The following is a 54,838-nucleotide window of genomic DNA, read 5'->3' on the forward strand; positions in this document are numbered from 1 at the left end:
TGGTTTAGAAAAAATGGGAATATTTTGAGAAATGAAAGGAGTTGTGATAAAAGGCCTGCTACACCGGAAATTAAACATTAATTCTTTCAAGAAAAGAGTCGATCTGAGTGTATTTACCAAACTCTTATCTCAAGTTTATGACTGAATATGATGAGAGGTGAACTCTGCACACAAAGGAGATAATAAAGAATTATTTTGGAATGCTTGAGGACAAGCATTGTTCAAATTTGGGGGTGGTGATAACTTGTAGAAATACAAGTTATTTTTGCTCTTAAGTTGGAACAACTAAGGTTTTTAATGATAAACTCTCCTCATTTTTAGTAGAAACGCATGGATTTATTCAAACATCAGCAAACTCATGCAAAAGAAGATTTATTACTAAATATCGCGGCACTAACGCACTATATTGCAGGATTTCAACGCAAGGATTAACATTAACACATTAGACAAGTGCCGCAGGAAAAGCTCTAACGCATGGCTCATGCGTCGAAGGGAGTTAAATGCAGAGAAGATTCATTGCTCCAGGCTGATTGTGTCATATCACCACTTGCAAGTATGGACACCTGCAGCAGACGGCGTCTGAAAAGCTTCCGAGAGTCAGGTGGCTAACTAGTGCATGGACTTTAATGCTGACCAGGGCATGGACTTTAATGCTGCCCATTCACCAAATGGACGTGACCAATGCCTATAAATAGATGGAGTCCTTCCAAAGTTAAGAAGTTCAAAAATCATCAAGATCCTTACTCTCTGTAAATTGTAGTTATAATCTTAATTATGTAGAAGCTGTGTCGTGGTGTTGAGATGATCAAAAGGGTTGAGAACCACCAACACCGTCAGTCGGGGAGTGAGGAAACCACTTTTGAGAAAGATACTCCATCCACTGCCTATACAAGTGATTGTACACAACGAGATTGAGCCAAAGAACTACAAGAGATTGTATTTTTTGGCTTGACTCAGTTTTCTTCTTATTTATCGCTTTCACTTCATTAGATTGAATATTGTTTTTGTAAAGACTCCTTGTTTTTTATAAAATTCATACGTTTGATCCATCATACTTACTATTGTTCATCTCTTGTTTATGTTGAATGCATTAATACTTTATGCACAACTTCATTCTAACGCTCAAGCCAACTTGACAACTTGGTAAAAGCATCTTTAACTTAGATTGTTCGAAAGAATAACTAAGCTGCATCAAGTAGAACGCCTAGTACAGCTAGAGATAGACTTACTGGTGTTTCCTGCATTCTGTGTTAGACGCATGCATCCTAGAGATAGGCTTTATTTGTTATTCACATTGAGAAATGTTGAATAAGATCTAACGTATAAACAAAAAGATAAGCAAATCATTCCATCTCATCCACATCACATCTTAGTTGTGTACGTTCATCTTAGACCGACGCGTCCACCTACCTTAAATTCCATTTTCCCATGATCCATCATTCACCACTCAACTCTTTTGTATCTTCTTGCACAGGCATAACAAGTTAGTGTAAATAATACATTTCTCATATTCATTTAGGAAGACCCCTACAGTAGATACAATGCAAGATCTGTGTTTGGTTAACTGAATCCCTGAGATCGACCCTGGACTTGCCAGGAACCTAAATTAGATTTATACTTGGGTCTAGTTTAGGAAAACTTGAACGTCATTAGAAGAAGTTGTGTGTGTTCTGTGCATATTACTAACGCCCCAACGCGTTACAATTATTTAAACGCATCAAAGCATAAACTCATCACTTATACTTAGAACTTATTTCTCCAATTTATTTTATATAAATACACTCTTAGAACATCTCACAATAGCAACGAACAGGCATTGACCTATGTGATAGGTCTCCGCCATCTCCCACTTGTCTAGTCGTGTACGTGATCGGTGTTTCCTCCTTCGTCTGCCTCATACCAAGTTCGAACAGAGCCCACCCTCTAGATTCTCACACCAAGAATACCAAGGTAGCCTTGTTGGTGATGTCAAACTTAACTCGACACTGTCGAGATTTTCTGAAGTCCATTCGTGTTGCGGAAGAGTTCGTGGTCGAGCATTCGTTGAGGACGAGCACGAAGTCTTCGTGAAGTGTTCGTGCGGTGTTGCGGTCGTGGAGATCGAGCATTCGAGGTTGCTGTTGTTTGAGCGGTCGTGCGCATCAGAGCGTGGAGACGCATCTACATATGTTTGTATAGTTTTCCCTTCGTGCATTTGAGTTTTCATACTGTGATCTCTGTATGAATTGTATAACAGTTTGTTTGAAGTCGACTGTAAATGTATTGTTCATTTATGATTGTGATTTGGAATAATCTTGTTCCGCTGCTCATGGAAATCTTAGATCCAATTTCCTTCAAAATTAACTTTGAAAAGTAAAGAAAGCTTTAAAAACGGAGGCAATCATCCCGTAACATCCATCAATTCACATCCACAACTACATCTAACATTTAAACGTATTGCAGACATATAAAACCCACCAAGACTGCAAATGTATTCAATACATCAATGGAATTTGGAATATCAGAACAACCTGGCTTTGATACCAATTGAAGGAACTCTAAACATAGAGAACCAATGAGCGAAAGCAGATCGTTCCAAACCCCATAGTGAAAGAACAAGAACATTTACAATCCAACAGAAGAGTTATGCATAACAAGTAAACTACAACATGCTTCAAAAGGAGAATACAAGACATCGAGTAGAGGATACCTTTGAAGAACTTTTTCTTCACGTCTCCCTCGTTCAAAATCAGCAATGCATTCAACAGTATGAACGTAACACGAAAAAACCAGTGAACAACACAAACTGGTAGAACCTCGAACACAATCGAGTAACACTCGATCCTTGACCCTCGAACAGCTACTTGACACTACCACGAGGCTACCTTGGTATTCTCGATGTGAAAGTCTAGGAGGTGTGGGCTTTGTATGGATTTGGAAGAGGGAAGGAGGAACTATACGATCAGGTAAATGATCGAGTAAGTGGGAGAAGGAAGTAGTTTATCGTATAGAGTTAGGTACTCGATCGTTTAGTAAACAAGTCACTATTGTATAGGTAAACTCAAACGATCGTTTACTCTTTCAATCAAGCTATCGTATATCTTGATTCTATTTTTGCTTGGTTATTTCTAAAAGAAAACGATTTTCCCTTTTATCCCGCCAGTTGCCATAAACTGTCCATAACCAACCACTAAGTCGGTTATTGGAGAAAACCGAAATCAATTATCTCATAATTAATTTATTATAAATAAATATAATAACTAATTTATGATATTATATTTATAACCTATAGTTTTAATATCACATCATATGTAACATATAAACCATAGTTCTTTTTCTCCTTTATGGTACTTAATATAAATCATATTTATATTAATTCCTCCAATTAATGTATCTAATACACCAAATCAATTATATTACATATAATTGAATCAATTTAATTATATATATATATATAATCAAATTCCCTCTTGTTAATTTGAACACTTCAAACTAACCCAAAAACTGATTCTCAACATTAATCCATTGAGCTACCAAGGGGACCTTATGGACCTATAGCTTCAAGCTCCAACAGTATGTGAATAACTGACTAAACTTTTTAATCATGATATCCACCATCCGTTAACTGTCGAACACTCCACTAAAGACCGATAGCTGAACTTTTCGCACTACAAATATATTTCTGTGTCCATTGGAAATAACCAATCAATAGTACGATGATCCTTTATAAATCGCTCGTAAATGCAACTAGGCCAATTTACCGTTTTGCCCCTGTAGTTACATCTAACTTCTTAAGTACCACTGATTCTTCTAATGAACAATACATTATAGTTCTACTATGAGTAAACCTTACTCGCACCAAGAGAAGGTGTGGCGCCACATTGTTCAAGCCTCGGAATCAGCCCTTAAGGGAGCAATTTATCTACTTACCCCTATTTTGGGGAATGAGTAAATTCCTTCTTGTGTAGCTGAGTTCCCAGCTCCCCAATCAGACGAATCCTCAAAGTGGTAGGTTTGAGTCGGCGATCTGGAAACTTGCACCCATGCAAATCAAAGGACTGCCCTCATAGGTAGAAGTTCCCAACTCACTTAGGATTAAGGTCATGTTACCTATGGTCATCCTAGTGAAATGAAAGTCTCTGATATGAACAGCATTATATAGAGACTAAATATTTCGTGGTCCGATCTTATACAAACTCCTTTGTATAGAGCATCCCGGCTCTCATGTTTAATACATGAATGGTCAAGATCAAGCCATTTGTAGCACTTTACAACACTTGTAACACCTACAAAACGGGTCACACTCATAGCGTCACCAGGATAAGTTTTCCCTCCTTTGTCCATATACTATAGACCATTTAGGTTATCACTTAAACCACGATCCACTTGTATATCTCCACATACATGCTTAAGTTACACCGATAACCAGGGATTTTAGTTTATTAGTTTGTGGTTAACGCAACTAAAATATATCATATTTCATAGACAGAAGTGAATAAAATATCTCATATTATAAATCACCAAATGTTTGTTCATACATATGTTTACAAACTACAGGACCCTACGAGATTTAGGGCATCAACCTCAATAAAGTTTTCATGCTATAGCTAAGGGTTCGTTAGTTTATTAGATTTAAGCTTTTACAAGTGCAATTTACATATTCAATGACAACTTTACTAAATAAACCTCAATAATATCTTTATTGCGAATAGAATAAGTTTAGTGTTTATAAACTGCGAGTTTTAGGACATACAACCTAACACGACTCTAGCCAAACTTCGGTTACCATCGGCCAACTTTGGAAAACATTAATAAAAATACTTTTAGTATATAACAAACTTAATAAACGTGTATATACATATACTTCTAAGAAAGAGTTGCCTGCCAAATACATGTGTGTTTTTATTTTAAGGATTTTTTTTATCAAAAGTGTTTAAATAAAAATGATTTTTTAAAAAAGTTTTTCTAAGTCATTCCAAATAGGTTCTTAGTTTAATTACAATAATATACACTCTCTTTCTTCTAATTCTTTTTTTTTTTATTTGAAGTTTTTTAATTATTATTATTTATTATATTATCTTTTTTTAATTCTCTCTTTTCTCTTCTTTGTTTATATGTTTCCTTTATTTTTAGGAGATTTCATTTATTTTCTTCTATTTCTCCTAGTTGTAAATCCATCATTATAAAAAGAAACATCCTTTATATGGTTCTTTTCATATGTTGCATTTTTAATAAAAATTAAATAGTAAGAAGGGTAAAAAGTACATTAGACTAGATTTTTGTGTAAAACAATAGCCCATTAGACTGCAATTGTGTAATTAAGTATATTTAATTAAGCTATATATGTATAAAACCCTAATTTAAATTAGTTAAAGTGACAAAAGTCTATATAACATTTTATTTCAAGCCCTAGTAAAATAAAAATATCAAATTATTAGAACAATAAATTAAACAACATTATAATTATAGACAAACCTTTATTTCAAAATTCAAAAAAACAAATATTCTTTTAAATTTTTTAGAATATTTTAAACTTAACTATATTAAAATAATTAAGATGACACATTTAAACGAATATAAAATCCAACCACATATTAAATATAAGAAAATATTTCACAAACTCAAAATTTATAAATCTACACTTCATTCTCAGGCTTCCTAAACCTGCACTCCAAACACAGGCTTCTTAAACCCAAACTTCCAAAATCTACATTCCAAACGAATTTTCTTAAACCAGGCTACCTAAACCTCCCAACCTAATCCCCAAGCTTAACATTCTCAGGCTTAGCATTCCAATCTGTGCGCCAAACGTCCCCTAAGAATTTTGTTCAATGGTAGATGAGATTAAAATAACCATTATCACGACTTCCGAGTTATTGAAAATTATGTCATTACAAATACATCTTTTATTGATTTAATTCAATCTAAAATTTTTCTAACTTCTGGATATAGTATTTCTTGTTTAACCATGTACCGTGTTGGCTACAACAATTCTAAGGTTATTAGGATCATAGATGTCACACCCCCTCCCAGATTACCCTTTAAACCTGCAAGGAGATGTGACCGCAGCAGTTACCAGCCCTTTTACTGGTACTTACTACCTACTAACCTGCTTAACCTGACTTAGAACCTTGAAATGCATATATACTCAACCATCAACTTAAGACAATAACAATCATTAACAGAGTTCTACATTACTCTTCAGTAATACAACTTATACACATGACATAATACATGCGTACTATTTTATACAATCCCACACTTAGACTTTCTAACATCTTGGTCTTGAGTGGCAGAGCAACAGCAGAAGCGTCTTTTGGGGAGTGACCACTACCTGTGGAGAAGACATTTAGACAGGGTGAGCTAAAAGCCCAATGAGTGACTAAACTTTGAAATGTAAAAGACATACATATCAATCATGCTTAACAAAGAGATCATGAATTGAAAAACCATAGTTGAAAACTGAGAAATTAGTCAAGTAAGTACTTACATAAAACTTCCCTACTAGTAACTAAATATAACATAGGCATCATAGACATCAACTCTAGGAGGCCCTTAGGCCTCAGCTTCCACATTAAATATCTTTACAAGAGAGCGTCTTCTTTAGTCCGCTCTTGAGCATAACGTTACTTAACTAAAACTTGGTTGGGGGAGGGACCCTCTGACCCAATGTTCACTATAACCTTAGTCAAAGTGTGTCACCTCTGACCATTACATATGTCTTTAACTGTAATTCATCGAACAACTTCCATAAAACTTGAAGTATAAAACGTAATAACATTTTATGAATACTTCATGATTCTTAGTTGAGCATGAGCATTCATCGCTCAAGCTCTGAACGTTTGTATCAGGCCAAGAGACCCATACTTCGACCTCGGGTTTATGAAATATAGCCTAGGATACCTATGTTTCGGCCTCTCAAATATGACCTAGGAGACCCATACTTCGGCCTTTCAAATATGGCCTAGGAGACCCATACTTTGTCCTTTCACTCAAAGCTTTCTATGTGCACATGGAGTTACTAAATGTCATCAACACCTTAGGTACTTCCTAGACACCTTCCATGCTTTCAGTATCCGGCTTACTAAAAACATATCACACTTTAATATGATACATATTATGAATCTTTCAGAACATAGCTTTAAGCTTAACATTTGTAGAACTTAGCTACAATCTTTAGAACACATGCTTCAATATATAATACTTAATCTGAAATAAGACAAACATATCACCTTGGCATGCGATAAAATAAGTACATACTTGAGGAAAATGCTAACCAATCTCAAAAAACTTAATTGCTAGGAAACATATAAACTTATCAACAATTATCATTGAAATCACATAGTTTATCATTCTTCATAGTTCTTGCTAATGCAGAACCAAATCAATGCATAGCATTCTTCATTAACAAGTTTTATTGGAACTTGAATTCATCTCTTGGGATGTGGTCCCTCTATCCATCACCTTCACAATCCCAGTGATCCTACATGTACGTAGCTAGGATTCTATCATGGACCGTCTCTAAGCTCGGTTACCACTTCGAGGTATTAAGCTAACATACTTTACTAGGAGTCCTTCACATAAACTTCACACTTAAGTTTGTCTTATAGACCTAGCTTTCCCTAGTAGCATATGCTAACCATTCAGGTTTTGTCTAGGTCAACATACTTTACAAGCACTAGACATTAATCACTTAAGAACATCATGACGGGACCATACCTATCCATACTTTATAAGTTATTAATCTGTCAAGCAATCATAAATATAAGTAAAGTAAATAGCTAGGAAAACGTTTGAGGTTGGCTATCAATAAGTAACTTTCATAAAAGCATGACTTGTTAAATCATTCATAAACATTTGTAAACATTGGAGTCACTCACAGTCTTTGGGAAATCCTTTTAAGATTGATGAGCTTCTTCTACTAATGTCAACCCTGTGAACATATCAAAATACTTTAGTTACTAGCCATGGTTTCCCTTTTTAGACTCGTTTTCAGAATTAAGGTCACATTTATTCGCTCAGCTTTCAAATCTTCGTAACTTACCTTAGGGCGTCAGGTACTTAGTCGAATTTAAAAGGGCTTAAACTTCAGCTCACCGTCTCCTTTCTGACGCCCACACCCAATACTTAGTAGGATTTTGGGGTTCCAAACCCACGTTTAGCAAGTAGTTGCCTGTTTGCCCAATAAATTCCAGATTCAGCTTCTGGTGTCAATAACTCGAAATCCATAGCTCATTTTAAGAAACTTACTTCTTTAAACATGCTTGTAATTGTGTTAACAATGTTACCTCAAAAGTTCAACGTAAAAATCTTTGTGGTTTGATCTAGAGCTTTAAATATTCCCCACTGGCCCTAGATCGCAAAGTTGCCTACTTGTTCAACACCTTTTAAGTTTAGCTTCCAAAATATGTAACCCAAACCCCAGACCTTATCTTGTAAAAGTTCCTTCTACAAACTTACTCATAAAGGTGATAACCATATTACCTTAAATTTTTAGCTTGAAATTCCATGTGGTTCGGCCTGGATCTTGATTTCTTCGTTGACGGCTCGGATTCACCCAAAAACGGAACCCATCCAATGGCTCGGCTTCAGAAACTAGACTCACAGAGCTTTCCAACGGTACTAAGTTCGTCTGATTTGCTAGAAGGAATCGTCCAAAACGAGCTCTTGAAGTTCTCTTCCTTTTTATACTACCGTCCAGCCCTTATGATGAAATCTCCTTAAGCTACATCACCCGCTAGTGGAGATTAAGGGCCCAGATTAAGTCATATGTTCAGATAACTAAAAGAAAAGTTTAAAGCTAAACGTTTCGAGCAAACTCAATCCTCGATGAAAAAACTCAATGGAAAAGGGTCATTACTCGGTGGAAATTTTAATGGTTCTCTGTTGAATACTTGATGAGAAGAACTCGATGCTCGACCCTTCCTCGATTGCTTATACTCAATGCTCGACCTTCCTTGATCGTTTAGACTCGAAGCTCGACCCTTCCTCGATCGCTTATACTCGACACTCGACCCTTCCTCGATTGCTCATACTCGATGCTCGGCGGAATTTACTTGATACTTGCCTTATGCTTACTCGATGCTTGGCCACCACTCATCACGACTAACACTTAACCAGAATTTCTTTTTGCAAGGCTAGTTTAATAAGTATCCGAGAGTCAAGTTTCTCATATTTAAATGTTTCCCTCTTCAATTCCTTATACTTAAACATACTTAAGTGAGGTAATTAAAACTCGGGTTTTACTGTAGAGGACAAAAGATGTATTTAATTTCATTGCAAATGCATCTTATCAACTCCTTTAATTACACTATAGTTAATCCAACAACTCCATTGATTGTATTGTAATTAATTCATCAAATTCACAATTGGGCTCTATTGATTTCCATTAAGATATTCAATGTGAATTAACTTCCTCTATCCATGCGAATATGTTGGCATAAATCTCGATTTTCAATTTAAAAATATTCTCCAAATTTTTATTTAAAAAATCTTCAATCTTCAAATATTGATTTGAATTTTCAAATCTCATATTATATTACTTTTCATAGATATGACTTTTTATATTTATCTTCTTTATTTATATATATATCCCTCAGCGTCTTTAATTTCACCGTAACTAATTTTTCGAGTTCATAGTTTGGACTCCTTATTTTCATTCAAATCTTCAACATGAATGTACTTTCTCTTTCCAATATAATGCCCCACATTTTCAAATGTGATTGATTTTCATAAATTAAAGTCTAAATTTTGAGATTTCACCTTGGACAAGTATTTTGAAATAAGTTGGTTACATGTAATTGTTGAGAAAAAATAATTATCTTAAATTTTAGGACTTTATTTCCCTTTATTTTGAAGTTTGGAGCTTGGAGAAGATAATTGGTTTATTTGATTTGGTTTGAGAAAATTATTGATAGATTTAAATTCAAGGAGAAGAAAAATTTGACTAGGTCAATGTCAAATTTAGGTTAAGAGTGGATATGTATACATCTTTATGTGAGTTAAAAAGATATAAGTTATTTTAGCCTAACAGTGTAACAACCCGACTCCTTAGGACTTATACCAAGCCCTACATGCATGTATAAATCTCAAAACGATACTTTTCATGAATTGGCTAAACATGAATAAAGAATATAAAATAAAGGACTTTTATTAAAAACCAAATACTTGAAAATCGTCGATCAGGGTACGGTTAATTAAAAAAATAAAAATAAAACATCACCTGAAAATCTCACCTAAAACAACCAACAGTGAAAAAATTGGAAGTTCACTAAATTCAACAATAGACTAAGTTTTAAAACATGAAAACATAGAAAGACATGGATAGAAGCATTTGAATAGTCCCAATAGCATTCTCCGATGGGACTTAAATAGTAACTTAATTTCTGTAAAGTGTATTATTGAACAAAATTATACTTTATCTTTTAATGTAAATAAAGTGTTTATTTACAAAAATGGTATTAATATTTGTTCTGCTAAACTGGAGGATAATTTGTATGTGTTAAGACAGTTAGCAACTAAGCTCTCCTAAATGTTGAACTATTTAAAACTATGGTAACTCAGAATAAAAGAGAGAAAATTTCTCCTAAAGAAAATGTCCATCTTTGGTATCTAAGACTAGGACAAATAAATCTCAATAGGATTGAGAGGCTGGTTAAGAATGGATTTTTAAGTGGGTTAGAAGAAAATTCTTTACTTGTATGTGAGTCATGCCTTGAAGGCAAAATGACTAAAAGATCTTTTATTGGAAAAGGTCACAACGCCAAAGAACCCTTAAAGCTTGTACATTTGTATCTCTATGGTCCGATGAATGTTAAAGCAAGATGGGGGTTTGAATATTTCATCACTTTTACTAATGATTATTCTAGATATGAATATGTTTATTTAATGAAACATAAGTCTGAAGCCCTTGAAAAGTTCAAGGAGTACAAGGCTAAAGTTGAAAATAAAATAAATAAAATAATTAAAACATTTCGATCTGATCGAGGTGGAGAGTATATGGTTCTGGAATTTCAAGACTATTTGATAGAACATGAAATTATATCCTAACTCTCAGCACCTGGTACACCTCAGTAGAATGGTGTACCAGAAAAGAGAAATCGTACCATATTGGACATGGTTCAGTCTATGATGAATTATGCTTTCTTACCTGACTCGTTTTGGAGATATGCAGTACAGACTGCAGCTTACATTTTGAACTGTGTTCCATCCAAAAATGTTACTGGAACACATTTAGAGTTAAGAAATGGTCGTAAAGGTAGTTTATACCAATTCAGGATCTGGAGTTGCCTAGCACATGTGCTTGAGGCAAATCCTAAGATATTGTAACTTCATTCAAAATTGTGCCTATTTGTAGGTTACCTCAAAAGAATAAGGGGTAGTTACTTGTACGATTCTAAAGATAATAAAGTGTTTGTATCATTAAATGCTACTTTTTTAGAAGATGACCACATAAGGGAGCATAATGTCACTGAAGGAACTCTAAATCTAGAGAACCAGTAAGTGGAAGCGGATCATTCCAAACTCCATTTAGAAAGAATACATACATTTACACTCATACTAAACAGATTATGCATTAAGATAAATTACAACATGCTTCTTAAGTAAAAACAAGGGGATCGAGTATAATACCTTTGAAGAACTCTTTCTTCATGTATTTCGCTCGATCAAACTCGAACGCATCCAAACAGCACGAACGCAATGATCAACTGGAAGATCCTCGATCACCAGCGAGTGAAACTCAATCCTCGATCCTCGAACAGAACAAGACACCACCACAAGATTACTTTGGTATTCTCGGTGTGATAATTCAGGAGTTGTGGGCTCTGTATGTTTTTTGATAAAGGAATGGAGGAAGTAAACGATCGAGTAGACGATCGAATATGCGATCAAACAATCGTATAGAAGAAGAAGCCTATCATATAGGCTCGATACTCGATTGTGTACTAACAAGTTCTATCGTATAGTAACTCGACGCTTGATCGTTTAGTCTCTGTTAAACAATCGTATAGTTAACCTTTTTACTCGATAATGAATTCTTTGTGAGACGATTCAAATGACTAATTTGAAAAAAAAATCTTTTTATAGAGAAAAGAAAACCGTGAAACCGTGAATAACCTTCCACTCCAATCGGTTATAGAGAAAAAGTATTATTAATTATCATATAATTAATAAATTATAAATAAATACAATAACTAACTTATCATATTTTATTTTTAACCTATAGTTTTAATATTGCATCATATGCAACATATAAACCATAGTTCTTTTTCTATTTTTATGACATTTAATATAAAACATATTATATTAATCTTCCAATCTAATAATGTATCAAATACATCATATCAATTATATCATATGTAATTGAATTAATTGAATTATATCATATATAATAAAATTTCCTCTTGTTAATTTGAATACTTGAAACTAACCCAAAATCTGATTCTCAATTTGAATCCATTGAGCTACCAAAAGGACCTTATGAACCTGTAACTTGAAGCTCCAACGGTACGTGAATAACTGACTAAACTCTTTAATCACGATATCCACCATCCGTTAATTGTCGGGCACTCCACTAAATACCGACAGTTGCACTCTTCGCACTATAGATATATTTCTGTGTCCATTGGATATAACCAATCAACAGTGCGATGATTCATCACAAATTGCTCATAAGTACAACTAGGCTAATTTACTGTAGTCACATCTAACTCCTTTAAGTACCACTAATTCCTCTAATGAACAATAAGTCATAGTCCCCACTATGACTGAGTCCTCTTTTCCCAAGAAAGGGTGTGGCCACTATGTTCAAAATCCAGAATCAGTCCTTAAGAGAGCAATTTATCTACTTACCCCAACTTCGGGGGAAGGAGTGAATTCCGTCTTGTATAACTGAATTCCCAGCTCCCCAATCAGACGAATCCCAAAATGGTAGGCTTGTTGAGTTAGCAATCTAGCCACTTTCACCCATACAAATCAAAGGACCGCCCTCATAGGCAAGAGTTTTCAACTCACTCAGGATTTAGGTCATGTCACCTATGGTCATTCTAGTGAAATGTAAGTCTCTATCATCAACAACATTATAAAAAGAGGTAATCATTTCGTGGTCCGGTCATATACAAACTCTTTGTATAGGATACCCTGCTCGCATGTCTCCCTATGACTGATTAGGATCAGATCATTTGTAGAACTTTACAACACTTGTAACATCTACAAAGTAAGCCGTATCCATAGTGTCACCAGGATAAGGTATCCTTTCTTTATTCATATACTACATACCATTTAGGTTATTAATTTAAACAAGATCCACCCGTATGTCTTTACATATTTGTTTAAATTTACATAAAATAATCTCAGATCTTAGTTTATTAGTTTAAGTAAATGCTTATAAAATAACACTTATTTTATTAATAATAATATGTTTACATAGTTTACAAACTACGAGACTACCGGGAGATTTAGAACATCATTCCCAACAGCCACGTGGTTATTGTTTTATAACAACCAAACGTGTGACACTTGGGCTGTCTTGCTATCAAAGACGCACCAAGTAAGCCTTTATGAAGAGCTTTTACCTATTGAAGGCACTTAGGTACACAAAGAGAGGTTTTAAGAGTGTTGGGAAAGTGAGTGAGTTTGAGATAATGGTTGAGAGCTTTATTGATGATTCCAACCGATGATGTACAAATGAGGGGTGATGGGCTATTTATAGCCTTTCCCCACCGACCTAAAGGGTTTAAACTTCCCTTGAGGGTCGGTTATGGCTCATCTAGAGCCTTCTCAATATGTCTTGGAAGGTTCTTGGGCCATACTAGGCCTTTCTACAAGCATCCAAGTATATACAAGAAGTTCCTAGACTCTCCTAGGCTATTCTAGACCATTACAGAGAAATCTAGAACATTCATAAGTGGGTTGGAGTTAGGATGTTCCAGCATGTCCATGAGCCATCTAGAGTCATCCGACACGTTCTGGCACTTTCTAGACCTTTCTAGAGGCTTCCAAAACTATGTGGGGTTGTCTAGCCCATTCTAGCACTGTGTAGGCCTGTCTGGGTGCTTCCATATGTGTCTAAGCCTTTCTCGAGTGCATTGGAATTTTCTAGTGCCTTTTGAGAACATTCGGGGCTGACTAGACCATGGGTGAGCAGTCTAGCCGTGTCTCGAGCGTCCTAGAAGATTTTGGAGCCGTTTAGAGATGTCACATGTCTTCCAGCATCATCTTGAAAGGTTTCAACTATGAGCACGCATAGAGGGACTCGTGTGCACCTAAGGCCTACGTGCGTGGCAATGCACACATGCCTTGTCGTCTACCTCTATGGGGCACGCACAGGGGCGTGCCGGCTTGATTGTTCGTGCACTTCTAGACTCGCGCAACTGAGGTAGGGGGCACACTTAGCCGCATGCCCATTGGCTTGCTTGGTCTGGCACGGAGCCGTGCATCATCTGGGTGTACGCGCATGATGGCGCATATGGGTTCTCAATGGGGCGCTCGCATGGGTCTTAGTCATGCGCCTGAGGCTCGGGCGCTGCCCTATAGCCTTAGTAGCTTAACTGATCACTTGGGCGTGCATGTGTGTGATGCTTGGTGGCTTTGGGGCGTCTCTTCCTTGACTCCTCCTTGACCTCGCTAAAGAAGTCTTGGCTCATTTCAACAAATTTTAAAGGGTCATTTGTATGGGGCATGACAATAAGCCCCATAGTAAGATAGTGTTAAATGAACTTTCTATTGAAACTACTGAATCATCAACAAGAGTTGTTGAAGAGCCCAATACCTTAACAAGAGTTATTGAAGTTGGTTCATCTAGTAGGTCACATACACCTCAAATGTTGAGGGAGCCTCAATGTAGTGGGAGAGTTGCGAACCTGCCTATTCATTATATGGGTTTAATGGAAAACCTAGCTATCATAGCTGCTGATGATGTTGAAGATCCGTCATCTTACAAGAAGGCGATAGAGATGAATGAATCAAAGCTATAGATCTCAAAATGGAGTCTACGTATTTCAATTCAGTTTGGGATCTTGTAGATTAACCTAATGGGGTTAAACTTATAGTTTACAAATGGATCTACAAGAGAAAATGAGATGTCGATGAGAAGGTGCAAACCTTCAAGACTAGACCTGTGGCAAAGGGTTATACCTAAGTTAAGGGAGTCGACTATGAGGAGACTTTCTCACCTATTGCCATGTTGAAGTCTATCCGAATATTTCTGTCCATTGCCTCAAATTTTGACTATGAGATTTAACAAATGGATGTTAAGACTGATTTTTTTATTGATAATCTTGAGGAAACCATATATATGGAGTAGCCTAAGGGATTCATAACCCAAGGTCAAGAGCAAAAGGTTTGCAGGCTTAATCAGTCCATTTATGGATTGAAATAAGCTTCTCGATCTTGGAATATAATATTTGATACTGCGATAAAAAATCTTATGGTTTTGTCAGAATATTGATGAGCCTTGTATTTACAAAAGAATCATCAACAGCTCAGTAGTTTTTTTTGTGTTGTATGTGGACGATATCCTACTCATTGGGAATGATGTAAGTCTACTGACTTAAATTAAAAATTAGCTAGCAACCCAATTCCAAATGAAAGATTTGGGAGAGGCCCAGTTTTTTTCTAGGTATTCAGATCTTTAGGGATCGAAAGAACAAAATGTTGGCCCTATCTCAGGCATCATACATTGACAAGATACTTGTCAAGTTTTTGATGCATAACTCCAAGAGGGGTTTACTCCTTTTCAGGCATGGAATTTGTTGGGTTTTATATCCTAAAACTCGAGATTTGTAAACAATAAGACTTATTCTAAAAATTCAATAAGTTGTTATTGAATATATGTATTACTTATTTCATTTTAGAAATAAATCCAATAAACTAAAAGATCCATGACTATTACATGAGTACTTGAACTTTAATAAAAGTGGATCAGGTTCGAGTAAATAGTCAAAATGATCTATAATATATGAATGAGGTTGGGTGCCATATTCTGGTAACACTATTGGATGTGGCTCACTCTATAGTTGTTACAAAGAGTTGTAAAGTGCTATAGATGAAGTGATCCTAATTCGTACATGTTATGACATGAGGAGTGGGGACGTCCTATGCAATGGGTTTGAACAAGATCGGACCACGAAATCAATCATCTTACTTTATAATGTTGTTTACTGTTTAAGACTGACTATTTCAAAGCGATAACCTAGGTGACTTGACCTTAATCCTGAGCTAACTATGAACTCCTGTTTATTCGGGATTATCCTTAGATTTGCATAGGCGAAGGTTGGCTCAACAGCGTCGGCTCAATAAACCTCCATTTCAGGGATAAGATCGGGTAGATAGCTGGGGACATAAGGTGCAAGATGGAATTCGTTCCTACCTGCTTTCAGGGATAGTAGAGAGGTTGTTCCCTTAAGTGCCGACTCCGGTTCTTGAACAAGGGGCCCCATTCTCTCATTAGCCCGAGAGGGATTCAGTTTGTTGATCGGATCACAAACCAATTGTTCATTAGAGGATCAATGGGACTTAAAAAACAAGAGGTAATCTCGGGGGTAAAACAGACATTTGACCCAACCGTTATTACGAACAACCTGTGAAGGGTTAACTTACTAATTATGGTTATATCGAGTGGACATAATATATCTACAATGAGGGAAGTGCAACTATGGGCTTTAGTGGAGTGACCCATTAGTTAACGAATGGGAGTTAATTCGATGTAAAGAGTTTAGCCAATTAATCTCGGATCGTTGGAGCCCATGATTTGCAGGTCTACAAGGTCTCTCTACTAGCTCGTAAATGGATTAGCTTTAGAGTAGCGTGATAAGTTAATTTGAAACATTCAAATTAGAATTAAGAAAATTAATAATTATATGAGATATAATTACGCATTTAATTTTAGAATTAAATGGAATTGGAGAATTAACTAATATTTAAATATGATTTAAATATTAAATTCATGAAGGTGGAATTTGTGTAAAATTAATTTAATATTTGATATTTAAAATTAATTAATTAATTAAATTAATTAATTTTATTAGAAAATTAATTTTTTAAAATAATAAATTTTTATTTTGAAAACTAAATCTGTTTTTAGAAATCAATTTGAAATTAGGAAAATTGAAAAAACACAAATTTTGTGAAAAGTTAGAAAACTCCACTCACCTTCATGAAGTTGCTCACACTAAACCCACTAAAATTTTGCTTCAATTCTCCAAGCATGAGGTGCATCTCATGCAGACTTCTCCATTGCATGATAGTCCTACAATAAATAGAGAAGAATTAAGTGCAAATTGAGCATGCATCAATTGAATTTTTGCTGAAAAATTCGAGTTGAAGAAGGTATTCTTCAAGTGGGTGCAGCAGTGTGTTCTTTTCCAAATTCCCTTCATTCAAGCTTATTTTGAGTTACACAACTTAATCAAAAGCTCCAAGAGAGTAGTAGGAAAAATATTAAGGTGGTTCACAAGAAGAATTGGAGAAGATTTACAGTTGAATTCGAGATTCTAAAGGTTCTACAAAGGCATGACTTGAAACCCTCTTATTATTGTATGAGCATGCTTAATTTATAACTAAAATTGATGAATTAGAATGTTTATTGATCCTTGTTTCTTTCGTTGCATGTTGATATACTCCTACAGAATTATATTGTCTAAGGAACAGTGTCCTAAGACACCTCAAGAGGTTGAGAAAATGAGACGGATCCCATATGCATTGGCTGTTGGTAGCCTGATGTATGCTATGTAATGTACTAGACCTAACATCTACTATGCAGTGGGGTAGTCAACATATATTAGTCTAATCCAGGATTTGATCACTGGACCTCTGTTAAGAGCATCCTCAAGTATCTACGAAGAACGAAGGACTACATGCTCGTGTATGGTTCTAAGGATTTGATCCTTACAAGATACACAGACTTTAATTTTCAGACTGATAAGGATTCTAGGAAATTTACTTTAGGATCAGTGTTCACTCTTAATGGAAGGGTTGTAGTCTGGAGGAGCATCAAGTAGGGTTGTATTGCTAACTCCACTATGGAGGCTGAATATGTAGCAGCTTGTGAAGCTGTGTGGCTTAGGAAATTCTTGACTTATTTGGAAGTGATTCCAGACATGTCAAATCCCATCACCCTTTATTGTGATAATAGTGGTGTTGTGGCTAATTCCTGAGAGCCTAGGAGTCACAAACACAAGAAGCATAAAGAGCAAAAGTATCAACTCATTCAAAAGATTGTGTATCGAGGGGACGTGATCGTCATGCAGATAGCTTCGACACACAACGTTGTTGATCCATTTACGAAGACTCTCACGGCTAAGTGTTTGAGGGTTACCTACAGAGTATGGGTCTATGAGACATGCCACATCTATTCTAGGGCAAGTGGAAGATTTTGTACTGGGCGCGTATTATGCCTAAGTTTCTTGTTTTGTGTACTTTTGTATTAGTATGACTTTTATGATGTACGTCCCACTAGCTTTAGGATAAGTGGAAGATTGTTAGGGTTGATGCCCTAAATCTTATGGATCGTGTAGTTTGTTATTGTATTATACAAACAGTTTATTTATTTAATAAAATCTGAGGTATTTTATTTGACATTTAGTAGCATTAACCCACAAAACCAATAAATAAACATCCTATCTTCTGAAGCTTAAACATGTATGTAGAGATATACAAGTGGATTATGTTTAAGTGATAATCTAAACGGTCTGTAGCAGATGGATAAGATTGAGTACCTTATCTTGGTGACACTACGAATACAACCCGCCTTCTAGATGTTAAAATTGTCGTAAAGTTCTAGAAATGATCTGATCTTAATTATTCATGTAGAGACATGTGATCGGGAGTGTTCTATACAAAAGGTTTTGTATAAGACCGGTCCACGAAATGAATAGTCTCATTATATAACACATAGAGACTTACATTTCATCAGGATGATCATAAGTAACATGACCTGAATCCTTGGTAAGTTGTGAACTTCTGCCTATAAAGGTAGTCCTTTGATTTGTATGGATGAAAGTGGTCAGTTCGCCAACTCAATATGCCTACCATTTTGGGGATTCGTCTAATTGAGAAGCTGGGAACACAACTACACGATAGACTTCACTCATTCTCTAATGTTGGGGTAAGTAGATAAGTTGCTCCTTGAAAGAATGATTCCAAGGCTTGAACAATGTCGCGCCACATCCTCTCTTGGGCCGAGAGGGGTTTGGTCATAGTGGACTATGACTTATTATTCATTAGAGGGATCGGTGGTACTTAAGGAGTTAAATGTAACTATAGGGGCAAAATGGTAATTTTGGCTCAACTGTACTTACGAGCAATTTGTGAAGGGTCATCACACTATTGACTGGTTATATCCAATGGACACAAAAATATATTTGTAGTGCAAAGAGTGCAACTGTCGATCTTTAGTGGAGTGGCTGACAATTAATGAAAGTTGGGTAATTTAATTAAATGAGTTTAATTAATTATCCAAATACCATTGAAACTCCAAATATTTGTAGTGCAAAGGTCCCCTATGTAGCTCAACTATGATTATTGAGAATTAACTTTGAATTAATTTGAATTATTTAAATTAATTGAGGGGTTAATTATATATGATATAATTAATTTAAATTAATTAATTGTGATATAATTAATATAATGTATTTGATACATTATAATATAAAATTTTATATGAAGGAAATAAATATTTGAATTTGATTCAAATATTAATTATATGAATTTGATTCATATAAAAACTATAAGGTTAAATTTTAATATGAATTTGATTTGTGTTAAATACTATAGGTTATATGAGAGATTCATAAACTATAAGTATATTATATGCAATATAATAAACTATGATTATATAATGGATTATAACATATAATTTTAATTATATTAAAATTGTTTTAATATAATTATATAAATTAGAGGGATTACTTATTTGGTTTTTTAAGTTTTAAAAATTTGAAAAGGGAGCCACTATTTCCCTATTATCTCTCTATTGTAATAACCAACTGGTGGTTTTTGGACACGAGATTTACAAAGGCATCTGCTTCTTCTTCCAGAAGCTTACGATCTCAGAAAAATTTAGAAGAGTTATGCGTTTTTAATTTCTTTCTTTCTTACCTCCCTCTACCAAAATTAAAGTAAAGGCCACACCTCTTGCTAATTCTCATACCTATAGAGAATACAGAGGTTTCTTTGTTGGTGGTGTTCAACCAATTGTTTTTGGAGTGTTGTGTTTTTTGTGCGATTACCAAGGAGGGTTCGTAACCAATAGGAGAAGAATTCGTGAGGACTAGTTTCTTCAATAGGGCAGTGATGACATGCAAAAATTAACATCTTAGGCCTTTTACTTAGAATTATGAAGGTTGTTAGGCAGAATATGCGTCGATCATGATAAGAATTCACAAGAATATGAGCTTGCGTCGATCAGCATGTCGAATCTCAGCTAACCCATTATTTTGTGTTAATTATGCGTTCAATGTTCTATCTTTGTAGCTAATGCAGGAAACGAACGCAAACGCGGAAACCAGACCATCGCATAGACAACCGCATGCGGAGAAACACTCCATCGCAAGGTAAATGCATCAATCAACGCATGGATATTGCGGTAATCAGCCGTATGCGTCCATCGCATGGGAGTTGCGCTCGTCAAGCGATTGTGGTCATCATGTAGAGTTGCGATGTTAAGCGAATGTGGCCACTGAATGATTGCAGCTACGCGACAACACATTCTAATGGGATCAACACAAGGTAGGCGGAATGAACACATCAATGCATCTACCTCGAGAAAATCCAAAGCTAATGTTGACATTTCACCTACCACGCCGTTAGTGGCAAAGGTTTAGAAAAGGACTAACGCGTCGAACGTCAGACTCAGAGCAGTCCAATTAATGTTGTCGGTGACCCAAGCTCTATAAATAAAAGCCAATGAGCTGAAATTCAATTTATCCAAGGTTTTTTTGCCTGAGGTTCGCCTATGGTGGATCCTTGTGATTCAGACAAACTGTGTGAGAAGACACTGAGAGTTCTTCACCTCCTTCATCCATTCCAAGTGACGACCGGAGCCTTCGACTGAAGCTAGATCTCGAGAGAGTCAGCTCCTCACCCATCTGGCACCACCACAGCCTTGACGCACATCCGCTGGAAGCAAAATTTTGCTTCCAGATGATCATTTCTTTTTCTATATTGTAATGTATGATATTTTGGAATTAAGAAATTAATACAATATATTTTTCAATGTATTTCTCAATTCCTTCGACTCCATCTCCATCTTCTTTGCTTAGCATCTTTACTTTCATTGCAACACTTAGTAGGAGTGCTTGGGTATTGCATACTTAGTCATGTGGATTAGGAATATGAAGCATGTAGCAACCTGTCTCTTATACACATCTAGATGTGTATAAGAGACAGGTTCACTAGGAATAGTAATAACTGTAGGTCAGCGAAGTATATGTGATTGTCTTGTATTATGTATGCTTCATTCATTCATTAGGGATACTCGGGCGGGTAGTCTAAGGACAGGATCTAGGCTTGGGAAGGTCAGGTCAGAATCTAGGCTTGGGAGAGCTAGATTAGAACACATAATACCAGAGATAGGCGCTTAGGAATGAGCACTATTTGTTATTAACGGATCACATGCATCCTAGAGATAGGATACGATTGAATGTGGTCACCTTGCTTTCATGCATTTCGCATCATCGCATAGGACAAGAGTAGAGACTTAGGAATAAGCTCTATGGACACTTTGCGTTCAACACATGCATCCTAGAATTAGGAGCACCGCATTTCCATTGGAAAATGACTTGTCGTGTATGGTTGTAACATAATCGCATAGTCTGACGCTAACTAAGGTTCCCTTGCGATCACTCTTAAGGGTTGCAATGAAAACATCTCCGCATTTTATCTATTTTTCCACACATTTATTTCATGTCAATTTTGTCGCATCTCTACCTTTCATGCATATTCTCACTGCGTTATCTGTTAGATAGGAGTAGGAGTAGGATTAACTTAGCAACATCCCCTTTATTCTTTTATTCAACCGCCACATGCACAATCACCGCAAACATATAGTTACAAGTCCCTGTGTTCGACCTCGGATTACCCGAGAAACTTGCGTTTATGTTATACTTGGCTTGAATGCAAGAAAACTTGTGGCAGGATGCATGGTCATTGCATACATTGTTGGCGTATTTTCATTCCAACGCATGACTATCAACGCATGGCTATTAACGCATATTTTAGGAACATGCATTGCACACCGTGTCCAAGGGAAGTTGGTTGTCGAGTAAAATTGACTTCCAATCTCCCATCATCAGTCAGTAAACCAAACCTAAATCTCTTCTCTGTATATTTTAGCATATTGTAATTTGTATAGAATGCATATTAGGTTTAGAATTTTATTTCTTGTGCATAAATTTGAAAATTGGGAAATGATCTCGCTTCTGTCTATGGTTTTCACAAGCCATCAATCCCAAGCTGCATAGAAAAGAAAATCTAGTCAACTAGAAATTGCTTCTACTTTAGAAGCATCGACTGTGATGCTCTTCTCAATAGCTACATTTCAGATAGGTAACTTTGTCCAATTAAGTGTCATACTCAATAGAAACTTGACATGAGTTTTTTTCCTTACCGTCAAGGGCTATAAATCTTACTCTAGAAAATCCTCATGTTATCTTTTAATCTTAAACAATCGCACGCATTATTTAGACCCTGCTATAAATAAGTCTCAAGATCTCTTTTTATAATGAGGTTCCTGAAGCCCTCGGATCCTATAGAGCATTCGTCAATCTAAAACATGACACCACAACCTCGTAATAACGGTATCTAATCTCGAAAGATGGTTTTTTTCTAGATAAACCTTCTTGATTCATAAATCTGTCTAAAGAATATCCATCTCTTCATCCATACTAAAGGAAACATAATATCTGTTGTGCTCTAATTCTAGGATTCGGAATCTAGATTCGGCACTTAATGGCCCCGACATTCCCTTGCAACCTGGCCACGCTACCATAATCAACTCTTAATATAGTTGATACATAGCCACATAGATTTCAACTCTCTTCTTAACATATGAAACTAGCATATCCAGAGGCAAAATATTAAGGTATTTGGAAACTTCTATAAATAGTTCATGTATCTGTGACTTGCTATTGAACTCGGCTAGAACCACTCAAGCAACCTTGGAACGAAAGTGTTTTATTTTCAAGTTCATATTTTGTGCTAGTGGTCATCCTGGAAGATCTAATCTCCATAGTTTTTGGAAACTAACATTACCTAACCCCCTTACATGAAAGATTATTTTCCCTAGCTCTTTTATAACCTAAAAACATATCAAGCACTTGATTGTCCATGATTAATATTTCATTTTGAGAAAAAGGTTTTCATGCTAACACCGAGTTCCACAACCAAAAACCTGATAGGATAAAGAAGCAAGCAACGGAAAAAATTAGAAACAATAAGCATTCTAATTACATTTAATCTGAGTTTTAAAAGCATGCAAAAATATATTTTACAAAATAGGGTTTCAAACAACACATGCCTTTGAAGAATTCCTCCAATCCAAGCTGTTCTTCACGTAATTTCAGCTCCAAATCTACAGTGAACCACCAAGAGATCTTCTTTACTATTCTCAGCCTTGAAATTGAGTGGTGGAACTAAAAAATGGAGCGAATTTGTGAAGGAAATCAGGTGAGTTTCAGGTGAAGAAGAGCTTTTGTGCAGAAACTGACTTTCAGCAACTCCAATTCCCAAAACTGAGAAAATTGAAGTGGTTTTAATCTTCTTCTACATGCAGGCACTAAAAGATAATCCAATTGGCACTTCAATTGGATTAATTTAATGGGATAGTTGGAAGCATGGAGGTTAATCCACCTCCTACTTCAAATTTGTGGAAAACTCCACCATCCTTTTAATTTCCAATTTTCCATTTTATTTAATTCAAAATTAAATAAAATTAAATATTCAATTTCTAAAATTGATTTTGAATTTTGAAAATTAATTTGTTTTAATTAATTAAACAAATTTAATTAATTAAATAATAATTTAATATCAAATATTAAATTAATCACACACCTAATTTTAAACATGAATCCTATTCTAGTGATTAATATTTAAATCAATATTTAAATATTATAAACTCTCCAATTACGTTTAATTTCGATAAATTAAACGTTAATTAATTATATCGAATATAACTATACAAACCCTAATTTGAATTTGAGCTATTCAAATTCAAATCCTAAATTCAATTTGAACATTTCAAATTGAAATTCAATTTGAACACTTCAAATTGAAATTCAATTTGAATTCACTCAATTTACTAATTCAAGGTGGTCATGTTTTATGAGCTAGTAGAGGACCTTATGAATCTACAGATCATGAGCTCCAACGATTTGAGATTAATTGGCTAAAACTCTTTAGACCGAATTAATCAATATTCGTTAACTATTGAGTCACACCACTATAGCTCGATAGTTGTACTCTCCTCATTGTAGATATATTTGTGTCCACTTGATTTAACCATAACCAGTAAGTCGACCATTCACAGATTGTTCGTAATAACGCCTGGGTCAATATGATGTTGTACCCCCGAAATTAAGTCTTGCTCTTTAAGTTCCATTGATTCTCTAATGAACAATTGATTTGTAATCCAATCACTAAACCGGATCTCTCTTGAGCCAATGAGAGGGGTGAGGCCCCTTATTCAAAACCCGAATTCAGCACTTAAGAGAACAACCTTCTTCCTATCCCTAAATCGGGTAGGCATGAATTCCGTCTTGCACCCTATGTCCCCTACCCGGTCTTACCCTTCAAATGAAAGGCTTATTGAGCCAGCACTGTTGAACCAACCCTCGCCTATGCAAATCTAAGGATAATGTTGAATAAACAGGAGTTCATAGTTAGCTTAGGATTAAGATCAAGTTACCTGGGTCATCTAAGCGAAATAGTCAGTCTTAAACAATAAACAACGTTATAAAGTAAGATTGACTTATTTCTTGGTCCGATCTTACTCAAACTCATTGCATAGGACGCGCCTATTCCTCATGTCAATACATGAACGAATCATGATCACTTCGTTTGTAGCACCTTACAACAAATTGTAACAAGTATATAGTGGGTCGCATCCGATAGTATTACCAGAATAAGACACCCAACCTTATTCGTATACTATAGATCGTTTTGATTATTTACTCGAACTTGATCCATCTTTATGTCTCTACATAAAGTTCAAGTATTCATATAATAGTCATGGTTCTTAGTTTATTGGATTTAGTCTTTACAAGTGCTATTTACAAATTCAATAACAATTTTATTGCAAAAATGTTGAATAACATCTTTATTGATAATAGAATATGTTTAACTTTAAAAACTGCGAGTTTTAGGACATACAACCCAAACAAACTATCCTTCCAACCCACAAATACTAAGGTCCAAAATTCCAAGTAGTAACAAGATAACTCATACCAATTCCAATACCTTGTAACCACTCATATCATGTTTTAAAAACCAACTCATACTTCCTTTCTCTCGTAAATAGTAACATTCCTTAAATACTTTCCTTTCCTTCACATTAATCTTTGTTAAGATCAAAAACTCAAGGTGCTCCTCTCCCCTTTCCAAGTGTGACATAAACTCACTACACAATGTGTAGCTCTACCTAACTCCTCCATAAGTCTTACCTTCTCATTAAAATTTTTTTTTTATGTTGTAGAATTTTCCTTCACCAATTGTCATTACTTTTTAACTCCAAAATTTTTTCTCTTGGTCCTGCTAGCTTAACTAAATTCTTTTCATCGCGACTAGGATATGGGTAACTAAGTACCTTGAGGTACTTCTTAAGTTAGCTCCTTAGTTCAAAAACCACATTTTTCTAAGTCCTAAGTCCCGTTCAAACTAGCTTCCCTTCCACAGTACAACAATTAAACTAGGTACTTTTAAGAAGAGTTTCTTCTTATGAAGCTTACTTGGTTTCCCTCATGAATATTTTTTGCTCTTCGAGTACTACACTTGAACAACTAAAGTACCTCATTTAGTTCATCAACCTTAAACTCCACAATAGTAATCTTGTCATATTAAACCCTTTAGAGGGTTCTAAGAGGCACCAACATCAGTTACTAGAAATTCCTCAAGATGCCTTGTTTTCTTTAATAAAACTATAATCTCTTACTCTTCTCCTTCCTATATTAAAAAAAACTTTAGTCTTGTCCCTAAGTACATGCCCTAGGAAAGAATTTCTTGTACTACCACCAATCTCATTTTCCATTATAAAACATAACGCAAGTCCTTGATGAATTCTTGTTTAGACAAATTTATTCCTTGGCTTAAACATATACATACTTTTATTCCCAAACTTCCATAACAGTTCTTCCATGAGATAAACTAACGCCAAGTGACCTCAAAAAAATTTTCTTTTTGTAGCGTCATACTTGAATAACTAACTTATATTTGTTGAGATTGGTGCCCTAATTCTCCCAGAGTCTCGTTGTTTTGTAAAGATACACATTGTTTAATGAATAAAATAAGTGTTGTTTAATTCTGGCATTTACTCATATCCAATAAACAAAGCTCTTTGGTTCTCTTATGTGAACTTAAGTATATATATGTGATATACAAGTGAATCATGCCTTAAGTGATAACATAAATAGGTCTGTAGTATAAGAATTAAGGTAGGATACTTGATCCTGTTGACACTATAGATAGGACCCACTTTGTAGAGGTTTGCAAGTGTTGTAAACTACTACAGATGGTTGATCCTGACCATTCATATGGTGACGTGCAAGCGGGGGTGTCCTATACAAAGAGTATGTATAAGACCTGGACCACGAGATGACTAGACTCTGTATATAACGCCGTTGGTACTAGAGACTTACATCTCACCTAAACGACCATAGGTGACACGACCTCAATCTTGAGTGTTTTGAGAACTCCTGCCTTTAAGGGCGGTCCTTTGATTAGTATGGGTGAGAGTGGCCAGATTGCCAACTCAACATGTCTACCTTTTTGGGGACTTGTCTGATCTGAGAGCTGGGAACTCAATCCACAAGATGGAATTCACTTCTTTCCCGAAGCAGGGATAAGTAAAGAGATTTCTCCCTTAAGAGCTGATTCCATGGCTTGAACATAGTGGCCACAACTTCTCTTTGGAAGAGAGGACTCAGTCATAGTAGGACTATGACTTATGTTCATTAGAGGGATCAGTAGTACTTAAGGAGACAAATGTAACTACAGGGGCATAATGATTATTGGTCCAATTGTACTCACGAGCGATCAATGAAGGGTTGTTGCACTGCTGATTGGTTAAGATGGACACGTAATATATATGTGGTAAGGAGAGTTTAGTTGTCGGTCTTTAGTAGAGTGTCTGGTAGTTAACGGATGGTGGATCCCATGACTAAAGAGGTTAGTCAGTTATTTACGTACCGTTCTTGGTGTTGATTTGAAAAGTACAAATTGACGAGAGGTATTTTGATTATATGTGATATAATCGATTTGATGTATGAGATACATCTAATGGAGGATTGATGTAAATAAGATTTACATTAAATATCATGGAATAGAAAAAGAACTATGGTTTATATGTTTCATGAGATGAAATATTAAAACTATAGGTTATAAATATAGTCTAATAAGTTGGTTATCATTTATATTTATAATAATATTAATTATTGGATAATTAATTATTTTTTCTTTAAATAACCAAACTAGTGGGTAGTTATTGGATTCATGGTAACCGTGAGTTTAAAAGGAAAATGGTTTTCCTATTTTGAGAGATGAGTTTTACCAACGCTAAAAAGTTTGAGTTTTTTTCTCTCGACGCAAAAGAAACTCACGTAGTCGTCAAGTATATACGAATTTACTAAACAATGGCTAGGCGAGCTAAACGATCGTGTAGTGGCGAGCTAAACAATCGTGTAGTATTTACTAAACGATCGCATAGTTTTTGTCTCTTATACACATCTAGATGTGGCTGTTCGTGGTGCTGTGGAGGTCGTTCGTGTTGCGGAAGAGTTCGTGGCCGAGGCGTTCGTTGAGGATGAGCGCGAAGTCTTCGTGAAGTGTTCTTGCGATGTTGCGGTCGTGTAGATCGAGTGTACGAGGTTGCTGTTGTTCGAGCGATTTTTCGCATCAGAGCGTGGACACGCATCTGCATATCGTTTGTTTGAAGTCGACTGTAAATGTATTGTTCATTTATGATGCTGCTCATGGAAATCTCAGATCCGATTTCCTTCAATTAGTATCAGAGCCAGGTTCTTTGATATTCCAAATTACAGACATGAATTAAATGCATTTTTTAGTCGCGGTGGGTTTCTACATTTGTGGTTAACCGTGTAAACGATCGAGTAGTCGACGACTATGCGATGAAGCATGATCGTCTAAACGATCGAGGAACAAGCGTCAAGTATCTCATACCGTATGATCGAGTAGCCAGTAACTATGCGATGAAGCATGCTGGACTATACGATCGTTTAGTGTGCGCGCCATGCTTCAAGCATCATGTACTACTCTATGGGATCGTTTACCCCAAGCGTCTACACGATTGAGTAGCCAATGCAATATGATTGTGTAAACTCTTTACTCGATCGTTTAGTAAATACTACAAAATCGAGTAGAACTTTTCTACACGATCGTTTAGCCTAGGCTACACGATGCGATCAAGCTTTGGCCTTCTTCCTCGAAGTGAACAATATCTCCATGCGTTGAAGCTTCATCAAATTAAATATGCCCAAAAACGCAGGGGCCCTTACAAGTTTGTTGGGATTGGTGTCCTAATTCTCCCAGAGTCTCGTTGTTTTATAAGATACACATTGTTTAATGAATAAAATAAGTGTTATTTAATTCTTGCATTTACTCATATCCACTAAACAAAGCTCCTTAGTTATCTTATGTGAACTTAAGCATGTATATGTGATATACAAGTGGATCATGCCTTAAGTGATAACCTAAATAGGTCTGTAGTATAAAGATTAAGGTGGGATACCTGATCCTGGTGACACTACAGATACGACCCGCTTTGTAGAGGTTTGCAAGTGTTGTAAACTACTACAGATGGTTGATCCTGACCATTCATGTGGAGACGTGCGAGCGGGGGTGTCCTATACAAAGAGTTTGTATAAGACCGGACCACGAGATGACTAAACTTTGTATATAACGTTGTTGATACTAGAGACTTACATCTCACCTAAATGACCATAGGTGACACGGCCTTAATCCTGAGTGTTTTGGGAACTCCTGTGGTCCTTTGATTAGTATGGGTGAGAGTGGCCAGATGGCCAACTCAATATGCCTACCTTTTTTAGGACTTGTCTAATTTTGGATCAATCCACAAGATGGAATTGACTCCTTTTCCAAAGTAAGGAGAGATTGCTTCCATAAGGGCTGATTTCGGGGCTTGAACATAGTGGCCACAACTTCTCTTTGAAAGAGAGAACTCAATCATAATAGGAATATGACTTATGTTCAGTAGAGAGATCAATGGTACTAAGGAGTTAGATGTAACTATAAGGGCATAAAAGTTACTGGCCCAGTTGTACTTACGAGCGATTTGTGAAGAGAGTTCAGCTATCGGTCTTTAGTGGAGTGCATGGATCCCATGACTAAAGAATTTAGTCAGTTATTCACATACCATTGGAGCTTTGATTTGAAATGTTCAAATTGACAAGGGGTAATTTGATTATATATGATATAATCGGTATGATGTATGAGATACATCTAATAAAGGATTAATGTAAATGAGATTTACATTAAGTACCATGGAATAGAAAAAGAACTATGGTTTATATGTTTCATGAAATAAAATATTAAAACTATAAGTTATAAATATAGTATGATAAGTTGGTTATCATTTATATTTATAATAATATTAATTATTGAATAATTAAATCTTTTTCTCTAATAACCAATTGAGTGGGAAGGTTATTAGTAGTTCATGATAACCATGAGAAAAAAGGAAAATTGTTTTCCTAATTTTAGTAAGTTTTTTTTTTTTTGTCAAAATTGATTTTGAGATTTTCTCTCTCGGAAAAGAATCTCACGAAAGTTGTCAAGTAAATGGGATTTACTAAGTGACAGCTTAACTAAGGTAAACGATCGTGTAGTGTTTTGTAGGCGACAGACATGAAACTAAGCGATGAGCCAAACGATTGCTTAGCTTTTGCTAGACAATCGCTTAGCTTTTGTTAAACGATTGGGCATCGACCTATACAATAGATTTCAGCCATCTCCCACTTGCTCAATCATTTAACGATTGTTGATTCCTTCATCTTCTACCTCAAACCAAGTTCACACAGAGTCCACCCTCTGGATTCTCACACCAAGAATACCAAGGTAGCCTTCTTAGTGGTGTCATACTCAACTTGACGTCGTCGAGGTTCTGTGGAGGGTGTTCGTGATCGAGGCGATTGCTGACTTTGAGTGCGCAGTGTTTGTGTAGTGTAGCGGTCGTGTTGTTTGAGCGTTCGAGGTTGTTGTGTTCGAGTATTCGTGATCAAAAAGTGTAGAGACGAGTCTACAAATGTGTGTAGAGATTTCTTCTTGATCGTTTGTAGTTTCATGCTGTAATTTTTGTATTGATTGCATAACCATTTGTTTCTGTGTTTGGCTGTAATTGTAAAGTTTATATATGATTGTAATTTTGATCTTTCCGCTGCTCATGAAAATCCTCGTGATTGATTTCCTTCAATATTAACTTCTACATAGACACTGACCTCATTAGAACATAACTACTGCATTTAAGCTAAACAAATATTTTAATGCACAATTATCATAAAACTTTTAATTGATAGGACATACCTTGCGATGACGAGGAATCCATACATGGGCCATAAGGACAATCTGGACTTACATAGTAAGTTAATCTACAGTACCCAAAATGGACTCTGATACCAACTGTAACAACCCAGCTCACTAGGACTTATACCAGGTCGTTACTACATGTATGCATAAATCTCAAAACGACACTTTTCATTAATTGGCTAAAATCGAATAAAGGACATAAAATTGAAATCAAATACTTGAAAATTGTTGATCAAGTTACCCTTAATTTTTTTTTTTTTTTAAAAAAAAAAAAGTAAAACATCACTAGAAAATCTCATCTAAAATAACCAACCATGCAAAAATTGGAAGTTTCTAAATTCAACAATAGATTAAGTTTTAAAACATGAAAACATAGAAAAGACATGGGTGAAAGCATCAGAATAATCCCGTTAGCACGATCACGAATTCCGACTATCATTTACCAGTGTGTTCTTTCTACCTGTAAGATATAACATAATAAAGAGTGAGTATAAAATACCCAGTAAGTAACCTCACTACAAGGGTTAGGCTAAGTATTTATGTCTAATAAATGCTACATTCTAGAGGGACATGCAAAACCTCTACTTATCATGGATGATTATTTAGTGAATAATTAAACCCACCTTACCATAGGTAAGATGTACCCACAAACCTTTGGTGAAATTCCGAAGGAGATCACTAACCTCTGATGAAGTCCCGAAGGAAATCACAACCTCTGATGAAGTCTCGAAAGCAATCACAACCTCTGGTGAAGTCTCGAAAGCAATCACAACCTCTAGTAAATCCCAAAGAGGTCACAAACCTTTAGTGAATTTTGAAGGAGACACAAACCTTTAGTGAATCGAGACACTAGCCTCTGGTGAATCCCGAAGGAGACACTAGCCTCTGGTGAATCCCGAAGGAGACACTAGCCTCTGGTGAATCCCGAAGGAGACACTAACCTCTGGTGAATCCCAAAGGAGACACTAACCTCTGGTGAATCCCAAAGGAGACACTAACCTTCGGTGAATCCCCAAGGAGACACAAACCTCTAGTGAATCCCAAAGGCAGCACTAACTTTAAGAGGATACATGACTACGGGTAAGAGGCAATTATCACTAACATAAATATCATGACTACGGGTAGGAGGCAATTATCACTAACATAAATATCATGTAATATAAAATAGAGTCCCACAATATAAAACATAACATTAAGCACATACATCCTTATACCTTGTCATATAAAATATGGTTCATGATCATTCATCCTCTTATATTATCTAATAGAATTCTAGATCATGCTCATATACATGTCCTACTTCAAACATATCTATCATATGGTCATATATCCTCTCTAATTAGGCATCACGATTTAGAGTCTTAGGACCATCAAAATTATCCTAATTAAATCGAAGGCAGTTCCAATAGTAAGATTACTTACCTTGGAATTTAGGCCCAAAGTATACTCAAGTGCGCTTATCTTCTCTTTCCCAAACCCAACCTTAATTCAATACCTAGAATAGTTAAGCCAAAATTGAATTAAAACTTTGGGGCCAACTTCGAATTAACCAAATTTGTTCAAATGTCTCCAGTTAACTTACCGAAACTGTGGCTTGACCCAAAATCACTTCCAATACTCAATTAAGTAGCCCAACCTAAACATAAGTCAAAACCAGAATTTAATAACTTAATTTACATCAATTATCTTGAATCCCAAGAGGGTTACAAAGTCTCAAACTTACCAAAATCCTCCGAAAATCGATCCTTGTAATGTTGGGCAACACGTACCCGGCTTCAAAACTTCGTTCAAATCTTCAAAACATAACGACATTAAAGATTTGAAACCAATATTCAATGGGTAATGGAAATAATTCAAGTATCCTACCAAAATCTTACCGGAATCGTTTCTGGCCCGCTAGACAATAGCCTAAGACCTCCCAAAACATCAATTTAACCTTCCAATGCCAAGAGAAAAATGAATTTAAACCCAATTCATAATGGGTGTTCAAGTACCAACCAAGAATTTAACTAAACTAGCCAAATCTTACCTAAAGAAACCCAATCTTACCCAAATCTCAAAATTCCAATGAGAACCAAGGCAGTGGCAGCGGCGATGACGTTGGAACGAAGACGGCGAGCGACGGTGGAGTGCAAACAGCGGTTTCTGGTCAGAGTCGCACTCGGCTAAGAAGGAAACGACTGAGAGAAAGAGATAGCGTGACTTTAGATCTGGCAGCGGCGGACTCGGCTCATTGGACGACTGAGCTAAAGCGCGGACGAGCGACGGAGTGAGACAGCCTAGGATTAGAGTCAGCGGAGATCAGAGGGCAATAATGTCTGGTTTCAAACCTGAGTTCCTATCGTGAAGAAGAAAACGCATAAGAGGGGTTGCTCGATATATATGTACGTATGTGTAATCTTTAAAACCCTTTCCTTTTATTTCTCCAATTCCAAATTCCAAATCTTTTTTAAATTAAACTCCCAAATTCTTTTGAGAAATAAATTTAAATCAATAAATTAATTTTCTTCTCCAAATCTCCCAGATTCATTTCAATTTCATAAATTGAATTAAAAATGAATTAAATTCAAACCCTCCTTAAATTAAAATTTTAATTTAAAAATTGAATTATCCTGACACAATACTTTAATTTAACCTCAAAACTCATAATAACCCCAAATATTTCAAAATGATTAAATTTAAATTGCCTAAAAAAATTAAGATGTCACAAATAGAGCAGCACACCCCCTTCCCCATCTTCTCCTTCGTGCAGACCACTCAGCAACGCAGACCCCATCTTTTCCTTCATCAGCTCCAACCTATGCGATTAGTCGCCGTCAGTTACTACCCCTCGATGGTCGTTGCTTGCCGTCAACCACTGCACGTCGACGACTGCCAACAATTGAGTGAAAGTCTCGTGCCATCTCTCTCACTCAACCTTATAGGTTTCATCGATTAGCGTCACTTGTTGCAACTAGTCACTGTGGTCTTGCTGCCTTTCATCAACATTCGTCGACAGTCTCTAGAACGTTGTCGCAACGGGTCATGATCTTGATAATCGGTAGATGGAGAGTTTGAGAAAATGTGTCTATGGAGTAGCTTAATAATGGTTCGTGAGGCTTAGAGGGGTCTGGGGCTGTTTTTTGGGATTATCTTCGGAGTTTAGAGATATTGGTTATGTAAGTCTTCTAAGTTTCAAATTTAAAAATTAATAGATACATATTCCAGCACTTTAAAGATATTAAGGGTAATTTGGCCTTTTATAAATTCTTAATTATTTATTTTTAAAGGGCCTATGAGACAAATGCTTAAATTAGAATAATATTTTTTTGAAAAATATCTAATCCTATTTTTCATTTGAGGAACATCTAAATCTCTAGATTCTTTAATTTATCTCATTTTAAATAGACCCATCTATCCTCCTAAATATTATTCCTATAATCCACTAACAAAAATAAAATATTTGAAACAAAATCCTATAACTATGGGATATTTAAAATAGAATATAGTTAACTAAAATAACCAAATCAGTTAAAACAAATCAAATATATTATTGCAATCAAATCTCTACATTATGGAGTATTTTAAAAAAAATCTAACTAATTAAAATACCAAATGAGTTAAAACAAATCAAAATATAAAATATGATGTTGTAAACAATCAAACAAATTTGGAAAGGTAGTTTTTAGATAATAAAGAAAAGGGAAATTGCACTGTAATACATTTTAAGAGACCAAAGTCATGACTCACATATAAATCAGATACCAATCAAATTTTTAGGTAGAAGTTTTTTTAACATGTTTAAAAAAAAAAACAAAACTTAGGGACACAAATATTTGATATGCCTAGGAGAGGATTTAATGACAACATTGTAAAACCTAATAAGAATCAAATCAAATAATAACTAACTTTCACCCCAAATAAGTGTCTATTAAACCTTATCACCCCACTTAATTACACTGTTGTCACACACTATAACCACAAGCCTATGAATGAACCAACATTCCAAAGCTTTCATCTCTCTAGAGAAGAAAAAACATAAACTTCTATCTTTGCCTACAAATACACATGTATTTTGTATTTTATAGATATGTGCTGCTTGTTCTTATATGAATAGACTGTATATTTGTAGGTGTCAAACCCTTTAAAATAATGGAAAATTGTATTGTAAGACAAATACATTTTAAGAAATCAAAGTCATGACTTCAACATTTTTGAATTGAGTGTGATAATCACATAGCAATCACATAATAATCACATAGGAATCAGTAGCAATCACATAACAAAATTTTCAGGGGGAAGTTTTTTGACATGTTTGCAAAAAAGCAGAATTTAGGGACATAGGCCTAATTTTCAATTTATATTTTTAATTAAAGTTGCAATTGCCCCAAAAATAATTGACATATGACATAAAATCAAGATTTTGTGAGTTGTCTTTGTTGACCTTCAGATCCGACCATTACTGCAACTGTTTTTGCCACCTGAGTTATTCTTATTTCATTGCAATTTATCCTATCTCATGAAATGACATTTTTATAGATGTGTTGGTGGTCAGAAGGGCGTGATTTCATCTAGTGAAGAAAAGTTGAAAGTGAAATTTTCGCTTTGGCCTTTTTTATCCTCCATAGGAATCTGCAGATTGCATGTGTCGTTCTTCTCCATCGTGAGTTTGTCGTTAGTTTGTCCCTTCAATTGATTGAATAGTGATAAAAAAAATCTAGAAAAGAAAATGAAAATCAGCAACAAGACGTTCTAGGATGCGTTTGGAATACATTTGCAAGTATTTGATCAAGTCATTTTGAAAAAAATTAGAGTGTTTGACAACCACTCAAGATAGTTTTTGAAATGTATTTTAAATCGTTTTTATCAAGAGTGTTTAACATTTTCTTTTCTAGTCAATCCAAACAGGCTTCCGTACAACAACTAGAAAAAATGGCCATAAATACAACAAAAATGTTTTATCTAATTGAAAATATATTTGTTTTCAAGATTTCAAAACAAATAAATATAAAATACACTAGACTATCTAATAAAATCAATCAAAATAAAATTTTGAAACCTTAAAAAAAGGTGGTGGCTATGGTGGTTAGAGGGCAAATCTGGAAATAAAATAAATATATTAGACCTCTCAAAGTCGATGAGACAATTTTGCATTGCAAACTAAATTTAGACATACTTCAAATTCACCTCCTCATTTTAGACCTTTCTTACGATTTCTCATAAAAAAAAAAAATGGATTGACCCATTGGATTAGCCCATTGAATATCAATTATTTAGGCCTGGTTTAATAATCATTTTAGGCCACGTTTGGTAACCATTTTGTTTTTTGTTTTTGTTTTTAAAAATTAAGCTTATATCTTCCTATTTTTTACCATAATTTGTATTACAATGGTTGAGTTCTTAGTCAAATTCCAAAAACAAAACCAACTTTTTGAAAGGCAGTTCTCAAAATTTGGAGTAGATAACAAATGAAGAAATTTAGAAGTGGAAATAGTATTTTAGACTTAATTTTCAAAAATAAAAACAAAAAACAAAATGTTACCAAATGAGACCTTAGTTTTTTCTTTTTGTTTTTTAAAATTAAGTTTATAAACATTACTTCAATCTTCAAATTTCTTCCTTTGATATCTACTTGTTATCAATGGTTTAAAAAACCAAGCTAAATTTTGAAAACTAAAAAAAATAACTTTAGAAACTTGTTTTTGTTTTTAGAATTTGGCTAAAAATTCGACCATTGTGCTTAAGAAATATGCAAATCATTATAAGAAATTGAGAAGCAATAGGCTTAATATTCAAAAACAAAAAACAAAAAGCGAAATAGATATCAAATAAGACCTTAACTCTTAATATTAAAAAAAAAAATTACTTACCAAACGAGACCTTAACTATTTATAAAGTAATTATTATATATGGTAAAATTGCTAAAAATATTTTCAACTATAGTAAAATATCATTGTCTTATCAGTAATAGACTGCGATAGACCACAATTGACTTCTATCCCTCATGATAAAAGTCTATCGGGATCTATGGTTATCTATCATTTTGTTATCTTTTTAAATAAGTTGGATTATTTCCCTTTATTTGAAAAGAACCCTTATTTATAAGTTTATAGGTATATTTTAGATTTTCTTAACCAAATGTTATTAAAATTAGTTTAATTTGCATTTTTATTTAATGTATTTTATATTTTTATTATTTTTATAGATAAAATTACTGATATTATAAAGTTCTATTTAGTTTTTAACTGTCTTAAAAAGTTTAATTTGTTTTTAACACTTTTAAAAAGATGTATGTTAGCCAAAATCGATAATATATGTAAATATATTGAAAAGAGAATTTAAAAAACTACTTCTTTTAACATATAAAATATAATATATGAAAAACTATACATATACATAAATATTTGGATTAGACCGATCCAAATATAGCTCAAATGAGTTTCCTTAATCATGATTTTAAATATTTTAAAGATGGCCAACCCAACTGTTATAATGTTATCTTAATCATTATTTTCAATATTTGACACTTAAAATGATTAATGATTTTTAAACCAAATCTAAGCAAGTATTTGTCAACAAATTTCAATTTTGGATAAGAATATTAATAGGACTTTCTATAACTAATATTTACGAGTTCGAGGATTTGAAATTCAATTCAAAACCACCACCTTATTATTGATTTTGGAACGGGTTTTGGGATACTTTGGATGAAAGTTAGAATTGAAAATTAAAATAAGGACCTTGCTAATTAATATATATAGTTAGTTAGTATGATAAATGTTTTAAAACCAATGCAAAATATCGACTTAAGTTACATGTTGGATATTGCAAGTTACTAGGCTAGTAGTTAGAATTGAAAACTAATCAAGACTTTCTAAACCTTAAAAAGAAATACAAAGTATGATAAACTTGTAAAGCAACGCAAAAACAGCCCTCCATATTAACTATTGCATATTGCAAGGTGGTAGAATAAAATTTGGAGATAGGAAAATTGAAGTCAATATTTTTTGTAACTTTAAAAGTAAGTAGAGAGTTGATGTCTTTTTTAAAAAATTTAGTTAGGGTTGAAATACAATTTTTTTTTTATTTGTGAATTACAAAGGAAATCATTAAAAGTTATATAATATCAAGCTTAGGGAGAAAAAAAATACAAAAATACTCTAAGAAGATAATAAATAAATAAAATAACAAAACTCAATCCAACTCAACCGAACCTTGCAATTCAATCACAGGTATCAAAAATCCGTCCAACCCAACCCTACCCCTCAAACACAAACTTCAACATTCTCAATAATCTGATTCCATTTGAGCAAATCCAAATTCTAATTCCCCTGTAATGATCCAAAAGACTGCTAAAAGACCCTTTGGCAATTGCCCCCTCACACCTCCAACTAGGAGTACAAAAAACAATAAAGAAAATGGAAAACCTAAAAATAAAACCTAACTAAGTCAATCCATTGGTTTGCTTCAATTTCTTAGTATAAAACTAGACATCTTTTGTACTGGAAAAAACAGAACATTGTTGGTTTGGATCAATTTTTTATTAAAAAAATCAATCAAAACCAAACAAGATCAAGGGTATATATATATACCCTTGAAAATAAATTCTAACCCTAAGCCCCTTTTAGTATTTTAATTTTACCCTTGAAAAATCCGAACAATCAAATCAACGATAAACCAGACCAAATAAAAACCGATCCATTGGTTTTGTCCTTTATTGAACATCTATTTAGTTCTCTTCTTTATAAAACCAAATGATTCAGTTTGGTTCTTGGTTGACCTCCAAAATCGAAAAAACTAAACCGACTTTCTCTCCTACTTCTAGATCAGATTCTTTTAAGTGTCACGTGTTCACACCACTCTTTTGAATTTTGAAAGACCATGCTACAATACCATTTTACAAAATGGCATTCTCAAATTTTTACCATAAGAGCTAAGAATACCTGCCTTGGGAACCAAGGCAACATTATGTAATATGCATTATGACCTTTTTCAAGCAAAATGGGATAGGGGGATCCGAATCACACACCTTTTTATTACTGACATATCTATAAGTCTATTGAGTTATGCTCGCTTTGACTAACCTGCACGGGACTCTAACACCACATAAAAAGTGTGAAACATAATTAATTATTACTACTACATTTGAAAGAAATGAAGTTGCACTTGCACCCAGTATTACAGTGTACAGCCAAACTCGAGCTTTATTATCAGGAGATTGTCTCCAACCAAGTCAACATTCAAACGCAATATTTTCAAGCTTTATTATTAAGAAGTGTTATACCTGTGTACAAGAGATTGCAACCCCAAACTATAACATGGGTTTGGTATCAGTCATCTTAACCCTTCCAGTTGTCCTTCAGCCGCCTGATTTCTCTAATAGTTTCAACTGGAGAAGGACTACCTACCCTCTCCTGCAACAGTAAAACCACCAAAACGATATCAATACGTCATCGTCATGTCATGTGAATTAAACTGTTGCAAAAATCTTGAGATACGACGTATAGATCTTGTTCTATCCTTGATTAGAGATTTCTCTACAAACAATACAAATCAGTTCCAAGAAGGGCGAAGATATGTACAAGAAGAATGGACGATTGATCAGTAAGATAAGATTTTAGGGTTGTTTGGGTCCCTAACTTCAAGTAGGTGGAGTAGGCTATAGCTCAACTCTAATTATAATAGTTGGTGTTTCCAACTATTATAACTTACAATTAACTACAACATTAATGTTTTAAATCCCTTTTTGTTACAGTATTTACTATTTTTCGCTCATCCTCTTTCCCACTTTGTTACAATATTAACTATTTCCTATCCAGACTAAAATAGACTACACACAAACATAGACTAGTATAACCTATAAATTATTATAACCATTAACTATAATAACCAATTCAGCGCCCCAAACACCCCTCAAAGCTCATAGCCATTTCTGAATCGCTTGTAGCCTGAATACAGGTCTTTTTTGCAGAACTTCATCCGAAGAAAGATCTACTTCAACGAGGCAATGTTGATCACAACCCGCTGGTCAAATTAGACAATCATTTTTTACCAACCTCAAAGGTAAAACACAGATAAAAAAGCAATGCCTTTAATACTGTGAACTTATTATGTAAAAGGTTTAGAACCTCTAAGAATAGGAGTACCTGAAGTTGTGGAAGATCAACTCGCATGAAAGGATTTGTCTCCATTTCTTCTTCAATGGTTGAGGGAACAGTAGCGTGTCCAGCTTGTCGCTCGCCCTGAGCCCACAACAACTTACCTTTTATCTTCTCGTTGTCTGGTTCAACTGTCAGAGCAAACTGCAAGTTCTTCACTGTGTACTGTATAAAGAGAATGATTAGTTTACATCAGAACAAGAACCAACAACAAAATGTTCGGAAATTCAAATCAGATTTACAAGAAAAGCACGGCAAATGTGACTTTAACTGGGAAAAGAAAACATCAAAAGGGCTTGGATGATATATTTTAAGGGAAAAAATCAATCAATTTTACCCTAATACTTGTCAAGTTGCATCAATTTTCATGTTAAACTTTTGTTTCATCAAACTGTATCTTAAATTTGAAAAAGTGTATGCAATTTTGATCTTCTAATAGGCTTTCGCTCAAAGCCTATTAAAGGAATTTTCATATGTATTCAATACATTATGTACTATTCCCGAAGCAATATGGATGCAAGAGGACCACCGTATAGCTTTCTTTTTAGTGAGGCTTTAAGTTCAGGGCAATGATTAAGCGTCATTTATGAATGGGTTATCCAAAATATAAACATTCAGATGAATTGGAGTACAAAGGGAATCCACATAAATATAACGCCCTCAAAATGGAGTCTACAAACAAAATAAACTCAAAATAGATCACAAGAAGTAAATGTACCCATGAAGGAACACTGAACAGGGAAGAAAATGAATAAGAGTCAGATAATTAATTACCTCATGGCCACAGTACACTCGTGTTTGCTTGGGCAATGAACCCAATGTTACGCATAGAGATTGATACATCTGCTCTGCTGTTCCCTCAAAAAACTTACCACATCCAGCAACGAACTATACAAAGAAACCAAAGTTAAGATGCAACATGTTATCTAGAAAGAAAGAACTGCATGAGAATCAAGTACCAGAAGGAAATAAAAGAACTATATACTGACTAACTGGATTGTGCTGACAGAAGAGTATGCGCTGAGACCCAAAACTGGAACCATTTTTCTTATTGTAAGAAATAACATCCCATCAAAGAGAAAGGAAAGGTACAGATCATAAATCAGTACTACCACTATCAAGATAATCTCTTGACTAACTACCAGGCTTTAGAATTTCTAAAGCGCCTTCTAATGTGGTGAGGAGGAATTGCTCGAAAAGGTCTTGGTTAAAGGGTTACTGATTAGCATCTTGTTGAACACTACATCATCAAATGCACCCCAAAACTTATCTGCCTTGACAAAGAAAGTTTTACACTCCGCCACACACCTCTAGCAATCTAGAGGAGACGGGAATTATAGAGGAGCAAAAGCCACATTCTCTTTTGGGCACTATATGGTAATTTGACAATAGAAGCACCCAAAGAGTATCTACACGGCTAAGTTTATGAAAGTTTGCAAGACTTTTGAGCAAGTAGCTTATGAGTCTAAATCCTCTGTCCATCCTTCTTTTGCGCCTAGACTTCTTTTGAATGTCTCTTAGTTTGAGTTCATCATTCTTCTCTTAAACTTGAGGTTTTTCCTTCATTGAACAAGTAGAAATGTGTCCATTATTGCTTATAACAAAATTGTCAGTTGGCCTCAACTTCCACAGTTTGAGCTTGGGTGGGATAAAGCAACAATTCCGAGAGAAGCTCTTCCAAACAACTTATAGTGTGGGTGATGCTACAACAAACCCCTCAATTTGTAGTTGCTGCACATTCAAAGCTGCTCACCTCCTAATGTCAACCAGGTTTCCCAAGCATGTTGGTGCATGTGGAGGTTTTGAAATCCCATGGCATTTTGATATCTAATCCCCTATTGTGCCACAAGATGGGGCTCTATTATTAGTCGTTATTTTAATTATTATCAGTGCCTATCAGCTAAGAAAGGATATTTCTGTAATCTCCTAGGTTTTTCTAATTGGAAGGATGTCTAATATTTCGCTGTGATTTTTTAAAAAAAGAAACTTCCTTTAATTCAAAATGGACAAAATGAAAAAAAATATCCCGAACTAATGGCACCTCATTGAAAGTTTCAGCAAATTAACAAACATATCATTAATGCTTTACATATCGACTTACCAGTGTATCACCAGTGAAGACAGCTGCGTCCTCACCCTCTTTGCTAGAGACGTAATAACTTATATGCCCTTTGGTGTGGCTGACGACACAGAGCGAATTAAAGAAAATCAAGAACAATCGTTGGGTGGGAAATAACACTTAATACAGATAAAGACAAAGTATTCTTCTCTACCTCCCACCAAAAAAATAAGTGAAAGGGTGTTAAAAGAAACAACTGACATCAGATAAAGACTAATCATACATATATAGGTAGTTTTCCAATAACATAAGTTCAGTTCTGAAGGATCATAACTCAATTAAGGAACACACGAACTAATAATTCAATTAAGGAACAATCTACATAACTCAGAAGGATCATAACATGATACTGTTTCTGTAAGAATGGAATAATCTTTAGAAAGAGAATGAGATATACCAAGGTGTATGAAGAGACAATATAACAACATCAGCACCAAGTGTTATCTTATCACCATTTTCCACTGCATCAGTACAACCCTTGACCTTATCAATGGAACCACCATATACTTTAATTCCAGGAAGAAGCTGCTTTATTTTCTCATTGCCCCCTGAATGATCCCTAAAAAGTAAAAGCGATACTAATAAGAACAACTTCACAAAAACCAATATCATCCGCCAGGAATTCAAGGTAAACTAACAGAAACATGAAGCAGTGAAATGAAAAACAAGTCAATAATCAATATATGAGTGAAAAGGGAAAAAGGGGGTATCATGCCAGTGATGATGAGTCGTAAGAACGAGCTTGAGATGAACCCCATGTTCATTAGCAGCATTCAAAATCTTCTCTGGCTCTACAGGGTCAACGACCGCGGCTTCTTTAGTGCTCTCATCAATGATCCTGACATCCACCCAGATCCCAATAATCAAAATGAACTACATTAACAGTAGATAAGAGAAAAATATGCAATCCAACAGGGATTTGAGATTGGAGAAGCAGAAGTGAAAAATGACGGAAGAAACGAAAATGGGGTTTTGATTAGGAGATACAGGTAAGAGTAGTTGTCTTCCAAACAAGGAATTGAATGGATTTTCATCGGCGCTGAAACCAGATTCTTCCAACTCCAGAAAAGATTGAGTTGATTCTTTGAGTTCGGCGACAAAGTCCAATCTAGAGTGGGCAAGAGAGTCGGTGACAGCGGATAAGAATCTTATGACTATGACATCTAGAATCTTCTAAATTCGTTTAGGGCATGATTGGATTATGGAATGCGATCTACCAGTTGGGGACTTCACTCTTATCATTATTTAGTTAGAAGAGTTTTCACTTCCACCTAATTTCATAACTTATTAACTTTTTATATATTTAGAAATTTATCCGAATATAATTATTTGAGATGAGAGGTAGTCTGATAGTTATCTATTCGATGTTGAAATTAGGGTTTTTTTTTTCTTTTATGTTTTACTCTCTAAGTTGCACTTCGCTTTCTTCTCTGTGGATGGAGTCTAATATCGATGTCGTAGTGAAGCAGTTGCATGTAATGAGTTTTTAAATTTATAACAATTTAATATCTATGGTAAACAAATCATCAAACTTAACAGTCAATTTTGTTGATTGCATAATGACTTGTTTTTATAATTAATAAACAAATTTGATTATTAAATAATTTATTAATCTACATGTGTAAGAAATTTCATTGAATGAAATTGTTGTAATCTACGTTGTACAAATACTAAAGTGATACTTATTAAAGTTAAAAAATTAAATTGTTACAAATTTAGAACTACAGTTATTGAATTGTAACAAACTAAAATTAACAATAAAATTGTTACATACATAAAAATTCATGGCCCAAAAGTGATTTTTAGCTTTCATTTAGAGCATGTGTTCGGAGAGATTTTCTTAAAAAAAATCATTAAAATTTGATAAGGGGGGAAAGGAAATATCAAGTCACCATAAATTACATCCATAACCCAACTCAGGAAATCAGATAGCCAACTTCGCCCAACAACTTTCAAATTGTAAGAATTAAAAAAAAAAAAAAAAACTAATAAAACCAACAGTATAATAGACTACACAAAGCAAACTTGTCGAGAGTTTTCACAATCAAATACATTTAAAATGTCGATCCAAACCACTACTATTTAGTAGTAAGAGTAGGTTGATCCACAATAAAGAAGCACAAAGATTAATTTCACTAAGTCAATTCTTTAGTTAAAGTAGTAAACGGGGAAGGGATTGGTTTGAAATTGAAGTAAATGAACTAAAGTAGAAGCAATTGAGTCTTTGAATGTAACCTAACTAAATGCTTTTAGTTAAGTAATCTGGAAACACCCAAAATGTAACAATGATCCTAGGATATTCTACTCAATCGCCTCAAGACACATGGTTGAGTTAACCAATAATGTCGTATTGAGCGCTTAATGTATGAATTAAGATTTGCATCCTAATTAAATTAAAGTGTATAATGCTTCAGACTTAGGATTCGGAATTCATATTTTGCACCTGATGGTCCCAACATTCCCTTGCATCCCCTACGATCTGGTTATGTCATCCTCGCTTGTTTTGAATGGAGTGAAGACTATCTTATAGGATATACTAACACGCAACGAAAGCAAATAGAATCAATAAGCACTCTAATTACATTTAATTTGAATTCTAAAAACATGCTTTGATAGAAAATCAGGAGAGGGTTTCTTATGAACATACCTTTGATGAATTCTACCAAATCCAAGCTGCTCTTCACGTGATTTTAACTTCAATTCTCCAATGAACCACAAAGAGATATTCTCTCCTATTCTCAGCCTTGAATTTGAGTGGTGGAACTCCAATTATATTGAATTTGTGAAGGGTGTTTGTGTGGATTTTTTGGTGAAGATGAATTTTTGCAGCAGTCTTCTAAAGAACTCATAAATTCTCCTTTCCAATCTCCAATTTCAAAGCTTTTATTCACAAAGTGCATGCAAGCACTAAAACTCAGCTCGATGCCAGCAGCTTCATGAGGAAGTGGGATTTGTGTGTAAATTTGGGAGGAACACCTCCTACTTGGTGTAGATGTGGAAAAACCTCACTCAAACCAAGTTTTCATATTTTTGTATTTTCAACTTCAAAATTTAATTAATACCAAAATTAACTAAAATTTGATTTAATTAATTCATAATTAATTAAATCTAAAACATCAAAATTCAATTTCTTAAATTGAATTGAAATTGAAAATTAATTTTATTTTTAATTAATTAAACATAATTAATTTAATAATTTAATATCAAATATTAAATTAATCACACACCCAATTTTAATCACGAATCTTATTCATGTAATTAATATTTAAATCATTATTTAAATATTATAAACTCTCCAATTTTATTTAATTTCAATAAATTAAACGTTAATTATATCAAATATAATTATACAAACCCTAATTCAAATTTGAACTTGTTCAAATTCAAACCCTAATTTCAATTTGAACATTTTCAAATTGAAGTTCAATTTGAACAATTCAAATTGATATCATTTCAAATTCACTCAATTTATTAATTCAAGGTGTTCATGTTTTACGAGCTAGTAGAGGGACTTTATGGACCTACAGATCATGAGCTCCAATGATTTAAGATTAATTGGCTAGAACTCTTTAAACCAAATTAATCAGTATTCGTTAACTATAAAGTCACACCACTATAGCTCGATAGTTGCACTCTCCTCATTGTAAATATACTTATGTCCACTTGATTCACTAAGTCGAGCCCTCACAGGTTGTTCGTAATAACGGTTGGGTCAATATGTTGTTTTACCCCGATATTACGTCTTGCTCCTTAAGTTCCACTGATTCTTTTATGATCAATTGGTTTGTGATCCAATCACTAAATCGAATCCCTCTCGAGCTAATGAGAGGGTGGGACCCCTTGTTCAAGACCTAAATTCAGTACTTAAGAGAACAACTTTTCTCCTATTCCTAAATTGGGTAGGCGTGAATTCCGTCTTGCACCCTATGTCTCCAGTTATCTACCGAGTCTTACCCCTGAAATGGGAGGCATATTGAGCCGGTGCTGTTGAGCCAACCCTCACCTATGCAAATCTAGGAATAATCCCGAATAAACAAGAGTTCATAGTTAGCTCAGGATTAAGATCGAGTTACCTAGGTCGTCTAATCAAAGCAGTCAATCTTAAATAGTAAACAACGTTATAAAGTAAGGGTGACTTATTTCTTAGTCCGATCTTATGAAAACTCATTACATAGGATGCCCCCACTCCTCATGCCAATACATAAATAAATCAGGATCACTTCGTTTGTAGCACCTTTACAACAAATTGTAACAACTACAAAGTAAGCCGCATCCGATAGTGTTACCAGAATAAGGCACTCAACCTTATTCGTATACTATAGACCGTTTTGGCTATTTACTTGAACTTGATACATCTTTATGTCTCTACATAAAATTCAAGTATTCATATAATAGCCATGAATCTTAGTTTATTGGATTTAGTCTTTATAAGTGCAATTTATAGATTCAATAACAAATTTGTTGAATAACATCTTTATTGATAATAGAATATGTTTAACTTTACAAACTGCGAGTTTTAGGATATACAATCCAATACTATCCTCACTGTTGATGTCTAAAATTGCACCAACGATGAATTTGTATTTCTCGAGGAAAAGTAACCTAAAACCTGCAAAATGAACAAATTTGAACACCAATATGGTGCTGAGCCAAATCCACCTCGTCGCCCAAGTTAGAACCAGATTTGAGAAAGGCTCAATTGCTAGAAAATAGGTTTGAGTTTTTTTAGCATACCCTTTTTTTATCACAACTCGAAGATTATATAGGTCGACCCCATGGTAACTGAAGCTTGCACGACCTTTCAACTTCCAAGTCGCTACTGAACTTCACTTCAATGGTTACCCATCCGAGCAACCATGGTTGAAGTTGTTACACATTTCGGCCATCAATGTACTCGACTCTTGGATGGGTCTCTAGTATCCGGTCAACAATTACTTAATTAGCCAATAATTCCACCATTTAATTGTGACACTTTTGATATAATCATAGTCTAATTAATAATGTAGTGAAATCGACATCTTGTTAATTATCTCTGAAATGTCACAAAATCTATAGGTGGTTTAGACATGCATAAATTACCTTGCTATATGATCTATTCGTATGCATGGCCATGCAAATTCACATGCATGGGCAAGCTACAAAGTGCATGGCCTTTCAACATTTAACACAAATGGGCTCACCCATTTGAAATTATGGCCAGCTTTTGGGGGTCGACATTATATATATATATTATTTGTTGACCTCATATGAGGTTAGCCTTGATTTACATGCCGACCTCTCTTATCGGGCTTCCATACTGATACCTCTAGGTCGATTCTTCGAAATTTGGGGGTCGGCAAATCCCTTTTATCACTTACTTTCTTTTTATATATACTTTGCATGGCTAAAAGGCATGCCCCACAACATTGTTTCCAAAGGGTTAAAAGCCACCCATAAGCCTCTTGGCTCGACCTCCTCTCTTAGCTTAAATGGGTCGAGTTCGATAAGGTCGTTTTCTTTAATTTGAGACTTAATTAAATACATTGTCCATATTGGGCTCTCAATTATCACCGTCCTATTTTTTTGTTTTAATTTAACCATGTTTAATTTTACCCTCTACAGCTACCTTCTCTCAAGCTAGGCTGATATAGCTTTTAAACGGAGCCGAGCTTGAGAGCTCCTTCTCAAACTTTCAAGGCATTTATTGCTTCAAGCTCGAACTTGGTAAATTTTTTTGCTTTTCATGCCGAGTTTTCTTATAAAAAGAATTCATCTTTCCATCCAATTTCACCACACTTCTCTTTTCACCTTTCTTCCATCTTGCTCAAGGTAATTTTTCATTTAGCTTATCTTTGTAAATGGGAACATTTGAGCCTTAGATTCTAGGGTTGATGCGTCAGCTGACTCTGAGATGTTGATTTCATTTCCAACCAAAGGCCACAAAATCGTATCCAAAAGGGGCGAGGGTTCCATAATAATGAATGATGAAAACCAATTTTGGCGCTTCCTAGAGGTGTTAAAACAATTGTACATCAACATCCTATTGGTTGAGACGTTGGAGCAGATACCCTTGTATGTGAAATTCTTAAAAGATATACTCTCCAGAAAGAGAAGGATTGAAGCATTTGAGACTGGAGCATTAACCTAGAATGTTTAGGATCGATATGTCAACTTTAGAGGGGGATGAATAGGGTTTATTAAGCTAATGAAAACTTTTTCCTAAGTATGGACCCAATTAAGCAAAGTAACACACTTTTGCTAATAAGTAATTTAAACAATAATTTTATACAGATACATTTACTTCAAAATGATTAATAACTTGACATTAACAATTTCAAGCACCCAATTTAATTTCAATAATAAGATTGGTAAAAGATATGTAAATTGAAGAATCTACCAATCAAAGTAAACAAATATGAGCAATTAACTTCAAGAACAAATATTGCAATTAATTTTATGTAATAAACTATAATAACACATTAATTGCAAAATTAAAGTAGTATAGTGATAGAGAAATTAACACTAGAAATTTATATAGTGGTTCAGTCAAACTCGACTTACATCCACTTTCCCAAGAGCCTCGTGGGATTTTGAATAACGATCTCACCAACTCTTTCCATGGATTAGAGCCCAACTCTCTTTTTACGAGTTTAAGAGCAAACTCAATCTTTCCTATGGATTTGGAAAAATTAAAGAATACACTTGAGAAACTCTCTAAAAGAGTGGATTTATAAATTTTGAGCTCACAACAAATCAATCCCCACCATACATAAATCTCTCTCAAGAATAAGATGAAAAAGAAGAAAATTGAAACTTGGAGAGAGCAACAATGGAGACTTAATGAATTATGGAGGACTGAAAATAATGTGTAATTGTTATTTTAATTTTGGAGAAGGTGGAGATTTTAAAAAGAGAAGGAAAAAGTGAAAACCAAATTCAATTTGGGTCATTGGATGTTGGTAAAAGAATATTGAATGATGAAAATTTAAACTCAACTAACCGTTAGACACAAACAAAAAATAATATTAAATTATTTTTCTTTTTAAATTCATTTTATTTTTTTAAAAAATCCAATAAGAAAGCAAAAGTGTCCAAAATTAGCCGTTAGACACAAACATAAAATAATATTAAATTTACTTTCCTTTTAAATTCATTTTTTTTATAAAAAAAAAAACCAATCTAAAAATCAAAAGTCCACCATGTGTCACTTTTCCCTTACTCTAAATGGCACATTTCAATTGGTCCACTTTGATGAGAAAATTTTTGTCACGTCTTCAACTTGGGATTTTTTCGTTAAGCTTGTTTCGATCATATCTTCTTCGTTTGAACTTTGATTTAAGTGATTCAAATTGTATTGAAGTCGTTTTCCGAGCTCTACACAATAGGCTATTCAAAACACTAAAATTGTTAGTGAATAAATTCAGGTTTGCTATCTTCAAAAAATCAATTAATTAATTAACTAAAATTATTTAATTAACTAAAATTATTTAATTTGAGATTAAGGACCAAAAAGCCAACAGAATGTAGTGCCATAATTCAAGAAAAGATTCCAGCAAAAATAAAAGACCATGAGAGCTTCATCATCCCTTGCTCCATTGGAGGCGTTAAAATAGGGCAAGGCCTATGCGACCTAGGGGCCAGCATAAATCTGATAGCCCTTTATGTCTTCAAAAAGTTAGGCATCGGTGGTACAACCAACTATTGAAACGCTACAAATGGCGGGTCATTCTCTAGCGCGACTAGAGGGAATAATCGAAGATGTGTTGATAAAAGTGGATAAATTTATCTTGCTTACATGAAGGAGTAATATATTATGCAATGTAAGACTTCAGAATCAATAAGCACTTAAACTACATTTAATTTGAGTTTTAAACATGTTGTTCATATGACATTCATAAGAGGGTTTGAAACACATATTACCTTTGAAGATCTCTTCCACGAATTCAATAGAATCTCACCAAGATTGAGCTTGAATCTTCAAGAAGACCACCACCAAGATCTTCTCCAATATGCTCAAGAAGGAATGTGTGGTGGAAACACTCAAATCAAGCTGAATTGAGGATGAACTTATGAGGTTTGAGTAGGGTTTTTCAGAATTTTTACTTTAACAAGTAATACCAGATTCCTTGATAATCTTTCTGCATGGAGCTTTTATATATAGATAGAAATCATGCAAAACCAATAGGCTGCATGAAGGGCACCACCTACTTGGTGATAATCACATAATTCAATTGGATTTTGGTGATAATCCATCGAAAGTAGTTAGTGGATTTTCCCCAAAATTTGGAAACATCCACTAACTTAAAAATGATTTCAAAAATCATTTTTATTTTATTTTTTAAATTATTTTTATAAATTTAATTAAAAAATAATTAATTTAAATAAAACTAATTTTAATTAATTTTTAATTAAAATAATATTAATTTAGTATCTTAATATTAAATCAATAAAATACCAATTTCACCAATATAAATCAATTTTATATTTAAATCATAATTTAAATATTAATTGATTTTTCAATTTCATTTAATTTCAATTAAATTAAACGTTTTTAATTGTAACATATACAATCAATTGAAGAACCCTAAAATTGAATTTGAACATTTCAAATTCATAATCCTAATTTCATACATCAATACTCAATTTGTTATTCCAATTAAGAGCTAGTAGAGGGACCTAATGGACCTACAGATCATGAGCTCCAATAATCTATAATTAATTCATTAAACTCTTTAATCGAATTAGTTACCATTCGTTAACTTTCAAGGCACACCACTATAGCTCGATAGTTGCACTCTTCTCAATGTAGATATATTTTTGTCCATGTAAACCATAATCAGTAAGCCGATCCTTCACAAATCATTCGTAATTACAGCTGGGTCAAAATTATCGTTTTACCCCTATAAATACATCTTGTTCCTTAAATTCCCACTGACCCTCTAATGAACAATAATACTACCTATGAATCATGTCCCTCTCTATTATGAGAAGGCAGGGCCCCAATTGTTCAAGACCTAGAATCAACACTTAAGAGAACAACCTATCTGGTAACCCTAAAATGGGTAGGAGTGAATTCCATCTTGTAGGACTATGTCCCCAACTATCCATCCGGTTTTATCCCCAAAATGAAAGACTTATTGAGTAGTATTGTTGGATGACTCTCACCCATGCAGATCAAAGGATAATCCCGAATAAACAAGAGTTCATAGCTAGCTCAAGATTAAGATCGAGTTATCTTTGGTTACTTTAGTATGAAATAGTTAGTTTTACGTTATAAAGAAAAGTGACTATTTCGTGGTCCAGTCTATATGAAAACTCAATGCATAGGATGCCTCCACTCACATGTCTCTACATGAATAATCTGTGAATCACATCATTTGTATTACCTATACAATATGGACCGCATTCAATAGTGTTCCCAGGATGAGATACCCAATTTCATCCATATACTTATAGACCATTTAAGCTATATACTATTAACTTGATCCTATTTATATCACCACATAAAGTTAAAATATTCATACTATAGCCATGGATATGTTTATTGGATTTTCATAATAGAATGCAAAATCAACAACTTTATTGAATAAGAAACTCAATAATATTTTATTAATAAATAGAATGTTTAACACAAAAATTTACGAACTGCGAGTTTTAGGACATTCCCAACAATCTCTCACTTGGACTAAAACTCCAATGAGAATAAATATATACAATACAATGTTGAGAAACATAAAGGGAAAATACAATAAACTAGGGCATCTCTAATATCATAGATATTCTCCCACGTACCCTAGATTACGTTGCTCGGAGTCCTAGTCCAACCAGGTGGCCCTCGAAAACTTTAGCCGAGAGAACCTTCGTAAATGGATCAGCAAGATTGTCTTCAGAGGCTATCTTCGTGACGATCACGTCTCCTCGGTGTATGATCTCTCTGATGAGATGATACTTTCTTTCAATATGTTTTCCACGTTTGTGACTCTTGGGTTCTTTAGAGTTGGAAATAACACCACTATTATCACAATACAATGTAATGGGTAGGTGCATATATGGAACTACTTCCAAGTTAGCCAAGAATTTGCGTAGTCATACTGCCCCTTTAGCGGCTTCACATGCAGCTACGTATTCTGCTTTCATTGTAAAGTCAACGATACAACTTTGCTTAATGCTTCTCCAAACTATAGCTCCTCCATTGAGAGTGAAAACTGATCCTGAAGTAGATTTCCTTGAATTTACATCAGTCTGGAAATCAGAATCAGTGTATCCAGTAAGGATCAAATCCTTAGGTCCATATACAAGCATATAGTCCCTCGTTCTCCTTAGATATTTGAGGATGTTTTTGACAACAGTCCAATGACTGTGTCCTGGATTGGATTGGAATCTGCTGACGATTCCAATTGTAAAGCATATGTCAGGACGTGTACATAACATTACGTATATCAAACTCCTAACTACAGATGCATATGGAATTCTTGTCATTTCCTCAACATCTTGAGGTGTCTTAGGACACTGTTCCTTCGACAAGTGAATTCCATGTCTAAAAGGTAACATACCTTTTTTGGAATTTTGCATATTATATCTTGACAACATCTTGTCAATATAAGATGCTTGAGATAGCGGTAAGTTTTTATTCTTCCAATTTCGAAAGATCTGTATTCTTAGAACGTATTGAGCATCACCGAAATCTTTTATTTGGAACTGTGTTGCTAACCATCTCTTTATGTCAGCAAGGAAGCTTGCCTCATTCCCAATGAGTAAGATATCATTAACATAAAGAACTAAGAATGCTATAGTCTTGTTGACTATTTTCTTGCATACACAAGGTTCGTCAACATTCTGTTCAAAGCCATGTATCAAATCTTATATTCCAGGATCTTGAAGCTTGTTTTAACCCATAAATGGATCGTTTAAGCTTACAGACTTTCTATTCCTGTCCTTGTTCGACGAAACCTTCTGGTTGAGACATAAAAATACTTTCATCAAGATGGTTGTTCATAAAATTTCTCTTGACATCCATTTGCCATATTTCATAGTCATAATATATGGCAATGGATAGAAGTATTCTAATTGATTTTACCATGGCAACAGGAGAAAAAGTTTCTTCATAATCAACCTTTTCTCTTTGGGTAAAACATTTTGCCACAATTCTGGCTTTGTAGGTTTGCACCTTGCCAGTTTGGTCTCATTTTCTTTTGTAAATAAATTTTCAACCTACAGGTTTAACCCAATGTGGTTGATCTACAAGTTCCCAAATAAAGTTGAAGTGCATTGACTCCATTTCAACGTCCATGGTTTTTATCCACTGTTCCCTGTCAACATCTTCCATTGCCTTTTTAAAGGTTAATGGATCCTTTAATCCATCATCATGTATGATGTTTTGAGTTTCTGTTAAACCCATATAGCGTTCAGGTTGCTGAATAACCCTCCCACTACGTCGAGGCATACTCAACTTTTGAGATGGATGTGACGGGACAACAACAGCTGTTGAGGGACCAGCTTGATCAATAACTCTTGTTGATTTTTCTATAGCATCTTTGGTCATTTCTTGTAATATTAATTTACTGCGAGGTAGATGATTTTTAAAATGACATTCTTCCAAGAATGTAGCATTTGTTGATACAAACACTTTGTCTTCTTCTTGGAGATCATAGAATAATCCTCCTTTTGTTTCTTTAGGGTATCCTACAAAGAGGCATAACTTCGAACGTGTTTCCAGCTTCTTAGGATTTTGTACCAACATGTGTGCTGGACAACCCCAAATACGGAAATGACGTAAACGAGTTTTTCGTCCTTTCCATAATTCATACGATGTTTCTAAAACACTTTTTGAAGGAATAACGTTTAAAATATATACTGCAGTCTACACTACATACCCCCAAAAGGATTGAGGTAACTGAGCATAACTCATCATTGATCAGACCATGTTTAATAAGGTTCGATTTCTCCTTTCTGCAATACCATTTTGTTGTGGTGTTCCAGGTGCTGTGAGTTGGGATTGAATTCCATGATCTACTAGATAGTTTTGGAATTGTAAATCCATATATTCACCACCTCGATCAGATCGAAGTGTTATAATTCTTTTACTTAACAAATTTTATGTCTCGGTTTTAAATTCTTTGAACTTTTCAAGAGTTTCAGACTTATGACTTATCAAGTAAATGTAGCCATATCTCGAGTAATCATCAATAAAACTGACAAAATACGATATCCTCCTCGTGCTTTTACACTCATCGGACCATATAGGTTTGAATGTATAAGTTTGAGAGACTCTTTGGCACGAAGACCTTTTCCAGAAAAAGATCTTTTTGTCATTTTTTCCTTAAGAAATGATTCACATGGAGGTAAAGAACTATCTTTTAACTGGTTTAGATGACCATTTTTTTACCAATCTCTCAATCCAATTAAGATTAATGTGAGCAAGTCTGAGTGCCAAAGATAGGCGTTAGGAGAAATTTTTTGTCTTTTATTTTGAGTCTCAACCGTTTTAAACACCTCTATATTTAGAATGGTATTTGCTTCAGTTGGTTTTAATATGTACAAGTTACTTTCAAGTCTTGTAGAACAAATATGAATACCTCTTGAAAAAACAAACACTTTATTAGATTCAAAAGATATTCTGTACATACTTTCTAGCAGACAGGAAATGGAGATTAAGTTTTTTTTTTTTCATCTTAGGTACATAGTATATATTTCTAAGTATGATGAAATATTCTCCAAAAAATAGCTTGACATCTCCTACTGCATGAGCTGAAATGACTTCATCTGTTCCTACCTTAAAAGTCATTTCCTGTTCAGAAAGTTGTCTCTAAGAACTAGTTTCCTGTAGAAAAGTGCAAACATGATTAGCGGTGCCTGA

General features: G+C 34.5%; 1 protein-coding gene and 1 long non-coding RNA gene across 8 annotated transcripts; both read right to left on the bottom strand.

Moving 5' to 3' along the window:
- Positions 1-6,124: 6,124 nt before the first annotated feature.
- LOC120081672 lies at positions 6,125-33,947 on the bottom strand. 6 transcript variants are annotated; one of them, XR_005482928.1, is made up of 11 exons: positions 33,472-33,946; positions 32,777-33,085; positions 32,625-32,683; positions 32,471-32,540; positions 32,330-32,383; positions 32,170-32,242; positions 31,431-31,522; positions 30,745-31,207; positions 17,131-17,227; positions 11,611-11,971; positions 6,125-6,313 (listed from the first exon to the last, which is right to left on the bottom strand). It is a non-coding gene; the product is annotated as an uncharacterized LOC120081672 (long non-coding RNA). The 6 variants fall into 6 exon arrangements; XR_005482926.1 differs by having other exon boundaries at positions 30,745-31,522; positions 33,472-33,947; XR_005482927.1 differs by lacking the exon at positions 31,431-31,522 and having other exon boundaries at positions 33,472-33,944.
- Positions 33,948-38,842: 4,895 nt separating this feature from the next.
- LOC120082166 (hydroxyacylglutathione hydrolase cytoplasmic) lies at positions 38,843-43,242 on the bottom strand. 2 transcript variants are annotated; one of them, XM_039037418.1, is made up of 7 exons: positions 42,991-43,235; positions 42,719-42,841; positions 42,401-42,562; positions 41,986-42,064; positions 40,659-40,772; positions 39,873-40,049; positions 38,843-39,140 (listed from the first exon to the last, which is right to left on the bottom strand). In XM_039037418.1, the coding sequence occupies exons 1-7, from the start codon at positions 43,035-43,037 to the stop codon at positions 39,066-39,068; spliced, it is 777 nt and encodes a 258-aa protein (XP_038893346.1). In that variant the 5' UTR covers positions 43,038-43,235; the 3' UTR covers positions 38,843-39,065. The 2 variants fall into 2 exon arrangements, with proteins under 2 accessions (XP_038893346.1, XP_038893348.1); XM_039037420.1 differs by lacking the exon at positions 38,843-39,140 and adding an exon at positions 39,317-39,750 and having other exon boundaries at positions 42,991-43,242.
- Positions 43,243-54,838: the final 11,596 nt, after the last annotated feature.

The sequence above is a fragment of the Benincasa hispida genome, chromosome 7, assembly GCF_009727055.1.
Source record: "Benincasa hispida cultivar B227 chromosome 7, ASM972705v1, whole genome shotgun sequence".
Classification (NCBI taxonomy): Eukaryota; Viridiplantae; Streptophyta; class Magnoliopsida; order Cucurbitales; family Cucurbitaceae; genus Benincasa; species Benincasa hispida.

Coding starts and splice junctions, on each gene's coding strand:
- LOC120082166 (XM_039037418.1), bottom strand. CDS start 43,037: ATGAAAATCCATTCAATTCCTTGTTTGGAAGACAACTACTCTTACCT. Junction 40,773..41,985: donor TCTTCACTGGTGATACACTG/GTAAGTCGATAT, acceptor TTCTTTGTATAG/TTCGTTGCTGGATGTGGTAA. Junction 40,050..40,658: donor GAGTGTACTGTGGCCATGAG/GTAATTAATTAT, acceptor CTCTTTATACAG/TACACAGTGAAGAACTTGCA.